This window comes from Gossypium hirsutum, chromosome A05 (assembly GCF_007990345.1).
Source record: "Gossypium hirsutum isolate 1008001.06 chromosome A05, Gossypium_hirsutum_v2.1, whole genome shotgun sequence".
Classification (NCBI taxonomy): Eukaryota; Viridiplantae; Streptophyta; class Magnoliopsida; order Malvales; family Malvaceae; genus Gossypium; species Gossypium hirsutum.
In genome coordinates this window covers 30,949,772-31,021,860 of record NC_053428.1, presented here as the reverse complement: position 1 = coordinate 31,021,860, position 72,089 = coordinate 30,949,772, and the positions used below count along the sequence as shown (strand labels likewise).

The window sequence follows — 72,089 nt, the reverse complement described above, 5'->3', positions numbered from 1 at the left end:
AGATTATATCAGGAGAAGAGCTTCAGTGCAGTGGCAGTAGCGTGCTAGGCCTGTCGAGAGGTTACGGGTTCGGTTCCAGAGGAAGGCGAATTATGTTTTTCTTTTAAACAGGCCAGAACTGAAGCAGGTAAGGTTTATAAATAATTATGAGAAGATTGTAACATGAAAGGAACTTTGGTGCAGTAGCAAGAAGCGTAGGTGTGGGGTTAGAAGGTCGCGAGTTCGAGATGTATAGCAGGCGAAATTTTATTCTCATTTCGCAAGTAACTAAGGCTTCAGCAGGTAAAGGTTAATACTAATTGTGACCCTATGTTAGTAAAGAAAGAAACATGGTGCAGTGGCCAGCAGCTCAGGTGAAGGCGCATGAGCGATGGGCGGATGAGGTCTGGAGTTTGAGCCTCATCTCATGCAGGAAAGGCTGGGTTTTTGCTGCACGCATGGGGAAGGAGTTGGGGTCTGACTAGGACTCTTGGCAGTATGCTGAAGCGGTGTCAGCAGGTGGATAAGGCTGCTGATCGGTTGGGAGTTTGAATGAAATTCAAACTTCAAATTTGGCCAAAAATCAAGTAGCAAATTAGGGAATTGGAATTTAAAAAGAATTACTATGCCGAAATACATTCATTCAGCCATAACTAGTAAGTGCCGTATATCATTGGCCCTTAGGATTCATTTTTCTTTTTAGGTTAGTTGGGGTTTGGCTAATTCTTCTTCCCTTTCAATCGGTTCTTGTTTTGTTAAGTTGCAAATTTATATTTTTCTTTTTTTTTGTTTTTCTTTTCTCCCCTATAGCCGAATCTTTTTACCATTCTACTCATCTCCACTTTCTTATCATTTATTCCTAAGCCTTATACACAAAAGCCGAAATCCCGAAAGACTATATTTCTTCTGTGCCGATTTCTCCTAACCAAAACCCTCTGATTCTCCTCCATCTTTTTGACCAATTCTCTAATCCTCTGAACCCCAAGTTTCTGTCGACAAGACCACAGCAAAACTCCCATATTCCATCTTTCTTTACACAGTTACAAAAAGCCAAAAACACATAGCCATAGGGGCATAGCCGAATTCTTAAGATCACTAAAGGCTCAATTTTTGTTAACATTTGCGAGGTTAGATCTGCATCAGAATCGAGTAGGAATTAACTGGAATCATTAACCGAAGGAACCGGTGGTAAGTTTTTGAACCTATTCTTTATTTCAGGTTTTAGAAAAGCCGAAACCCCTAAAGGTTTAAGGAGGCTATCGATTTGGGCTCCGTGGCTCTAAGGGTTGTGACAACTGTTTTATTGTGATAATAGTGTGATCTAGAGACTGCTGATCAAAGGCTTGGACAAGTGGAACGACTGGATCTAAACCTAGTTGCTAATTTCGGCAAAGGTAGGATTGCTAGTGCCTAAGGTGTTAATGGCCGAATTTTTGGTAAGGGTTTGATGTGTTAAGTTGTTATGGATTCATAGTTTAACGTGTTAGTAACTGATTGTAGGCAACTTGTGTGTGGAACTCGTCAACGTTTCGTCAAAAAATAGGTGTGTAAATGACACCCACTCATAGACTAGATCGGCAAAAGCCGAAAAACCGAAATGCCGGAAAGCCAGCATTTTGTGAACTTGCAAGCGTGCGAGCGCTCGTGAGATGGTTGTTTGTTAGTTTTGGTAATCTAAAGCGGTATGATTGCAGAGTGCGCAATTTCGTGCACTTTGGTATATTTGGGCTTAATAGGCCGAAAACAGGTTAATGGGCCAACGGGCCCAATTTAGTAAAGACGCTCGGTAAGTGTTTCTGTTGATGCGTTAACAGTTGTAGGATGTATGTAAACCCTAAAATAGTGAATTTTACTAAAATACCCCTAAGTATGAAAATTACCATTTTACCCCTAGGTGCAAAATAACTGTTATACCCCTAAGGTTAATTTTGACTGAAATGCATGATATTCTGATTATCTTTGTTATATGCCATGACATGTACATCTGTTGCATGGGATCTGGGTTATGTTATGGAGGAAGAACCCGTTCTGGTGGCTGTGCCACATATTCTAATATAAGCAGCTTTGCTGCGAATTATAGTTAGTGCCGCTACCGGTGCTAACACTGTAAGTGTAGGGATGGCGTGGGTGATTTATTCCCCACAAGAAGTGTAGGGATGGACGGAGGCAAGTGCAGGGTTGGATGGGGTTATCATGCATTAATCACATGAGACTGTATTGAAATGGGTCCAACTGTGTTAATATGGGCAAGGCCCAATATATCTCGACTTGTAATAGGGCTACGGCCCAGATTGATACTGATATGGGCTAGGTCCAATATACTCTGATACTGTAAGGGGCTATGGCCCAGATTAATATTGATATGGGCTAAGGCCCAGTTAACACTGATTTCTGAATAGGGCTTAGGCCCAGTAAAGCTTGAACTGATTTGGGCTCTGGTTGGGATACTTTACACACTGAGTTTTCCAAACTCACCCCCTTTCTCTTCCATCCTTGCAGGTGAGCCCTAGTTGGTAGACTTGGAGCTGGGTGGGATTCAGAGTGGCCACGAAGATTAAGTTTCTGTTTTCTTTAAAATAAGTTTCGCATTTATTATTTTTATTATTTTTATTCTGGTTTAAGTTGTAATAAGGCCGCTCTTTTATTATTTTTAATATTTTGGGTTATTAAATTGGTTAGCTCTAGAGCGCGTTTTATAAAAGTTACTTATTTTCAAAATATCACAATTACCGAGCAAAGCTTCCGCAACGTAAATGTTTTCAAAGGAAATAAATATTTTAAATGGACTTAAACTTAATTTGTTGTTCATGGACAAGTAATACGCTTTAAGTGTGGCAATGGATGTGTGCATGTCTAGGATTGGATCCATGAAGAGCTTGGTACTTAAGCAGTCCAATAGACTCTCCTCCTCTTTTCTGGCTTCCTACCTGGTGCACAGCTTCCATTCACTTTAATTTATAACGAAAATATTCTTTTCAAAGATTTTTAATTAAAACATGAGTTTTACAATAACGCTCCAATGAGTTTTACATCAAGAAGGGTTTTCAATGAAAACATGGTTTTCGAAAAACACTTCAATGTGACACGCCGAATTTGGCAGTAATGTCTGGGCCAGGTTTGGGGTGTTACATTAAAAACAACAAAAATTTGAAAAGTAATTTTTGAAATAAATACAAATAAATTTTTTTTACCCATGTTCACGAGTTCTTTTTTCCAATCTTTATTCTTATAATCTTTGTGGAAGTTTGCAGTGATGTGTCAAATACAATAAACAGACCTCCACGGAACCCCCGATCGTCTTATCGTAGCAAGTAATCCTTTCGATCTATCTAATATAAGGCAAATGTTATCTTATCTGACAACGTGCCTTCACAGATTTCTGAGGAAAAATTCGCAAGACTCGAAGCACTCACGCTTCACGATGGCGAAAGCGATCGGAAGTACATTTTGGTTGCCATCTTGTGCAACAGCAAGTAGGAGTATTTGCGTGTATTTGTCGTACAACCATGTCCCGTCCACCTGCACCATCGGCTTGCAGTGAGGGAAGGCCCTAACACACGGCTCGAACATCCAAAACAATCGGTGAAAAACTCATTTCCTCGATTGAGTCTCCTCATCCGGGCTTTTATACGGCAGTGTTTGCAAATCAGTCAATGTTTCGGGCATATACTCCTGCAGCCCGACTATCCACCTTTGAAGCTCGTTGTATAACGCATCCCAGTCACCATACAACTCTCGCACCGCCATTTACTTTGCCCGCTATGCCTTTCGGTACGTCACTTTATACTTGAATCGAGCTTGCATGTCCGCAATAAGGACCGACACATGAATGGTGGGCAACTCTTTCACCAAAGGGATGATGCAGTTGCATATAGTTTTTGCATCTAACTTTCCATGGTCTTGCGACATACAAGCGGACGTGCATGTGTGTAGACCTTCTAGTTTCCTTATCATCCACATCTATGTCCGTTGCATTAACGCGGCTCGAACATGCCATTTACAACCACTTGACGCTTTCCAACATTCTCCTACGTACAAATACTGCGTCGACTTCGTTACTTTATAATCCACACCTAACTTCAAGCTAGGTTGTTTTATAGCATTTAAATAGTTTTTTTTTGTTATCGAATTGTTGTCTTGCAAACAACTCTTCATCGCCGAATTCATCATCAAGTAAGTGAGCTAGCACAATATTTGTATATTCCAAAAACTCGCGTGCAAGAGTTGCATCAAGATTCACATCGGTCATGAAAGACCCTGGATTATTTCTTATAACTATACTAGGGCCCGTGTTCCTGGCCGAATGGGGGTTTGCATTTTCACCCTCCACCGACCCTTCTTCGTCTATATCTTCAGGGATGTCATCCAAATCGGGGTCACTGAAATCATCGTTGGGATCACAGTGGGACTGATCATCATTATCAAACCCTTCATAACCATCGTCTATGGTGACCAACACCTCTGGATGGATCTCTAGATGAAGACACGAGTTTGGGATGTTATACAAACATCTACCGGTGTTTAGATTTTTGGGAGTTGGCATTGACCGTCCAAAACCCGACTGATCTTCCCAGGAGACGTTAAGATCAAAATCAATTTCAGAGCATTGGCTTGTTGGAATTACAACTTGAATGGGATCCGGTTCAGCTATCTTCACGAACAACTCAACCAGACTGGGATTTTCTGTCTCTGGGGGGCAATAAATTGCTATCATTGTCCCTAGATCATCATCATCTTCAAGCTCCATTTCTGATAACTTTAACGGATCAGTTGAAACAGGAAATTTGTAAAATAATCTCAACATTTGGTTTCCGCAACAAGTTGCTATCTTTGTACTGATTTTTCATTTTAAATCCGCCAGCGAAACATGCTTGTTAAATCTCATTCCTACTTTTTTTCGACTTTGAAATACACAGCCTTATTCAGTTGTATTTATCATTTCTCCATCAAAGTGAAAACAAACAAAAAAAATTTAGAAACTCATCTTAAAAAATTTTTGCTTCCTTCTTGACAAAGAAAAAACTAATTTTTTTAATTTCGCTTTTCAACTAATAAAGCAAAGAAAAAGCAAACAAAAACTCAAATGGAAGATAAAATAACTATATATATCTGATGATAAATTTGGTGCCGGCCATTAGAAGGCCAGAACCCAAAAAAATTTCTTTTTTTACAAGTCTGGTGCCGGCCATCAATGTAGAAAAGTAAAAAAAAAATTGCATTGGGACACAAAAAAAGCCCCTGGTGTCGGCCATTAGAAGGCCAGAACCAAAATTTTTTTTTACTAGTCTGGTGTTGGCCATCAGTGTAGAAAATTAAAATAAAAAATTGCATTGGAACATGATAAAAGTCCTTAGTGCCGGCCATTATAAGGCCAGAACAAAAAAAAATTACTAGTCTGGTGCCGGCCATTAGAGGGCTAGAACCAATTTTTTTAAAATACTGGTATTTTTGTATACCAATATGATACAGTTTAAAAAAAATATCATGGTTCCGGCCATTGAGTTCTCAAAGTCAAAAAAATCAATTTTTTAAAGCCTAACACACTCATCAAGCAATCATGGGGCCAAAACACTAGGTGGTGCCGGCTATTAAGTGTCCAAAACCCTACTCTACTGTTCAATTAAAGTTATTTTGGTGATTGTTTTTGAACTTAGATTATTTTTATAAATATCAAATTTTTTTAGGTCAATTTTTATAAACTACTAATAAAGTTAACGAGGAGGCAGAATTTGATTTTTAAACCCTTCAATTTTCTGACTACGCAACAATCGAATTTTGGATTGTGATGGCGTAATTTACATAATTTCTTGCTAAAGAAGAGTAAGAAAGGCCAAAAATTCTTCCTTCATATGAAAGGCTAAAGATAAAAGGGAAGGAAAGAATGGCAATTTATTTACATTGATTATAAAAGTAAAAAATAAAAACACAATTGCAATTATTTAATTATGAAAAAAATTAGAGTTAAAATTAAATAATTATTATAAATTGGATAATATATGAGATAAACTAAGAAATTATATGATGCAAATATTATTTAATTAAAAGCACGACATAACATTAAAATGATACAAATATATAAATATGTCAAAATTTATATATGATTGGATTATTTACACGTAAAAACTTATAAAATCAATAACAACTTAAATACATGAAAACAAAAACGAAAACATGATATAATATTTAATTTTTTTTCTTCAAATTGACTCACTATTAAAAATTATATAAAATATGAGATAAATTTAGACATAACATAACACGAACATACATATAAATTGAATCGTTTTAATATCCTATACAAAATAAAATATAACACAAAATTAGCAAAAAAAAAATAATGCATCAAAAACCAGATAAAACAGATTATTAAAATGTAAAAATATAATTATAACATTTTGAACCTATGAAAATAACACAAATATAAAACATGGTATGAAAATAACATGAATAGAGTTTTAATTCTGCTTGTATCCAAAATATATATATAATCATACAAAATAACATTTTGTATTATATGGTTTTTATTATATTTAGAGTTGGGCTAAATTATAAAAATAGTCATTTTTATTTGCCTCATATTACATTTTAGTCACTTATGTTTGAAATGTTACGTTTTAGTCGCTTACATTATCGTTTTGTTACGATGTGGTCACTCTACCGTTAAACTCTGTTACCTCTCTAACGACAATCCTATGTGGTATTCTAAATGAGTTTTAAATGCCAACTCGGGTGTCCAATTGCTGGATGAAAATAGGTTTTTAATTAAATAAATTTAATGTAGACGGCTATATAGGACATCTAAGTTGGCATTTAAAACCTATTTGGACTGCCACATAAGATCAGCATTAGGGAGATAACGGAACTTAACGGTAAAGTGACCACTTTATTACAAAACTATAACGTAAATGACTAAAATATAAAATTTTAAATATAAATAACTAAAATATAATCTTTAAAAAAAACTTTTTTTATAGTTCACTCTTCGGAGTTGAGGTTGGTGTCTTTCTAGAAAGGAGGCAAAAGACGGTCCCCTCTTTCGAGGTACAAAGTGGACCTAACGTTCTGTTTTAGCAATTGACAAAAAGTTGGGTTTGGCCCTTTTTAATGACCACAATGTCTTATGAGTCAGATTTGAAATCCAAGATTTAATTTTTTTTGAATTCTAGTTTATTGAAAATCTTGTAAAATTTATAAATATAAAATTTATAAAATTTATAAATAAATTTAAATAAAAATTTTATATTTTTATTGCTAGAATAATTCAAATCAAGTCAGATTTATTCAAACCGAAAATAATACATTATTAAAATCAACCGAAATTTGATTTTTATTATATATCTAAAAGGTCGTTAAGACCTTCCTTTGTTTGACACGTGAGTACACTGGCACTTTTTAATAGTTAAATTTCAATTTTGATCTCTTATTTATGTCTAAATTTAAGATTTAATATTTATACATTTGTTTCTAACATAAATTGGTCCCTATTTTTCTATAATGTTATTAACTAGATCAAATAGTTAATATCATTAAATTTTCTATTAAAATGTTACATGGTTATATATATTTTGTGCTTAGGCTTATCTTACTTTTTTTTATATGGCAAGACAATGGTTAAATTTTCAATTTTGGTCATTATATATCAACATCTTCAATGTTATTTTTATTGTTGCGTGACTACCAAATGAATGGTTTTTTTTTTAATTTCAAGATGAGACATCAATGAATTTAATAGAATAATTTTAACAATGTGTTATACCCCCACTCAAGCAAGATACATGGCACTTCCAGATGACACCAAGTGGATGCTTGAAGACAGTTCTCCACTTCCCATTTTTTGACTCGTCCTCAGTTGCCCAACTTCCTGATTTAGCCACCTATCATGGGACCATACGCTAATAGAGGAAACATTCCCTTTCATTAGGCTACTTGCTACTATGCTTAAGGTATTCGCTTTTTAATGTGAATACTTCTTCAAATGTGAGCAACCCTTTGAAGACTGTTGATACCCACCTGAGCATAATAACCTTGTACTTTCTTAAAAGGAATAATAAAATGAGTTCCACTACGTACATCCTTTACGCACTCTGCAATGATAACCATCTTATCACATCACTGCTATCAAACAAGAGGATCTCCTCTATAAATACCCTCTAGAACAAAGAAAAATGATCTTCATCCCCATTATTAACCTTGAGCTCTTACTCTTAGTATATCGTCTTCCTAGCCTTCTCAGTTGTCTTCCTTCTCCTCTTATTTCTCTCCGGCTTTTCGTCTGTTTAGGTAAATCAACCTTCTTTATACCACCACCTTCTTCTCTCTATATCTTCATTATTAAGACATGTATCGACATGGTGGTAACAATTAGGTGATATCCTAAATAAAAAAATAAAAAAAATCTGAAAATAAAAATAATAACACTAAATTCCAAAAGCAAATTTAACGTTTAAATTATTATTCTATAATTTTTCATAAATAAATAATCAACCCACCTTGAAACATGAATTTAAAACAATATTCTTATAAATAAAAGTAATATTTAAAAGTGGATGCAGAGAAATGGAAAATGGAAAAGATAATCCGATCAAATAGACAATGCTCCACTAGGTAATAGGGACAGAAGTGGAAAGTGTTGGGCATCATGTCAAAGTCAAACAAATGGAGACAAAGACATGCGACCAGATTTGATTTGATTTTGATGCAAACACTTTCAAACGACTCCATCCTTTGTCCTAAAAGTTCATATTTTGGGTTGAAGACATTGTACCCAAATCACCTCCCTTATTAGTGCATGCTTTCACTCCCACTACGCTCTAAATTCTATAATCTTTTCTTATTGAATTACTACACAAATTAATGGGATACTAATTTAATTAATAATATTTTTAAAGGATAAAAAATATTTTATTTTATTATATTTTTATAAAAATATATAAAATATTAATATAATGGAATTTAAACTTATACCACCATAATTTAATAACTTTAATTTTACAATTTCAATCAATTTTTTAAAATTTTTACATATTTTTTTAAAAATATATTTTTACATAATTTTTCACTTCCATACATAAATTAGCAGGTTCAAGTTATAACTTTTGAATTATGAATTCTAAAATACGAAATAGATCAAATTTCCTAAAATACTCATAGTTCTTTTTCAACCGATAAATAGAAAGATAATATGCTTTAGTGCACTCGAACCCATATCCTCCTACATTGGTAATAATATTCATACAAATTAAACTAAGACTCAATCAACAGTTTATACTTATTTTTAACACCGCCTTTATAATTCCCCAAACATTTTTTTTTCAATTAAAAAATATCTAACCAAAGTTGTTTTTTTATTGTTTTCATTATATCATATGAAAAGTATATAATTTTGATTTTTCTAATATTTTAATAAATACATAGAATTTACTATTATAGGAATCAATAATAAATTTTATAATTAAATACTTTTTATGAATAATACAAACATGAATAATATTCCTTTACAAAAAAATATTATAATAAAATAAATACAAATATAATTTATGAATTTTTTAAAATAAAATTTTAATTAGTCACTAATCAATTATTATTTAACAAATAACTAAAATTTTATAATATATTATAATTTAATGTAAAAATATATTTAGTATTATTTATTTTTATTATAAACATAGATATAGTATTTTTAAATTATATTTAATAATTTTAACTATTATTTTCAAAGAATTTAATTATTACTACTATTTTCAATCTCATCACTCTCAATTTGGATTGAGCATTGCTAGGTAGGGATTGGAACAAAATGCACACACCATTAAATTTAATTTAAAATCAAAGGAGGAATTATTAATTGATTGATTAGTTGACGATATGCTATGATTTTCCCTTCTTACTTCCTCCATTTTGTCCACAATAATTGGGAAAAGATTTGAGACCCAAATGCTAATGTGCCAACAATTCAACGGTAATCCATATAGTATTTAAAATTTAATAATGAAAAATGTCCTTTTCTCTTTCTAATTTTAGAAAACCATTATTTTAATATAATTTAATTTAGATTTTTATTTTCTATCGATTCGAAATAAATTTAGCTATTTTCGATTATATATCGTGAGCTAATTATCTGACTTTCAATTCAATAGGCTGGATCAACTAACTGGATCAGTTTTTACAACATTGAAAAACTCGTTCTATGTGGTTATTATTAGGCCCAAATTGATATCATCAGTTGTTGCTATTAAAGTAATGACGTGATTTTTCTTTTAACAGTTTCAAGTAATATTCGATTAATGTGTAAATTCATTATTAGTTAAGCATAGTTGGTTAGATTTTCAAGTTAATTTAACTATGTGTTTGAGTGACAATATAAAAAAATTGACATCATTACTTTGTGTTACTAATATTGTTATCAATTTGGACTCACCAATAATATTATAAAAATAAATAATTAAAATTATTCTAAATTAAAATTAACATGATAAAAAGATTAAAACCATAATCAAATATATATACATCCATACAACAAGCTTCCCTTAAAAAAAATAAAATATCTATACTATTCCAATTAATGTTTTCAATTGAGTTACTGTTACAAATTAATTAAATGTAAATTTAATTAAAAAATTTAAAATAAAATTTAAAGAATAATATTATTGTAATAATAATTTTATCTTTTTCATATTTTTATATAAAAAAATAGATAAACCACTAAAAAAATACTGCTTAAATATATTAAACTTGAAAATGGTGAAAATTTGTGCTTTTTTTTTTAGTAAATATATTTTTATATAAATATTTTACTTTCATAAAATTTAAATTAAATATTAGTAGAAGCTTAAATAATAATTTTCGTGGAGTGCCAATTATGAGACCATTCCATTTTTGTTTGAAAGAAATCGCTTCAATATATTGGTTGGTAAAGAAGGGATTATTATTTATGCTTCAATTTTAAGTTTATAATATACACTTTCTCCTCTTAAAAATATAAAAATTTAATTTAATATTTTAAAAATTATAAATATATAATAATCTATTAAAATTGTGAAATTATATTTTTCTATTATAAAAATTAAAATTTAATTTCAGTCCAAATTTTTTTTTAGTTTCGCCCTTGACAAATTGGGCAATGAGAGTGACAAGTCTTGTTAACATTCATGCACCCTCACTATCTTTCAAATGTTTTTATTTATTTATTTTTCTTACCATGGAGAGCTCAACCACTCAAATATAAAATTTATGTTTAAATTTAAAATTAGTATTTATCGAATATTTTTTGAGCATTAATAATTGTATTTGAATTTATGCATAATAAGAGAAAGACTACAGTAAAAACTAAAATCTTGTAAATCCAATAATGAAAAGATAGGTCTAATTGAACACATTGAAACTTCAATTTATTTGAATTATTTTTATATAGAATATTAGTTTTATATTTTAGCTACTCTATATTTATATTTACTTTTAAAAAAAATATTCTCAAATTGAGATATAATGTATAATTAACCCTAACAATTCTATCTTAACTTTAAATTCTTATTATAATTGTAATTAGTATACCTTGTTAAGGTGATCTTGGCCGGGAAGATGTATGGTACCGAACTTCATTGGATTACCACCTTCGTGATCAAACTTAATTTGCTAGTGTCCTTATTAACTAAGGGAATTGTTCCACTATATTGTCAAAGTGTATGTAAGTTAGCTACCCATGACAACCTAACTACTCCGACAAAATATCTATTACTTATCACACATATATATTACAACTTGATAAAATCACATCATCTTGCCAACCTAACCATGGGCAAACTAGTCAAGACATGTCATTTATACGCCTTCTACTCTTTAGAAGAATATTGATCTATTACTGGCATTGATTCTTTATCCCCTCTCATCCTCGTTTCTAAACCTTCTATCCTTTTTGTTCCTCATTGTTTACTAATCAACTGCAGCTCTATCACCTTAACGCTTTGCTTAGTAGAGTAGAAAAAAAAATTAAAAAGATGAAAAAGTGAAAGGGTAGACAAATAGAAAGATGAATTATGTATGTCTTTTTTCTTTTACAGACGTGCTTGGTGGGAAATGTTAAAAAAATTGAAAGAAAAAAGAAAATTTTATTCATTGCTTGATAGAGTTGAAAAATGAAAGGAAAGAAAATAAAATATTTGAAAATCTATAATTTTAAACTAATATCTACATTAATCCCATTTTTCTTTCATTTTGTCATTCCAAATTGGAAGGATTTGTTTTTATGCATTAGGATAGAAAATGATCATCTCTTCAATTTTCTTTTCTCCTACTTTTCTTTCCTACCAAACACACTTAAAATTTATTTTCTTTCTATTTTTCCATTTCCTCCTTCATTCCCTCTACTTTTCCACTCAACCAAACACAACTTAAGACTTTTGGCCCCTCAACAAACTATCCATAACAATAAAATTAAGACAATGCAAGGGTAGGCATTTTTTCTTTTTTCTTTTTAATTGATGAATTAAAAAAACTCAAACAAATCGTTAAACCATAACATATTAAAAAAATAGTATTATATAAAATTTAATATCCAAATATTTATGTTCATGTATTTAATGTAAATAATTTATTTTTAATAAGGTTTTGACATCGTTGATTAAGTTGGAGGCCTTGGATGCTTGAGCATCCAGATTTGAATATTACTATGTGCAATATTGTAATGTATAGGTATCCAATCCCATCATGTGCGCATCTTGTGTATGGATTTATTTAAATTCTTTTCGATTCTTCATTCGTTTTATTTTGTAACGGTTTAATTCTAACGTTGTAATTGCTCAAACATATATTTATATATATGAATATATTCTATTTGTAATAATAATATGAACTCCCCATTTAATTTTATTTAATATGGGCATAATTATATCTTATCTTATATTATTATATTTAATTTATATTGTGGTGACCAATATCTACATCTATCAATATCTCTCTATAGTATATATAATGTCTAACTTCTTATATTTTTGTCTTTTTATACTTGTTATAAAATATATAAAAATCAATTTAAATTAACATATAAAGCAATTTCAACACAAGTTATCATAATTTTCAAAATTTTCATTTTACCATTTCAACCGAATTCTCATTCATTTTTAATATGGAATGTTCATAAATATATTTATTATATAATTTCACCCCACATTATGAGTATGATATAAATTAATTATTTTAATGAGATATAAATTAATTATTGTTCTTTAAATACTTAACTGAATTAAATATATATTCTTTTAATTGCAAAAAGAAGTTGAACTATAACGCTCAACTGATAACAATAGGTTGGTTACCCAATGTTTATCCCTCAATATTACATCTTGCACCATAAAACACTTTATCGCTTTATTTATAGCATCAACAATCATGTTTACTATTCGTGGTACATATCTAATCTCTACTTACCAATCCCTAGTCATCCATTGTGAACTTCCAATTCTAATATCAGCGAATCCATCACTTTGACTTCAGGTATTAGGTCAACTATTGTTTTACTATCACTCTCAGTTAGTAGCCAACATACCCCATTCTCTCAAACCGTTTTCAGCCCATCAACAATTACTCGAAATTCTACCTCTAAAATCGAGCTAACACCTATATTACGACCATACCTAATAGTTTTAATGACATCTTAAGATTTAAAATATATATTTAATATTATAATATTTTAAAAAAATTTAATCTTACCATTTCAATCAAAATTTTAATAAATATTTGAGCAGTAATCCAATTTTATTAAATTCTCATAAAAAATGGAAATATAAAGGAAGGTCAAAGATACGCATAGGAGGCAAACAAATAAAGAGAACTTCAATAAAATTTATGATTTTAATAAATAAAAAATAAATTACGTCAACTCAATTAAAAAATAGTTAAGTTTTCATTAAAAAATTAGTTCAAAGTTCAAACTCTTCTTTACGTGTATCTGTTTTTCAACCAAAAAATCCCATTCTCCACCCCAAGCTCTCTCAACTCGTATTTCTTACAAATTTTAAACTCAACCACCACCACCGCCGAACTATCCTCCGTCAATTTCTACCGAAACGGTGGTGCAGAAGCTGATAGTGGAGATGGACCAAATACCTCCTCGTGGAGTTCACCACCGACGAGCTCACTCCGACACAACTTTCCGTTTCGATGATCTTCTCCTCTTCGACCCTTCCGACCTCGATCTTTCCTCCCTTGACCTCCCGGCTTCCTCCTCCAATCCCACTCCTCCACCTGTCGTCCCCGTTCCGATCTATTCCTCTGACGATTCTTCCTCCAACGGGCATCATCCTCGCTCCTCCCACAGTAACCCTAGGCAAATCTCTTCCCACCTCCGTAGTCTCTCTGTTGACTCGGATTTTTTCGACGGACTCGGCTTGACTGGACCGGCTATTTCAGGAGGAGCTGGAGATGAGAAATTTGGCGGGAAAGGAGTGGCGGGAGAGAAGAGAGTTCACCACAGGAATAGTAACTCGATGGATGGTACGGCGTCGTTTGAGGTTGAGTCTTTGATGGCCGTTGACGGTGTTAAGAAGGCTATTGCTCCTGATAGACTCGCCGAGCTTGCTCTTATTGATCCCAAGAGAGCTAAAAGGTAGGGTTTTTTTTCCTGATAGTTGATCCTTTTTGCTACTGCTTTTTTTTATCCTTTTTATTTTGAAATCAAATTAATGGAAATTTTTTTACAACTTATTTTTAATTAATTATATTTCCTGAGAGACAAATATTGTTTTTCTTTAGTTTTGATTTGATCTTCCATCGATTCGCAAATTCGACTTGAAAAAATATCTTTGATCTGATGGAGTTTTTATTTTTATTTTTTATTTTTGTATATTTAAAGTATTTTTTAATTAGCGAGCACAAATAATAAATATGAGAATTGAGCTTCTTTTTTCTTACAAATAAACATCTTAATTGAGGCTAAAATGAAATTCAATCGAGTTCAAGCTTGGAATTTCTAGTTTGAGCTCAAGCATGTTTAAGCTCTTTTTGCTTGTATTATAGTAGTAATTACTTTCTTTTATTAATAATTAAAAAATAGGAGGAAAGAATGAAAGATGGTGCCAGTCAATCTGTCATGATGAACACTTTTCTAGTGACTATTCGCTTGATCAAACAGCCTCTCTGCTGGGAAGGCTGTTTGAATTAAGAACTTGTCTGGGAGCCTTGTGCACTAGCTTCAACCTTAATAACAGAAGTAGGGTAACACTCAAATCCTTTGAAGTTCTCCGATATATTAGAAGGGTCTAATAGTGGTACTCTCAGTAAGTGTGTAATACCGATATGTTTGGGACAATAGTCAGAATTGGAGCAGCATAGACGTTGTCTTATGAATGTAAGTTGGTGGAATTAATTTTCATAGCAAATGAAGTTTGTTTGTGTTATTTAGGATTCTGGCTAACAGGCAATCCGCGGCGCGATCGAAGGAGAGGAAGATTCGATACACCAGTGAGCTGGAGAGGAAAGTTCAGACTCTTCAAACAGAAGCTACCAATCTCTCCGCGCAGGTCACAATATTACAGGTAAATATACTTTATCCTTGTGCCTCTCTGATTTAGGTTCAGAGTTCACATCTTGAAAATGTGATCCCTTTTTTTATCCTTTCCAGGTTCATGTATTCAAATGATATTTTTTTTCATTGCTATGATTATAATTGCGAGTGGAATCTCATATGTATGAAACAGATGCCTGCAAGTATATTTATGGGTTGAATCACGTGTTATAATCGGAATAAATGTTAGAGACTTAAAACATTTCATTTGGGACGTTATTTAATTTACTACTTGAATATAAGAGGAAATCTTTTCTGAGAATGCTTTCACCTTTGAAAATACTTCTTTGTTGTATAGATGCATAGAATTCTCTTAGTTGGAAGAAGGGTTTAGACCCGTATTACTATAATTAGGGTTGCCTATTGCTTCAACTCTTTATTTTTCTTATAGTATTTGTGTCTGACACTCATTTTGGATTCATAAGCAAGAAGTTATGACTTTCAAGGATCCTTCAAAATACTTGAAAAAAACTTAGAAAAATCTTACCATATCAATAGAGAACATATGTTGCTAGTATCTTTAGTCACTTTGCACCTTCTTGAGAGAAGTTCCATTACAAATTGTTTTTCCTAGACACTTAACCTTGTAAACTATCATTGGTCAACCGTTGAATAAGAAAACTATATGCAGTTGAAATAGCCTATGTCGCTCAGATTCTTTATTTTAAATGTCTGACATCCCTATCCAACAAGTATAGGGACAAGGGTATAAGATTTAAGTATATGAAAAAACTTTCAAAATTCCAAGCATACTTGTGTTAGGCAAGTACCAGGATCCTACACTCCCCCTTGAGTCTGAGTAGCACTGAAATAACTGTGTACCTTTAACATAGGAAATATCACATAAAAGTTTGCATGATTTATCTGATATGGTTATCATCGGGACTGCTTAGTTATCGTGCACAATATGATATTATTTAGCATTTTATAGAGTCCAATTGACTTATTTCTGCTGAAGATGCAAACCTGGAAAACCTGTTTTGCATCTTTGAGGGCTCTAATACTTGATAACTGTACCCAGAGTGAAGGGAACAGATTCTAATATTTTTCTCCTTCAATGCAGAGAGACACTACTGGGTTGACTACTGAGAATAAGGAACTCAAACTACGGTTACAGGCCATGGAGCAACAAGCGCAGCTTAGAGATGGTAATATGCATACTTTTTCCTTATGCTTGCACTACATACTGCAATTATACCGGTGGTGGCCGGGAGCATTATGAATGAAGTAACTGCATTGTTTTGGTCATTCATCAGCTATGATGCAATTGGTAAAACCATCAATATTCTTCCATTTCATAGTTAAGTGATTTCATCATGTAAAAGAGTAAGGCACAGTTGAATTGTAAATTCATGAGTGCACTTAAAGGGCTTTGTTAATATGACATGGGAAAGGATGTCATATTTTTGCTTCCATAGTCCATACAATTTTGTATTGTCCTACAATATGTCATCAAATGGGTATATATAGCAGTATTGTCAAGGGCACAAGGCGCACTCTAGACATCAAAACGTTTATATTTTTTCTAAGGAAAAGGTGCAAGTAAAAAAAGGCTAGCCTGAATAGAGTAGAGTAAAGTGCATATGTGTATGTGTAAGTTAATAATAATAAACTAGTGTGGTATAGTTTATCTACAAAACATGTAAAATTTTATTACTCAATATTTATGGTTTTCTTATAGGCTATGTCTATTGTAGAATACTCAAATATTGAGAAGTATAGATATTGATACTATCCCTTTGTTACTGGTAGACTTTTATCCAATGAAAAGGCGAAAATTAAAAAAAATTAGAGCGTACTTTAATCAGACTGGCTTTTTCCATGCTGATTGCCTTATAAAAAAGTTGCACTTAGGTGCGTGGTGCGCCATTAAATAGGCCCTGCTCGATAGGGGTATTTAATGCTAAGGCACAGGCACGTCTAGACACAACACTGACATTTAGTTACCAAATTAGGCTTTGAAGATATATTAAAAATTAACATTTATATTTCTATGGGTTGAAGCTTTAAATGAAGCGTTGAGAGAAGAGGTGCAGCGGCTTAAGATACAAGCCGGTCAACTGTCAGCTATGAATGGAAACCATTTCAATGGCGGACTACCTCAGTTTTTCTCCCACCAACCGTCCCCACATCACTTTGGTGGTCAGCAAACCCCGCAACAGCAGCAGCACCAGCAGATGCCCGAGTCATCCACCAATATCGGACATCCGCAACCTCAGTTTATGGATTTTAACCAGGGAGCCTAGTTTTGAGGCTGGAAAAGGATCCTTAGAAAACATAAGAAAATGCATTCAACATAATATCTTGTACATAGTAAATATATGTATACATAAATGTATATGTATTACAGGTTAGGGTTGTGAAAGAGTGTTGGTGGGATCAGAAGTTTCACATATGGCTTTATTATCTCCATAATTAGGCTAAGATGAATGGAAATGTGTTGCTTTGGAGAGATTAGGTCCCAAATTCTATTGGATAATTGAGGGCTAAGATGTTGATTTTCAGTACCAATGTACTATGAAAATTCATATTCAGCAGCCGCATTTATACATTACAACTAGACTATCGATGCTTGTTTAACTCGGATTCTGAAATAGAGAATATCTCCTGTTGTAGTTTCAGTGTACTTCAAGAACTCGACAGTTCATGGGTCGCGTTTCAAAATTCTTTTCTATTTTTTATATCAATATACAAGTATTTTTATAATTATCAATTTTAATGAAACGAGCTTTATTGATCAAACAGTAATTTGGGTCAGAGTAGATCAGTTAGGGCGTTAGGTTTTAATAATAAAAAAGAAGACTACATAAAGTTTCTACATTAAAACATATGGAAGCATTTGCACTGATGACAGTAGCAGCACTGAGTTAGAATGTACCAAATGAGAGTTTAACAAAAAAAAAATGATGTTTGGTTAAGATGGTAGTAGAGGGAACATGCTATGGTTGCTAATTTTGGACCATAACTCATCTTTGTGATCCAAAATCCAAATACCAACTCACATGCAAAGTAACTGGCAATAAGATGCAAGTTCATGAGCTCAAACCCTCCACTTTCTTCCCACCTACCATTTCCTTATGCTCAAAAGGAAATATTTGACTTAAATCAAACTTACGTTGATCCAACCTTTCATTTTCTTGAAGTACTTATGTCTGACACAAATAACAACATAGGTATGGGGGATATCTAAGGACCCTCTAAATATATGAAAAGTTAAAGTAATCGAACATACTCATATTGGGCACGTAGCATCAAATGGGGGGTGTGCTTATATTCATATCATGTGGTAGTACTTCAAAAGGCTCAATCTTCTTATGCATGAAGTTCATGATATGATCAATGCTGATTAAATCATATTCAAGCTCTACCAAGCTATCTGAGATTAGCATCTAAATCTAAGACAACGATGGCTACCTATCAGGCTATCACATATAAACAACATTATCTTGTTTTTCTAGACAACAAATACTCCTAAGAAAATAATCCTCCAGGAGCACTCCTACACGATCATTCACGAATCATGCTCCCCCCGCCCACAAGTGTTTCTAAAGACATTCTGTCACTGCATCTTGAAGCATGGCAATGTATATTCACGAAAGTTAAACAAAAATATGCTTGGTTGAATTGTAGTACCACGAGCAAGCCAAGCACGCTAGAATTTTGGACCATGCCCTAACTTCCTGAGCTAAATACAAGCTCATTTGCAAATAATGAAGTAACTAGCAATAGGGATTTTAGCACATGTGCTTAATCCCGATCCTTTTATGTCTTCATCTCATCTGTTTCCACCTACTATTTCTTATGCTCTGAAGGAAATATTTAAGATCCACAACAAACAAGTGTGCATACTTTCAAATCATTTTGATAATCAGTTAGGTATTACTTTAAAATACCAATAATCTGTGTGTTCTATCCATTCATATTCCTAAAAAAACAAGGGTGAGTCTACTTATGCATGAAGTTCTTGATACCAATGATGATATATTCATGCTCTCCCAAGCTGTCTGTGATTAGCATCTAAATTAGAAGGCAACGATGGCTGCCTATCATATATAAACAATACTTATGATTTACTAGACAACAAATATTCATGAGATAAAGACTCTTGAAGAATTAATGGAACCATTAATACTCCCCCTGCCCACAACAGATGTTTCTAAAGGCAATCTTTAAGTGCATCTTGAAGGACAAAGTCTTAGATAATAGTATTATTTGCTTCGTACTGTTAATGCCAACACCTCTATTCAGCCATGCATTTTGGCTTGAGGATAGGCCTTTTGTTTGCTTTAACTCGTACACTATGAATTCTTTCTAATACAGGAAATGACCAAAACCAAAACAAATGAGATAAAGTACTAGTAACAATAAGGCCAAATCATATGAACAAATATCTTTTTCCTCTTTCTTGCATTTGAATTTGCATGTATGCTTGAATTAGTAGCCAAAAGAGTGATCTTTCCCGTGTTAGGACTAATAAATATATGTTAAGCTCCAATTCATGCTTAAGCATGCCATTTATATTTTGGATTCATTTGAATCTTCACTCTCATATACAATTATGATTTGGGCCAAAATAAATCAACATAAACCCTGGGAAATAGAGAAGGAAAGAAGGAATACAGAAAGAAGAGAGAAAGAGTAGAGACTAGTAAAAAACTCTAAAATATTTCCTTTCAACCACTAGTTTGACTAAGGTCAACTATTTTAATTCTCATTTTCCACAGCCACCCCCTCTCGGATCCTGAAACCAATACAAGAGCAATCTCTCAGCCAAAAAAGAATATATTGAAGCACCATTCCCAAAACCAATTAATTTGGATCTCTACGAACTGGTGCTTCTATTTTATGTCCTTGAAGAAACTACAACATCAATAGGAACTATGACTTCATACTTTTAATTCCGAATTACCATAAATCACAAACCATTCCAATGAATGGGCCATAATGTTATTCTTAGTAACTGCACTAACTAGAGTACAGATTAGCAAATGACAAGAAAATGCGATTAGCATTGACAATGCTTCATATTGTGATCTCCTAACACTAGCTTCTTCCATTAATTTCAGAGAAAAAACACATTGTAGTTGCAAATAAACACAAAAATATCCAATATTTGAACACAATGCCTCAATCAAGCATCAAAAACAGTAATAGAAGAAATGTAACATTCTTGGGTTCTTTTCCATTATAATTAACGAGTTACATTGCCTGAGAACAAATTGAACGCAAATCTCACTTTTTCATTCTTGAGTCCTGAGTGTTGACAAACAGATTATAGTGTTTTTTGCACTACCCTGAATCGTCCATTTCACTAAAAGAACATAAACGAAAAACAAGAATGATTCAAAGTAGTAGACAATGCAAGAACATACTGAGCATTGATTTAAGGAACCGCAAACGTTCCCCAGAAAAGCTTGTCCCCGTTTGCAGGCGCCCCATCAATCCACCGTCATTCAAAGTGATTCAAAGGAAATACAGAAATAATTCAAAGTAGTAAATAATGGAAGGACACACCTAGCGAAGATTTTAAGGAATTGCAGTAAGCCGAGCTTCAAATGTAAATCCCCGGAAAAGCTCGTCTCCATTTCCGGGAACCCCATCAATCCACCGCCATTTGCAGCAATCCCAAAGAGCCAACCTCCCAACTTTCTTCCCAGAAAAGCAAACTCTATTCCCTCCTCCAAAGACCTTAAATTTACTATCCTGAAACCAGCGGTGCAGGGCCTCAGGCATCCTAGTCGCCTCTTCCCACTCCATTGTTTCCAAATCCAATCTCAATATCAAAATCGTCGAACAAGATTGATTAAAGGAATAATTGGATTTTAAGCCTCCAATCATCAAGATCTTGTTCCCATCGCCGGCTATTAAACGCGGTCGTTTCATGATATCGAAAATGTCCCCCCATTCGTGCCTTTCTAAACATTCCCAGTTATTGTTCATGACATTTAAATTTAAGTTTAACAAATTTTTGACAGCGCAAGAGAATAATTTCCACTTACTTCTCCACGGCGATCCGACGTCGCATAGAGCGAAAACGGAGTTGGAAATCACGATGGGACTTCGGGGTTTCGAAGGCAAATTCGAAGAGAATTTGAGCCATTGCTGGGTTTTTTGAGAAAAGGAGAAATAGAGAGCAGCGAGTTCTGTTAAGACCATGACTCGGTTCCTTGAGTCAACTAGCACCGAGCCATGGCGGGACCAGGCCGAGCCAAGTTGAGGGAGGACTCTGTATTGACGAGTCAAGGGGTTACAGACGATGAGTGACTTGTTGGAGTCGGGTGAGTCGGCCCAGAGGTAAACGAGGCCGAGTGAAGAGGCGACAGGGTGAGGAGATCGGAAGGGAAGGAAATCGAGACTGAATCGAAGCCATTGGTTCTGATCGGGATCGTACACGTGGATGCAGGAGTGGAGGGAGGCGTGGCGGCTGTGGTGATGGTGGTGGAGGTGAGGGGGGCGGAGAGCGAGGAGGTGGAGATGGGATCGGGCGGAGATGAGGTGAATGAAAGAGGAAGAGGTCAAGGTTCGGTTAAAGAGCTTGCAAACGGAGCGGCAAATCATGATCTGACGAAGGGAGAGTGAAGAAAAGATCTGATGAAGAGTGTCTTCGGGTAGACGGTTGATCGGCGAATCCTCCATTTTCGTCGATGGAGAATGCAATGCGAAGCAGGGGATGATGATAAATTCACGGGGGTTTTAATTAATTAAATAAACTAAATAAAAGAAATGGAGAATTAGAGGGTTGCGTAAAGATACTGTGTTTTCTTTTCCAAAGGTGGCTAAGGAGTCTACGCTCCGTCGCCCCTACATCCCACCCCCAATTTTACATTTTTCATTATATCTTGTCTAATTCAGGATAAATTATTTTATCTATCTTATCCATTAGATTATTTATAGTCCCCTCCAATTAAAAATAATTTTTTTATTAAATTCATATTATATGTATATTTTTTATAAAATTAATTATTTCCCTTAATCACAGTAGTCTTAAGTAACGTGAAAGATACGTCAGAGTGAAAAATTAACTCCAACTCACCTCGTGAAATAGTGGATTTAACAAAATTTAAGGCTTCTAATTTAGAGAAAATGTGAATTTAGCATGGAATTTTATACTTATTATTGGCAGTACGGGAATTAGGCATGATACCTTCGACGACAATCAAATGAGAGTCAATCAAAGGTGACAGTACGAAAGCTATAGAACGCTCGATATGACCCACTTGAAGGGTCCTAGTGTTGAGAACTTTAAAGGCGTTGCCGTCATAAGGGTTGAGAGGTTCTCGCACAAGTCCCACCATTTCTCGGCCACTGATTTTGCCTCTGTAATAAGGGAGAGGGTTAGCAAAGGGATGGTGAGGGAGAGGGAAAGAATCCAAATAGGAGGAAGGATGGTGGGGAAGAGAGGAAAAGGGAGAGAGAATTAGAGTAAGGGGAGGGATGGCGGGGAGGAGGGAGAGGGATGGGAGAGCAGTGATAAGGGAATGAAAAATGGAAACTCCGTTAAGTATATAACGAAAAACGGTAGCTCCGTTAAGTCTGTGATGAAAAATGATAATTTCGTTACGTCTGTAACGAAAAATTGTTAGTGGTGATTGTTTTGTTATTTTTCAAAAGTTGAGTGACTGAATTAAAACATGAATGACTATTTTGTCAGCTACCCTAAAGTTGAGTGACTCTTGATGTAATTTACCAAAAAAAATCACATTCAACCTAAATATCAATCTTCATCTTTCAAGTAGTCTGTCAAAATCAATGTTTTTAACGAGCGTGAATTTAATGAAAATGTCCATGAAATATCGAATCTAAATTTGCTTACTTTTGAATACAATGGTGATCTTTATGTTGGCTTGCAATTTCTATTGGAAAAGATCGTATTTACAGTAGTCAAAGACTACAACATCAAAAAACATCTAAAAGTTGGTAGATTAGAAAATGATCCCTTTATTTTATTTATTATGTGTTCATTTTTATATTATGTTAGAAAATCTAGTGCCAGAAAGAAAAATCGAAGAAAATAAAAATAGACTAGTCAGGGGCGTAGCTAGGGGGGCTGGCATGGGCCCGGCCCCCCTTAAAATAGAAAATTTCATTTTAGGCCCTTAAATTTTTTTAAAAATTTTAAATTAGTAAAGGTAAAATTGTACTTTGGCCCTCTTAAAATTATAAAAATTTAATTTAATCCTTTACAAATTAAAAAAAATATAAACTATAAAAAATTAAAATTAAAATCCGACCCCCTAAAAAAATTTTCTAGCTTCGCCCCTGAGACTAGTGTGATTCATTGTTCATATGGTCTTTAGTTCTATTTCTAAGATACAATAAGTCTTAAAACCAAATATAAAATAGCGAAAATAGCATTATTGAGTTTTATATAGGCACATTCTGTGTTTCATCAAAAAAATCTGTTACTTTTGTATGCAGCTTGTGATAAAATTTATGTTTTTCTATAACATTATAACTTTCCAAAAAAGCAATGTTTATTCATTACAATTTTTTTTAAATTGTGTTTATTCTAACAAATCTATTTAAAACTTCAAAAATAAAAAACTCTCGGATGAACAACTTTTTTTAATAGTTAATTTGGAATGAGATATGTAGAATGATATAACCATGCTTGCTCAAAAATTACTCTCTTCACCACATGCTCTCAAACCTAATAAGGGGTGCAAAGATATCGGTAGCTTCCATTCTCCTATTTTCACTTTCAACTCCAAAATCTAAAATAAATCTCAAAAAAAAAATTCCACTATGAATCCACAAAAATCAACATTACTGTGAAAAATTTTCAATCGAGTCCATTCATCCTTGAATATTTATGTACTCTTAATTCATTTTCAATTTACTTGTGTAAAATAATTTTTTATGCAACTTTATATTAATTGAAATATGCTACTTGACAAATTTATTCAGATTTGTAACATAGTTATCACTAATTTACATACTAAGAACATGACATAATTACCACTAAGAATACATATTACAATTATATTGATACATTATTAATATTTATCAATTTCCACAAGGTTAATATTTGCAAATAAGGAACTTAATAAATTTGTTTATTTAAAATTTCAAAAATATTCACTAATTAATTTCCATAATGGATGTTTTAATTATTTAGTAATAGTGTTTTATTTCAATAATTTGACCCAATAAAGACTAAAGTATTGTAAACAAATAAATACCTAATAATAAAATGTGTCTGCCCTTATTTGTCATTTTACATGTATCAATTTTTAACTATCAACTAAATTTTATCAAACACTTTTAAATAAACAGTTAATAAAATCAATTAATAGAACCAATTGATCAAACTAGTCACTGCAATCATTAAACAGTTTTCAATCAATTGTCGAAAATGACCATCCACATCTTTTGATTAGGACCTAACTCAGAATATAATACCAAATAAAAATATATTTAGATGTCATTAAAAAAATTGTTAGCTCACTAATAATGTCCATTTCAACTCTTCTCAATCACGTTTTTGCTCCTTTCTCTTTCAAACCCTTCACTCCTACCGGTTCTTTCATCAAATATTTTTTATTCCGTCATTGGATTCTTTTATATTCTTATTGGCTACTGTCATTATTTACTCTAATTAGATGGGAAGCTTGTTTTAACATTTTTAATTGGATTTTCATCATTTTATTGACAAAAGATATTTTCTTTGATTTTTGTCTGGTTTTCAATCTAATTGAACATCCATCCATTTTGTTATTCGATTCTTTCAAGTTTGAAAATATTATCATTCTTCAGATTTTCGGTTCTTTTAGTGCCAACATGCAGGACTGGCTGCTAAGATGGTTGAAATGGGGTTGATTAAAATAGTCATGCATTTGTTGTATAAGCCAGGCTATAGCACCATTAATCTAACATAGTTGATAACGGTATTTCTTCCTTGCTTCAGATTGGAGATGATAAGATGTAAAGACATTATATAGTGAAGCTTGTAAGATAATTCTGTAGATCCAGTGATGACCCTTTTTATCATGTTGGTTCTACACTTGTAAGCAGCTCAGAGGACAGGAGAATGCTATTGGATCCCAAGCGTGGCATGTTAAAGCATATTAGCAGACAGTTTGATTCATCTAGTCTAATGGGGAAAAAGAAAAGGTTTTGTGTTACTATTAACAACTGTTGCTTCGAAGCAGAGAATCAACTACAGATTTTGCTCTTAATATTATCAGCTCTGCTTCTCCCAATTGCTGGAAACAAGATATATAGTGAACAATACACAAAAGAATGCTACTTGCACTCTGCATTGACCGTGAAACTGTTGAGGATCCCAAGATTTGTGTTCAAGCATTGGAGGATTGCTTTGCAGGAAAAGGGTTATGGCCTGTCAATGGACCGAGAATTTTACAAGTAGAATATGAAGATCCAAAAGTACTAGAAGCCAAGGAGCAAATCAATTCCTCGTTTGTTCATGGCAGGGAGACTAAAGAACAATCAACAACTACATCAAAATAGCAAATCACCTGAATGTAAATTGGTTTCTCCATTATCTTTATAAGCTTTGGAAAGAGGTCCCTTGTTTTTAGCTTGAATGATGTCGTATGTCAAGGCTTCAATTTAGGAGTGAGTAGTTTGAAAGAGAAAGGAGCACAAGTAAGATGGAGAAGATTTCAAATTAAAGCTAATAGTGAGTTAGTAAAGTTTTTAATGACATAAATATATCCCTATTTGTCAAATATACTATTGATTGAGGATCATAACTGATATGATAGTAATAACCTACCTAATAATTCTCGACAAAATTGTAAAATATGATTTCAAGTATAGAAGGTTATTTTTCACTTATACAATAACAAATGATAATGGCAAAATCAGCATTAACACTTCAACGAAATCAATGAACGGGTAAACCTAGGATTGTTCGTTAAAGAGCTTTTAGTCAAGGATTGACTTATTTGTTAAATCAGATGGGTCGGGTCCATAACCATTAAAATATACAAAGAAAATAAATGAATGAAAGTGCTTTAAGTATTCTTAGACAAGTATCTAGAATGACAATGCACATAATCAACTCCAAAGAACGACGCAGAAAACAATTATCATTAATAAAATAACACAACGTTATCCATCCAAATCCATTAGCTAACACACAACAGTTTTCGGTGAAAATCCGAGCTTTTAATGGTGGCGGAAACGCTAAATCCTGAATTTAAACACTAAATGCAAATGCTACTATGTTCCATCTCTACAACAAAAAACACCTCCTTTATCTCTTAAGTTATCATACAACATGGATTCCTCAAATATGCAAGCAACTCAAGAATTGCTTGATCCTCACTCAATTTCTATGGCCAATGCTCAGCAGGATTGAGCGATTTAAATTCAAATTTTCAACATACTAATACTATTTAATAAGGCCGGGCAATCCTCACAACCCTTCCATTTATAAAAAGGATAGCCATAAAAATTTGGTTAAAAATGGCTTGCAAACAAGCCTATTTGTCTACAGAAAGTGACATTTACCTCCTTCCACGAGTTCCAGGACCTGACCTTGGGCCAGGGTACCGAGAAAATTGCAGCCTCAAGTAGTTAGAATCTGGGTCATGTTCATCCATTTTATAACCTGCAGAATACAACAATAATCACAAAACTATCAAAAGCACTAACAAATAACAAAGACTAAAATTTGGTCAAATGTAGATACTTAGGGGGAAAAAAAAGTACATGTAGACCTGGTCAAAGGCTAGGTAGGTCGCTAGGCTTGACCAGATTCAAACTGGGTCTTGACTCTTGAACAATCAAACCTTATTACTATCCAAGCCCAAACAAAGTCTGGTTCTTGGATGCCTCTAGTTAGGTGATTAATATATGGAGGTTTTTTTATTGAAACATAGAGAAGTAAAATGACATATATATCTTTAATCATATAGTTATTATTGTTACTTTATTTGATTTTTATGCAAGTCCAATAACTGAGATAGTCTCATTTAACTTGTGATACCAAACTTGGTCAAAAGAATTATATATTCTATAGAATATAGATATGTGCATTGAGTGGATGATGGGCAAACCTATGACATAGAGAAAAATCATAGCATAAAAAGCTATAGATATCCTTTTTTTTTTTTTATAATTTCGAGGAAGGGGAGATTCGGGCGTTACTATTTTAACAGTGGATACAGAAACTTACCACTTAAGTCAAATGCTCAAGTGCACCAATATCGTTCTAGAGTGTTCACTATGGTTTCCTATTATCTTTTCATATCATCATCCAATGATAAGCTACCTTCTATAAATGTCAAAAACAATGGACGAAGAGATCACCTTGCAAGGCACTCATTGCAGTTGCTGCACAGGCAGGACTTGAAAAATCAACAAAACAAAGGAGAATATGATCTCCACCACGCTGCATTACCAATGCACCAGGTTTCAGCATTCAAAGCAGCACGCTCACTCATGACAATTTCATATGTAAAGAAAACAACAAAGGAAATCATGCTAAAGGAGACAAATTAAGTTTTGGCAATGCCTAGTCCACTTACCTGTCGGGGTTCTTTGCTCACTAACCGTACTTCTTTATATCCAACAAAAGGGCGAAAGATATCTATAATCTCAATCAAGGAATGTGAACCAACAGTTGGAAGCAATACACTAAAGTAAAAATACCGTATCATAAAAAGAATATATCAACATATCTTATCAAGCACTAAATTACATAGGATACGAGCTACTTCCCTCCTTGTGCTGTCAGGAGGAAATCCCTCAACATATAGAGTATTGGAAGCATCAGGAGGGAGAGGAACAGTATCTCGCCCTGGCCTTGCAATTGCATCCACTGGATGTTGACCACTATAACCGATATTATGACCATTTGGTGACAGATCTGGAGCAGCAGATCCAAGAAGACCCATCAGGGGAGGATCAGCTATTGGATGAACAGGCATTGCACCACCAACAGCCCTTCCTGACCCACCAAATGCACTAGCTTCTCCAGAAGTAAAAGAAGAAAGTTTCTTCAAAAGCAATTTAATGAATGCTTTAGAAAACAACAATGGAGATGCAAGGTGAAGTATAAATAAGCATGAGTAAAAGTCGAAGAAGGTACTGCACTCTGGAGATAACGATCATATGCTGATCCAATAGAGTTTGTATCCCTCACAGACAGATGTCCACCATGATCATCATCTCTTGCCAAATAACTAGGCATCTCAAGGGCTGAACGTGGTCCAAAGGGCGGAGCATCTGTTAAGTTGAAAATTGAATATTTATATGCAACTCTTTCCTAAAGCAGATAATATCTTTCACAAAACATGCAAAGTGAAACAAGCATTTTCTTAAATTGATTACAAACAAAATGGAATTTCACTTGTGCTTGCACTGCTGGTCTCAGGCTCACTCAAATGAAGGAGGGCTGCAGGGCACCTGTGATAGCCAGCAGGAAATCCCATCACATCTTTTGACATGAACCAAGATAAGAGAATTAACATTGGGGCATTCACTACTAAGCAATGTGCAGCTTCTTTGTGGCCAGGAGCAATGCTAAATGGGCATGGGGTTTTAGGCTGTTGCCCCTAAGCAACGTGCCACATCAACAACTGGATATGGTGTCAATTGAGTAAAAGATCCATTCCCCCCAAGATAAGGGACAGATAGGATTAAAGAAAGGCCAGACTTTAGCATAGGTTTAATATCTTGGAACACAAGGTCTCTTACATGTAATTATGTAGAGCTAGCAGAGGATTACAAGGAATATCCACATTTTTGCCTTCAAGAGACTAAACAGATAGATAAGAAAGTTAAATCTAATGGTGAGTGGGGTCACAAATTATATCATTTGGGTAGATATAGTAACTAGAAGTGGAGTAGGTATAGTTTAAGACCATCAGTTGGTTGTTGAAATTATAAGGACGGACAATGAGACATTTCTCATAAAACTCAAAAGTAAAAGCCAATGCTTTAAACATTACTGATACTTATGCACCACAAACTGACTAGAGAATGCTATTAAGTGGCAATTTTGGGAGGACTTTGATGAAGTGGTGCAAGGCTGATCCGTAGAAGAAAAGATTTTCATTGGAACATCTTCAACGGACATGCATGGGCAAGTCTTAGGGGTTTGAGAGTGTGCATGGCAGGTACAATTTTGGGATAGAAGCAAAGAGGAAGTATCATCCTAGGTTTTTTTAATCTTAAAGACTTGGTTTTAGCAAACACTTTACTCAGGAAAAGAGATTCCCATCTAATCACCTCGGTGGAAAGAATGCTAGTCAAATAGACTTTATTTTTCTTACTGATGTATAGAGTTGTTACATAGACTGTAAGGTGATACTGGAGGAGAGTATAGCTATGCAACATCAACTTCCAGTTTTAAGTTTTATTTTAGAAAGACATATAAGCAATTGAGACGTGTCCTAAACCCAGGATATGGAGGATTTTGGAAGGGAATGCACAATCATCTTTGGTGGCTAGATTAACCAAGGAGGCTAAATGGGAAGATAAAGTCAACCCTATTATGATGTGGAATAAGATGACTGATTGTATCACACTGGTAGCTGGTAGCTAAATAGGAACTTGGTGAATCTATGGGCATGATATCACAACGTAAGAACCATCATGGTGGAGTGCGGAAGTAAAGGTAGTTATTAAGGACAAATGATCTGACTATACAAAGTTAAGAAATTGTAGGGATAAAAAAAACTTTCAGAAATACAAGCTAGAAAAGAAAGGAGATCAAGAAGGCTGTAAAGGATGCTAGAGTGAGAGATATAAAAGTATTTTTTGATAAATTGGACCCATAAGATGGAGGGAACTGTATCTATAGGCTTTCCTCAGATGAGGGAGAAGAAGACTAGATACTTGGGAACCGGTATGTCTATTAAGGATAACAACCATATGGTCTTGGTGGAGGATGATAAGATTATCGAGAGATGGAAATATTTCATAAGCCTTCAATTATATTTACTCTCAAGACGTGGGTTATCAAAATATACCACTAGATGACCTAAAATGTGACTTTAAGGGTAAAATAAGATCTTTGAACCTTGAGATCAGAAACACCTTGCACTGGATGAAGATTGGAATCATGATCAGTCTAAATGCAATTCCTATCAGAGTTTGGAAATGCCTCTATGAGGTTGGGATTGGGTGGTTGAGGAACTTGTTTAACAAGAACTTGCCCCAGACGAAAACTGAAATGGTGATAGGCCAATATCCAATTCCTATCAAAGTTTGAAAACGCCTCAATGAGGTCGTGGTTGACTAACTTGTTTAGCAAGATTTGATAATGTAATAAGATGCCTAATGAGTACAGGAAGAGTATTTTAGGGTTTGATCCCCCAAATATATGGAAAAGCTTAAAAAATAATAATAAGCATACTGATTTTAGATGCATACTAAGAAACACTCAACCCGTGACTCCGAGTAACATGGGCATCCATTTTTCATTGTTAAAAAAATATCAATTTTGATTCGTGCTTAGATATAAATGTATCTAATTCAACAAAAAGAAACCTAACATCGAACTCCAATACTAAGTTCGAACATAATTCAACCAATATAACCGAAAATTTTCCACTTTTTTTTTTCTAAACTAATCTCAAAAGCAGCTAAAGCTAAAACAGAAATAAACAAAATTTTGGAAAACTAAACAAACAAAATGGCAACAGAAAAAGGATTTATAGCGGCAAAAAAAGAAGTTTACCGTAATCAGTACGTGGTCGTTTAAGCATCCCACCAGAAGAGAGCATCGGAGGATTTGGCTGTCGCCGATTCCAGTAACCATCTGCCATTTACTCTTTCTAAATTCCTTTACAAAAAAACAATTAAAATAATTTAATTTTTCTAAATTTCCCTTTACAAAAGGAGGAAAAAAGTGGAAAACCCAGAATCAAGGAAACCCTAACTCTAGCTATAAATATAATCTACTTCTATTCCTTTCATTTTTTTCTTTTTTTGCAAATCGGATTTCCTGCTCAGTTTCTGGTAACCAGTGAAAAGATTTCCTAACTCAGACGACTAGCAAGTCAGTATATACGTTCGGAAGTTTTCGGTGCAGTACCCTTCATAAATCTTTCCGGATGGATCACCACTAGAACGGATCATGGGTCAAGTAGGCTCCTTTTGGTAAAATATGCTCCAAGTCCTTGTTCTTTTCTACCTTTGATGTTTAGTCCCTCGACTTTTATTTCTAAAAATTTAGTCCCTATACTTTTCAGATTTCAAAATTCAAGTCTAATTTTTAACATTGTTAAAATTCTTTTATTAAATTCATTAGCGTGGCATTTAGAAATAAAGAAATACTCATTTAGTAATTATGCAACAACAACAAAAAAAAACTATAATAAACTTGAATTTAACAAAAGAATTTTAATGATGTTAACAATCTGACTTTTATTTTTAAATCTGAAAAGTAGAAAGACCAAATTCCTAAAAAATAAAAATAAAAAGACTAATTTTCAAATATATAAAAAGTACATCAACTTTAAGCACATTTTATTTTTATTTTTTTATAAAGTGGGTCAAGCGGGATTTAAAATGTATTAACTAGTGTTGGCGGATAATATTAAAATATTACTCTTAGATTAGTATTTATATATTTTTATAATTAAATTCAAATTATTATATAAATAGTAAACTTGTTTAATGGTTGGATTATCCATCTAAGCTCAAAGGCTTGCCTAACAAATGAAAAAGTTTGTACAAAAATATGATATCCAAAATTAAATGCGAGATCAATTAAGTTTGATTAGAAACTTTTTTGGATTTTTTAAAACCCTAAGTGATAATTTTGTTTGATTTTTCATACTAATTTAGGGTTTTGGGGTCTTAGACTTATTTTTTATAAGATAGGTTTTGTTGTATGATTTTTTTATATTATTTGGTAAAGTTTCAAATAAATTTTCATAAATATTCTTAAAAATAATTTTTAAATTAAATAAAAAATCAATACCATTAGTGTATTTTTGAAAAAATAAGTTTTTATATAGAATTCTTTATTTTTATTATTTTAAATATAAAAGATTTATTTTTACATCATAAATATTTTAAATTATTTATAAATTAAATAAAAATAAAAATCGGTTTGGATAATCGTAATTTTTAATGTGTATTTCAAAAAATCGTTCAAACACCTCAGTTTAGATCAATTTTTGATTTCTTTTGTTTTTCTTGCTCAATCCTATCGAAAGATAATAAGTTTATAACCATAAAAAAGAATTGAATTCTTTCATCACACAAATCAACCCTATCCAACATTGCTTTGAAATTGTATTTGAACTTTTTATCTTTGAGAGTATAATCATGTGCGACCTCCAAAACTAGTTTTATACCTCTTATCTTATTCCTTTAGATGGTTGGAAGTTCTTTAACTTAGAGCCATTGAGAATGACAGTAGTAGAGTCAAAGAGATACAACGCATGATGAGATCAATCCATTACTTGAGAAAGTTAAAAGTAACTCAAAACTCTCTTAATAAAACTCTATTCCAACTTGTCATAAACATTTTCTAGGTCGAGTTTAAAGTTTGTAGAGCCAATCTTTCCTTTTAAACACTTTAGAGAGTACGTATCTTCTTGGACAATAATGGCATTATCCAAAGTTTGTCCTCCCAATATGAAAGTTGGCCTAGTATGGAAATATGAGTTTTTGAAGAATTGGTCGCATCCTAGCAACTATAACTATAGAGATGATTTTGTAAGTCATATTGCATAAATCGGTTGATTAGAATTTGTTGATAAAGGTTGCATTTTTTGTTTTAGGAATGAGAACAATAATTGTGTCATTGAGTCCTTTAGAGAGTTGGGCACTAGAGAACACCTCTAGTGCCATCTTTATTACTTCATCTTTGTTGTTGGGCCAACACTTCTATAAGAAAGAATAGGTATAAGCCATTTACTCCTAACTCGTTAAACAAGTTGAATACCATAGAACTTTGTCTTTGTATACATCAATTATGGGTGCTTCTAGCCTAGGGCTTGATGACCCAAAGCGTTAAGGGTAGGGTATGTTATAGATGAGGTGGGATATTTAGTAAGTGATGAGATTATGGATATGCAAAATAGGTTCATAAAGTAATTGTGAACAATAGACTCAACCACTATTTTGTTTGGGATCTAATTGCCTTCTCGATCATTGAATCAAATTATTGTATTATGGCTATGCCACACTATAGTCATGAGGTGAAAGAATTTAGTATTGCGTTTGTTTTCACTATCCAGTTGACTCTAAACTTCAGGGCTAGCTTTTTCGTTTGTTTGAGGATGTTTGAGTATTCTACAACTATAAATCTCTAGAGGTCAAGTAGGGAGTCATTGGGGTATTCGACTAGGGCTCTCTTGATGGCCGACAATCTAGCAAGAAGTTGTTTCTTTTCTTAAACTTACCCTCAGTGTATTTTTGTCCCATTCATCTAGGTAAGATATGAATTCTTTGAAAATTTATAGGAGGTTGAAGGTATTTGATCCAAAACTTGTTGATAATGTCTTTGTAGCGATATGAGTTTCGTTAGTATAAAAAAAGTCAATTTTAAGATTGAATTTATTAAATCGGGCCATTTGAAATTTTAATCGATACAATTACAAAACAAGTACGAAACTAAAAAATATGGATATTAGTAATTAAATTATAAAGTAATCAAGGGATTGAATATTACAATAGTACAGGGTCTAGGTTGGAAGCTTATTAATGATGCGGTACAATGACCAAATTGTAATGTGATTAAATAGAGGAAATTAGGTGGGAACTAAATATGTCCCTAAAGAGATGATAAGCCATGGCCTAGGGTGCAATTTGACCATCGATAAAATTTGGATGGCAAATTAACTTGTTATAAATTTTGATTGTAACGCTCTAAAATATTTGTTTTGAACATTATGTTAAATGTCATTAAATTATTATTTAGCTTTGATGTAAAGAGGACACTAAAATTGGATTGCAGAAATTATCAAGTGGTATAGAATTTAATTGAGACGAATAAGGACTATTGAATATTTCTTTGATCAAAGACTTGGTTAGCAATTAACCAAACTATTTAGTGGCTAATTTACACATGAAGTGGTGAATGAGAATGATTTATCATATAAAAATCCTCCCAAATTGGTACCTATAGTTTTTTTTCTCATATTGGTACCTAAACTTTTATTTCTGTCAACTAAATTGATACTTGAGCCTAACGTCGTTAAGTTTAAGACATATGACAAAATAAGATTGTGACACATGGCATAAATGACGTCATGGTAATAATCTAAAAAAAAACTTTTTTCTTGTTTTGACTTTTCCTTCCCCCCCATTTTTTGTTGTTCCTTTTTTTCCCCTTCTTTCTTCTTCCCTCAACCCAAGTTTCTTCTTCTTGTTTGGCAGGTCTTTTTGTTATTAGGATAGGTGCATTTTTCTAGATCCATCCTCCAAAGGAACCAGACATGATAATTTTTCATCATTCGGCTCAAGCAAAAGTCAATCAAATCAAATGGATACAAACGGATACCTATAAAATAAATCTATATTCTATATGTTTAAAATAAATCTATATGTTATCCGCACATATATGAATGGTTCCATGTGCAAGAAAAAAGTTACTCGATTCCATTTTACGGAGTTGCAATTATACATTCCAAGGAATTTCATTTTTACATGAAAATGCTCAATACTCAAGTAGGCGTACAAAGTTGATCGTGATCAAGTGCTTTATGGGTCGTCTTAGGCCTAGCCAACAAATTTTTTTCTTGAGCAAAAAAATATAGCTTTAAGTTATCCTGTAAAACAGACAACATTGTATTTCTAATAAAGACAAAGAATAGGATACGATGTTGTTGCCGGACATTGCTTCAATATTGGAAAACTTAAAGGAACTCAATCGGTTAAGGAAAGAACAAGAAGAGGTGCTTGTCGAAATCAACAACCTTGACAAGAAGCTTCAAACTAGTAAATTTTCTTAACCTTTTTTTTCATTTTAGCTTCAAATTTTATAATGTGGGTTTGTTTTAGATTATTAAAATATGGTGATTTTTTGTGGGAGTCTTTGTTTTATTTTTCTTGTAATTAAGAAAAATTCTTTTTGACCTGGGTTTTATAATAACCTATTTTGAAAATAGTAGTTTTGAGACCACAATTTCAATGTGTGAGTAATATTTACGAGGTCATTAGTATTGTACTAAAATTTGGTTTAGAAATTTTGACGTTTGGATAGTCAATTAAGTAAAAAAGACTAAATTGTAAAAAGTGCAAAATTTTAGTGCCAATTAGGTGATTAAGTAAAATAGAATTGGTTATTATGGAAAATAAGCCATTTCAATAGTTAGTGAACGGTAGTTGATTGGAAATGGATTAAAAATATAAGGAATGACATTTTTGTAATTAAGTTGAAATCAAAACAAAAGGAAATAAAAGAAATTGGTCATCATTTTGGTTATATTTTGGCTGGAGAACAAAATGCCATTGTTGGGAGAAGAAGAAGCTTTGGTTTGCTATATCTCCTTGCATGTAAGTGTGTTTATTATAAGTTTTTCATGGATCGTTGCAACTAGGTCTAGCTAACTCGTACCTCTATTTTTGAAACTGTCAAATGTTTTGGAAGATACTGTTGATGAGTTTAGGGTGTTTTTGAAGTTTAACGGTAGATTTCAATACTTGGGTGTCAGAAATATTTTGTTAAGAGATTTTGTATGATTTTTAAGTTTAGGGATTTAATTGGAAATAAACAAAAATAAGTATGGTTTTATTGTGAAATTTTAGCCCATATGAAATGTTTTGATGTGGTTAAAATTTGGTTCTATGGGTTGAGGATTTAATTGTATAATTAAGTTTGATTTGGTTTTAGGGATTAAATTGAATAAAGTGTAAATGTTTGGGTCAAATGTACAAAGTTGTAAATAAGAAGTTATGTGTATTAAATTGAATAGTATATGAAATTGAAGTTAATAATCAAGTAGAAAACCGAGGAAAAGGAAAAGTTGCTGAATAATCCCTGACTGTTGCAAACTCTTCAGTGTAGCCCTGGTAATTTTGTTCGGTTTAATTTACTATATTTTGAATTGCATATTGAATGAAAAAATTGATTGGAGAATGTTCAATTTAATATATTAGATGCTAAATTAATGAGAATTGAAGTAATGAATCGTTTATAATACAGATTAATGATGATAACTTTTGAGCCGAATGAACATAGAATAGAATACGATTGGCATGCCAATAGGTTATAGTGTGCATGATATGGTGATTGATTTGAGATGAGACGATGATTCCTAACTTGTGATTTTACACTTAATATATCGAAGTCCAACACTTTTTAGGGACTATCACGATATGTTATAGTGATTCTAGCGTGTTATCGAGGGCAGATTAAAGCCTTCGGGCTTGGCATTTAGTGCCCAGGCGTGTTTCGGAGAGATGTTAGCCTACGAGCTAGACACTTGGTGCTAAGGCGTGTTATCAGTTGGATTGGCTCGCTTGAGCATTTGGCGGGGGTTCAAGCTGGTTTTCATGCTCTAGCTTCATGTAAGTTTAATTCTTGCTTTCTCCTTGAAATTTCTATGTTTTTGGAATTTTACAATTTGGTCCAACTTACTATTTCATTAGTTTTTGATTCCATGGCTAATTTTTAAAGTTTTTATGGATGAGTGCTGGAATAATATGATGAATAATCATAGAATTGAAGCTTTACTTTTGGTATATGATGATTTTATCAAGTAAAATTGATGGAAATTCATTTTAGGACCTAATTAAGAAAGAGTTTGGAATTAATGTCTAATGCTAAAGTTCTGATTTTTAGGGGTTATGAAGAAGTTTAAAATGATAGAATAAAGTATTAATTGAGAAAAATTATCTCAATTGAGGGGTTAATTGAGCAAGAACTGAATTGTATAAACTGTGAAATTTGGGGCAAAATGGAAATCAACATTTTTCACTAAAACTGTTTTGGACAGCAGCAGTAGTGTAACTTTGGAAAATCACCAAAAATTTTATAAATCGAATTAGAGGATGAATAAAATATGAAATTAAAGCTTATTGAGTCTAGTTTCTTATAAAAGAAACGATGTAAGCAATGGAATTGTGAATCATGAGATATAATAAATTTTATGAGACAAGGTCAGAATGATTTCGGGTTCCCCTGTTTTGACTTTGAAAAATCATAAAAAATTGGATAAAAATAATTAGGGGCTTAAATTTATATGTTTAGAATCCTTAATTATCCTATTTTCTATAGAAACAAATGACAACATCATTTGAATCTTGTACGAGGATATAATTAATTTTTAGTGAAGAAGAGTCGGAACTGTTAGACAGCAGAACAGGGGTAACTTTCAAGAATAAACTGTACTTATTGGCTAAACCAAAAATTCTGAAAATTTTATGGTAATAATATATATGAGTCTAGTTTCAGGGAAAATTACCGGATCTTAATTTTGAGTTATATAGTTCTAGATATAAATAATTTAGTGACTATGACACAGATGGACAAATTGAATATTCATAAAAGTAAATAATAAAGATTATAGATAATGTTATTTACAAGTGTGTTATATATATTAAGGATGTGGAATGGAGAGGAGGAGGAGGAAAATATATATATGAATATCCAGCTAGCATGGCTAATTTGCATGTTTTAGGCTTAAGGACTGAATTGAATAAAAGTAAAACTTCAGGGGGTAATTTTGTAAAAATGTCAAAAATGACCAAATTGAAGGGAATGAATTTTTTATTATTATCTAAATTAATAAATTGAATGAAAATTTCAATTTAAGATCGGGTGAAAATTGGGAAAATGGTAAATTACCAAAATGCCCCTTAATCTTGATATTTTTGCAATTTCACCAAGTAAGTTCATGTAACTTGAATTATATTCTTAAATGCTTGAAATGCATTTTTTTTATATGAATATGATTTGAATGTTCATTATATGGAAATTTATGAAACATTGATATATTTGAAAAAAAAAAGGAAAAAAAATCCCTGTTGAACGGAAGGAAAATTTGATGGATCTCTGAAAAGGAATTGACGGTAAAAATGATCTAGCCCGGACGGGTGATCCTATCTTGATATAGCCCTCCCGAAGAATATGTGTAAAATGGATTTAGCCTGGACGGGTAATCCGAATTAGGGTCTGAATTTAGCCTGGACTGGTAATCCCACTGTAAGGATGAGGTTCGCGAGAGTGTGCTCTCTGATATGGAATGTGTAAGACCATGGTTGAAAGATACCATGACAACCTGATATGAAATGTGTAAGACTATGGTTGAAAGATACCATGGCAACGTGATATGAAATGTGTAAGACCATGGTTGAAAGATACCATGGCAACGTGATATGAAATGTGTAAGACCATGGTTGAAAGATACCATGGCAACGTGATATGAAATGAATAAGACCATGGTTGAAAGATACCATGGCAACTTGATATGAAATGAGTAAGACCATGGTTGAAAGATATCATGGCAACATGACGGGAAAATGAATAAGACCATGGTTGAAAGATACCATGGCAACGTGATATGAAATGAATAAGACCATGGTTGAAAGATACCATGGCAACCTGACATGAAATGAGTAAGACCATGGTTGAAAGATATCATGGCAACATGACGGGAAAATGAATAAGATCATGGTTGAAAGATACCATGGCAACATGACAGAAAACGAGTAAAACCATAGTTGAAAGATACTATGACATCATGTCGAAGATAAATAAGATCGAGGAAGAGAAACGCCAAGATATCTATTGAACAATCGATATTCAGGTAATATGTATCAGATGGAATGGTTATATGAAATGGTTGTGTGAAATGTTTACAGGAATTGGTCATATGGAAATATATGTACAAAATAGTTGTATGAAATAATTAAGAAGATAGATAAACGAAATAAGTATAGGTACATGGAATTTAATTTATGTTAAGTTTAATACGAACTATTACCGAAATAAATATATACAAGATATAAGGAAATGATGGTGCATGAAATATTGATATAACGAAATGAATGATATATGCTTATGAAGAAACAGTAAGAGAATAATATATTTTGTGACATGTACATATATAATTATCTTTGATATGTTGATACAAGGAAATTATGTAAGTTGAGACTATTATTAAACTCAAGTGTGATATGTTGAGAAAATAGGTATATCAATGTTGGATTTATATGAAATATGTGCAAGTATACTAACAATGTTGTTGTTTGACGCTTAGACAAGTGCCAAGCTATTGATTGAATGGTAACATGTTTAATTATAAGGAGCATTGAAATGGTAAGTACTTAGATGAAAATATAATTTAAGATTTTGCGAAAATTTTTTTATGATCTCGATTTTATTTCAGTTGGTTTCTAATGTATGTTTTGGGCTTCGAGGGCCCAATAGAGAGACGTTATGATTATTTCAAAATATGAATAATAAATGACTCAAAATTATCTGAAAATGTTCAGTAAACTCCGGTAATACCTCGTACCCTATTTCGGCAATGAATACGGGTAGAGGGTGTTACATGCATGCAGCTTGGGACATGGGCTATCACACGGTCGTGTGCCTTATTAATTTTAGGTGCAGGACTTTTCACACAGTCACAGTTACTTACATGATTTGAGCACACGGCTGTGTGGGGTATCACACGGGCATGTAGGGTATCCATACGGGCGTGTGGGGTTGATTTTGATTTGGCTTGGTATCTAAGTATTGGATGAAAGATGTCTTATTTTGGAAGCTTTTTAAGGTGCACGCAGCTTGGGACATGGGCTATCACACAGTCGTGTGCCTTATTAATTTTAAGTGCAGGATTTTTCACACAGTCACAGTTACTTACACGATTTGAGCACACGGCTGTGTGGGGTATCCACACGGGCATGTGGGATATCTATACGAGCGTGTGGGGTAGCCACACGGGCTGGCCTCTTTCACACGGCTTGGCCACACAGCCGTGTGATTCCTGTTTCTAAAATTTTTAAAAATTTTCATGTTTTTCTATTTTGATTCAAATTAGTCCCTGATTATTCCCAAACTATTTTTAGGACCCAGTAAGCTCGTTTTCAAGCCCATAAATGTTATTTTGCTAAGAATGAAATGCATATTCAAATGTTGTTATTAATAAATGAATAGTTTAATGATGTCAATTGTTTTGATATGTGTTGTAATACTCTATAACCCTAATCTAACGACGGAGACGAGTTAGGGATGTTACAAGTTTGATTTGAAAAAGCTCAAGTTTTGTTGATGATGGATTTGTATTTGATAAGAAATTTATATTTTTTTATGCATTATCGGTGATTGTTTTGATTTGTGATTCCTTTAGGAGAAAAGTAAGTTAAAAGAGTAATTTGATAAAATATTTTAAGCCGTTCAACTATTGACTTGCTTTAAAACTTAGCTACATTGTTTCCACAAATAACACTTAGCTACATTTGTTATTGAGAAAGAATTTAAGTTCTGCTAAGTGCATATGATTTGAATTGAGGTTTAGAGCTAAGTGGAGTATCTGTTTCATGTAATTTTTGTGTAAAGGTTTTGCCTTTAGGATACAAAATTATGTTGTTTAGTTAAAATGGTTGCTCATGGCATGTTGACATTTGTTTTCCAAAATGTTTTGATTGAGTAATGTGAATTGGGTTTTTTTTTCTCAAGAAACAAACAGAAAAAAATAAATATGAATTGGGTTCTTTTTAAGCAAACACAAGAGACAATGTGAACTGGGTTTTTTTTCTTGAGAAATAAACAGAAAAAAATAAATGGGAGAGAAGGGTTTTAAGGTTGAAGAAGGAAAATACTAGTGGAAAAAAATTGTTGACTATTATTGCCAAATAAGAAGAAGTTAAGGGAGGAAGAAGAAGAAAAAAAAAGAAAAAAGGAACGACAAAAAAATTGTGAGAGAGGAAGGGAGAAAAGTAAAAAAATAAAAGATTTTTTTAATTTTTTTAGATTATGACATCACCATGATGTCATTTATGTCATGAGTCACAATCTTATTCTGTCACGTGTTCTAAACTTAACGGCGTTAGACTCAGGTACTGTTTTTGTTAACAAAAAAAAGTTTGGGTACCAATTTGGGGAAAAAAAACTATAAGTACCAATTTGGGAGAAGTGGACAAGTTTGGGTAGTAATTTTATATTTAACCCTTATATTAATTAAAGTTATATTATAATTATGTATTATATTAGTGAAAGTGAGAGAGAGAAGAGTCCATTATTTTCTCTTCATCACCGATTCACTCAAGGGAAAAAGAAAGCTTTTTCAAGCACTTATCAAGCTCATATTGTTAGCTACTTCTTTAGGTAAGTGGTTCTTCCATTAAATTTTAATTTAAATTTTGGTTAGAAATTATAGAATTTATGAATCCATTGATGAGTTTGAAGAAAGGATTAAAATTTCTACATAGTTGCATTGTTAATTATTAAATAATTTGAAAAGGAAAAATTTGGTCTTGGATGTTTAAAAGTGATAAATTTAGACTATGGTTCAACAAGTTTGAATTATGCTAGAAATGAGAGGGATTATATTGAATTAGTTACTGAATTAGATTATAAGCTAAGAGATCAATTATGTGTAGAGAGGACCTATGTGAATAAGATGAGAAAATTGAGGTTTGCTAACAAATAATGATAGATTGAAGTCCCAGTAGTATATTTACGAAATCAAATTTAGATTTGATTGGGTAAATGTAACACCCCTAACTCGTATCTGTCGTCGGAATAGGGTTACAAGGCATTACCGGATAACACACTTCATTCACATACATGTATGCAATCATAATCAAACTTCATTCATATCAAACACATTGTCCCATGTAAAGTCTTACAAGGCCTTAAAACATGCTTAGAAGTGGTTCGGGACTAAACCAATAACATATACAAACTTTAAGAAACTTAGAAAATTTCTTTAATTTCAAGGTCACACGCTTGTGTGAACAGGCCGTGTGCCTTACACGGCAACCAGACATGCCCGTGTCATAGGCCGTGTGAAAACAAAGCATACATACTGACTTGTACCACACGGCCGGATACATGCCTGTGTGCCATGGCCATGGGAAAATTAGGGAGGTTACTGACTTAGGTCACACGGCCGACCACACGCCCATGTGCCAGCCTGTGTGCCATACACAGCCAATAGACACGCACGTGTGTCTAGACCTTGTCAAAACTATAGGGTATACTGACTTAATTCGAAAGGGTACCCCAAGGGATACACGGCTGTGTAACATGACCGTCATAGCTGAGACACATGCCCGTGTCTCTGCCCGTGTGGACAAAAATAGGCCATTTGCAAAGCCAATTTGCCACCCTTTTCTCAAACACACCTAGCCATCAAAATGGTATCATTTCAACTCATATATAGGAAACCAAAACATGCCAAATCACTCACATATCAAGCTATTTATCATCAACCAATTCAACTACTAAATTTCATATTCGAAACATACCATATCCATATACCTAAAATCATCACAACTTGCATAAATTTCAAATGCATTAACTTATCATCTTATTATCTATTCCATGTCACAAAACACCATTTAGCTATATCAACGACTAAAGAAAACATATCCAAAACAAGCCAATATCTAAGGCATAATATACGTATCATATATCACTTTTCAAACACATCACTTAGGTCAACTTAAATTACCAAATACATACCAACATTTCAACCAAAAGTAAGCCAATTCTCATGGCTAAAATCATAACTCAAAACATACCAAAATAACACTAGCCTATACATATACCATATATACAAAGCTCCAAAAGTACCAACATATAGTCGATAATGTGATGATGGTTCCCAATAATCCTCGATGTCCGAGCTAGCTTCGAAAATCTATAAAACATAGAAAGAACACATAAAGTAAGCTTTAAAAGCATAGTAAGTCATATACAAATAAAGCTATCATGTGAATTACAACATGTAACGCCCCAAAAATTGGGCCTAGAAAGAATTGGGCCTTGAGTCTGGAATTCAGATAGAAGAAAACCTGAATAATTAAGAAGTTTTAAATATTACCGTTTAAGAAAAAAATTGAATTACTACTAGAAAATTTTTACTATTACGGATATTTTAAATTTTTACGAAATTTTAATTAGTATTATGAGATAAAATTATTATTCTTAGAAAAATATTACTATATGTATGTTTGAAAATTTTTTATGAAAATTATTATTATTTACTGTATTATTGATATTTGAAATTTTTATTATTAGATATATTTATAAAATTATTATTATTATAATAATTATTATTAGATAGGGAAAAATAAAATAAAATATATATTTATAAAAGTATTGTTGTTTTGGTGTTTAAGACTTTAGAAAAATTTTAATTTTATGCTACCTTAGGGAATCTGGGCAGTAGGCCTTAATAAAAATTTGGGCTACATTTTAGCATAAAGGAGCACTTGGCCCAGTGGCTAAGCACGCTAGGAAGGTGTGGGAGGTGCTTGGGTTCGAGGCGTAGCGTGCGCAATTTGGGTTTTTTTTTAATATGTAGATCGCGGCTAGAATAAGGGTTAAGAGGATTTGTGATGTTTTTGTATAATTTAACACAAAGAGCGCTTTGGCGCAGTGGCAGCAGTGTGCTAAGGAGACCCAGTGGCCACGTGTTCGAAGGCAGAGGAAACCAAAACTTGTTTTATTTTTTTAAGAAGCTCGTGACTGAAGCGGATAAGGTTTAAAAGTAAATGCAGTCGAAATATAACAAATGCTAGGGTGTGTCGTAGCGGCAAGCAGGGTGGTTGAGTGTTTTGGAGGTTGAAGGTTTGAGTGGCGTGGAAGGTAGATATCCCCTTTTTATTTTTAAGCGGACTGGAGCTTCAGTAGGTAACCTTTAAGATTAAATGTGACGGTAAATTGTTGAAAGCAAATGCGCGTCCCAGTGGCCAGCAGCATGCTGGGCAACCTGGAGGTCCTAGGTGCGAGCAGCATTGCGCGTAGGAAGGTGCTTCTTTTTGCTGTACGTGCGTGGGAAGGGCCGTACAGAATTGAAATAACAGGAGGAGTCGGTTGAGCGGTGGACTGCTGCTCAGCAGTGGAGAGTTTGAATTAAATTCAAACTTTGAATTTGGCCATAAATTAAGGAGATAAGGAAGGAATTAAAATTGGAAAAGGATTTTATTTTATTCTAATCTTATCTTATTTTGTTTGCTCATATTCTTTTCTATTTTTCCCAAAAGCTGAACAATTCTCTCCTTTTCTATTTTCTTTCCTCGAAGCCAAATTTTTTTTAAAACAACTTTTTCTTCTCAAATAGTGGTTGCCGATTACTCCTTTGGTTGAAACTATATCTCCTTTCCTTTTAATCTTTCAAAAGACCGAACCTCTAATCCTACATCTCTTCCTCTACTGATGGTCTCTTCGATGGTGAACTTATTGTCACCTATTTTTTTCTTTTAGATATCAATAGCCATTTTCTAGGATAGATCCAAAAGCCGAAAATCTTCATATTTTAGTGATTCGGGAATTAATATTTAGATCTATTTTCTACGCACGTTTAAGTTGAATTCACAACGGAACTGGGGTAGAAAGGTATTTGGAATGTTCTTCAACGAGTAGATCTCTTCGTAAGTATTCGAACCTTCTTTCCATTTGTATATTGTGGTTTAATAAAAGCTGAAAACCCCTATATACATAAGGTGGCTGTCGACTAAGACTGAAAGGGTTTTTGGTGTTATTTGGTTTGTTGGTGCTAATGAGGATTAAAGGCTGCCGATCGAGGAGTGTGTGAAAAGGTTGGATCATCGGAGTGACTAAATCTAGATCTAGTCATCAATTTCGGCAAAGGTATGAATTCTAGGGCCATTGTGGATGGTGGCCGAATATGTAAGTAATGATAATAGGTAGTTTTCGATTTGGTTTAACTATTAGCATGATCTAATCTATAAGCGGTTGATTATAGGAGAAATCACGTAGGAGATCTCGTCAAGGAATATCGCAAATCAGGTGTGTAAACGACACCTACTCATAGACTAAATCGGCAAAAGCCGAAAAGCCAAAATGCCGGAAAGCCAGCATTTTGTGAACTTACGAGCGTGCGAGCGCTCGTGAGATGGTTGTTTGTTAGTTTGGTAATCGCAAGAAGTATGCTTGCAGAGTGCGCAATTTCGTGCACTTCGGTATATTTGGGCTTAATAGGCCGAAAATGAGTTAGTGGGCCAACAGGCCCAATTCGGTAAAAACACTCGGTAAGTGCTTCTGTTAATGTGTTAATGGTTAGAATATGTATGTAAACTCTAGAATAGTAAATTTTATTAAACTACCCCTAAGTATGAAAATTACCATTTTACCCCTAGGTGCAAAATGATCGTTATACCCCTAGGGTTAATTTTGACTGAAATGCATGATATTCTGATTCCGTTTGTTGTATGCCATGACATGTATATCTGTTGTATGGGATCTGGGTTATGTTATGGAGGAAGAACCCGTTCTGGTAGTTGTGCCACATATTTTGATATAAGCAGCTTTGCTGCGGATTATAGTTAGTGCCGCAACCGGTGCTAACACTGTAAGTGTAGGGATGACGTGGGTGATTTATTCCCCACAGGAAGTGTAGGGATGGACGGAGGCAAGTGCAGGGTTGGATGGGGTTATCATGCATTAATCATATGAGACTATTTTGTTATGGGCCAACTGTATTGAAGCGGGCCCAACTATGTTAATATGGGCAAGACCCAATATATCTCGACTTGTAATAAGGCTACGGCCCAGATTGATACTGATATGGGCTAGGCCCAATATACTCTGATACTGTAAGGGGCTATGGCCTAGATTAATATTGATATGGGCTAAGGCCCAGTTAACACTGATTTCTGAATAGGGCTTAGGCCCAGTAAAGCTTGAACCGATTTGGGCTCTGGTTGGGATACTTTACACACTGAGTTTTCCAAACTCACCCCCTTTCTCTTCCATCCTTGCAGGTGAGCCCTAGTTGGTGGACTTGGAGATGGGCGAGATTTAGAGTGGCCACGAAGATTAAGTTTCTGTTTTCTTTAAAATAAGTTTCGCATTTATTATTTTGATTATTTTTATTCTGGTTTAAGTTGTAATAAGGTCGCTCTTTTTATTATTTTTAATATTTTGGGTTATTAAATTGGTTAGCCCTAGGGCGTGTTTTATAAAAGTTACTTATTTTCAAAATATCACGATTACCGAGCAAAGCTTCCGTAACGTAAATGTTTTCAAAGGAAATAAATATTTTAAATGGACTTAAAATTAATTTGTTGTTCGTGGACAAGTAATATGCTTTAAGTGTGGCAATGGATGTGTGCATGTCTAGGATTGGATCCATGAAGAGCTTGGTACTTAAGCAGTCCAATAGACTCACCTCCTCTTTTCTGGCTTTCTACCTGGTGCACAGCTTCCATTCTTTTCTGGCTTTCTACCTGGTGCACAGCTTCCATTCACTTTAATCTATAACGAAAATATTCTTTTCAAAGATTTTTAATTAAAACATGAGTTTTACAATAACGCTCCAATGAGTTTTACTTCAAGAAGGGTTTTCAATGAAAACATGGTTTTCGAAAAACACTTCAATGTGACCCGCCGAATTCGGCCGTAACGTCTGGGCCGGGTTTGGGGTGTTACACAACATTTCTATCAATTGGCCAAGTACAAGTAAACACATATAGATACACAAACCTTTCTCAATGAATACATATTCAAATTCACATGTAATTTCATCAACACTTCTCTTTCCAATTATCGTATAAATCTCGTACGTACTTGAGTCGTTAAACTCATTAACACATTCTATCACAACTTGTCTTTTCCCGTTGAACAGTTCAGAATCGTTAAGGATACTCAGAAATCACATAAGCTTGTACAATGCCATATCCCAGATATGGTCTTACATGTTATCACATATCGATGCCACTGTCCTAGGCAGGGTCGTACACGTAATCGATTAACGATATCAATGTCCCAAACATGGTCTTACATGTAATCTCAATACAATTCCAATTTCCCAGACATGGTTTTACATGTAATCTCATCTCGGTAACCTAATGTCATGACATTCATATCCTATACTATTCCTAAAGTTCGTATGGGATTTTTGGATGTCGTAACTCTGTCGATTCTTGCTCGTAATTACTCGTTCAACATTCATAACAATTCAATGGCAAATAAACACATATAATTCAATTTAAAGATATTTATTTGCATATGAACTTACCTCGTAGTCGGAATAGAGGGACCAGATTGACTATTCGATAACTTTCAATTTCCCTCGATCTAAATCCAATTTCTTTCGTTCTTGATCTATATACATTCAAAATTAACTCTTTTATTCCTCAATTCATTCAATTTTATTCCAAAACACACAATTTGGGACATTTTACACATTAACCCTTATAATTTCATATTTTTTCAATTTAGTCCCTATTTCATAAAAACACAATTTACAACAATTTCAACTAAATCCAAGCTAGAAGAATATCTATAGGCTCCATAAAATCCCATATTTATCAATACTTTACACATTTAACCACACATCTTACACTTTTCACTAATTAGTCACTTTTATGCAATTTCACTAAAAATCACTTTACAAAACATGATAATCTATCAACAAATACTCATTTTCCATCATCAAACATTCAAGAACACATGAATTCATCAATAGAAACTTTCAAAATCATCAACACTTTAAAAAATTGAGACATGGGCTAGGTAAAACACAAAGTAATGATCACAAAAATGTAGAAATCATAAAAAATCGAGCTCAAAACATACCTCAATTAAGCCAATTACTTGCCGAACCCTAAAATGAATTTTATGTTTTCTTCTTCCACTATATTCGGCCAAAGATGGATGAAATGAAGCTTAATTTTTAACTTTATTTTATTTAATTTAACTTATTTACAAAATGACATATTTACCCTTAATGAATAAATATTAAAATTCCACTAACTATAGGCATATTTGTCCATACATTATTCAAATGGTTTAATAACATCATAAGGGCTTCAAACTTATTAAACGATAGCACTTTGGCACTTTTAACTTATAGCATGCTACTATTGCATTTTACGCGATTAAGTCATTTTTCTCAAATTGAGCTATTAAACGATAAAATTAGCTCAAGAAATTTTTACACATATATAATCACATTCTGTAAACACCAAAAATAATATTAAAATAATTTTACGACCTCAGATTTATGGTTCCGAAATCATTGTTCTGATTTAGCTAAAACCGGACTGCTACAGTAAATTTTGAGATATGAGCATTTCGAATATTAAGGTTAAAAGGGACCTAAATATAAAAAATATATACAAATATGTCGGTTGTTGGATATGTCTTAATTGAGTGAAGTACTAACTTTATTCCCATAACCAAATCTGTTGTATGTAGCTAATGATAATGTCAGAATGTCAAGGTCAAGGCGAAAATGGGTGACGGATAACGAAATCGATTTGTGCTAGCATAATTTGTCTTTATTGTATAAGATAATTAAATATTTGGCTTGATAATATATTGATGTTAATTTTTGTTTTGATTATGGTTTCTACTTGTTAAGTAAGCTTTTAAATGGTGATTGTTGGATTATATGTTAGATACACGAGTAATCTTTGTTGGTATGAGAACCTAGACTATTAGTTCTTAATTAGACGAGTGAGTTGAGATAAAATAGTATAAATTGAACTAAAAATATATATGATATCTTGAAAGAAAAGATATTGAACGAAATAAAATGAAGGGATATTAATGGTTAATCTCATGAAAGGAAGGTTGAGTTTTAGTAATTGTAATGATTTAGTGTAATAATAGTATAATGAAAAGAATAATTGGTATGATGTTAATGATTTGTTTTATGAGTGGAAAGTTGTAATTGATACCTAATGTTTTGTTGAAATCTTGTATGTATGAATGTGTATTACATGTTTTTGATTTAGTGATAGATCATTAGAGTTATAGAAAAACATGCTTAATATGTAAATGATATGTGAAAGCATGATAACAAAATGAAAGAAATATAAAAATGCTATGTATTTAAATAAAAGATATGAGAATTTGTGGATTTTATAAATATGAATGTCCTATTAAATAGTCTCGAATCGAGTTACGAGTATAGTCAGCATGTCATAGGATTTGTTATACAAAGTTTCTTGGTTTATATCGATGAGCGCTAGGTGCGTATTAATTTGAACGTACGGATGAGTGTTAGGTACGTATTACTTCAATTTATATTGATGAGTGTTAGGTGCATATTATTTCGGACGTACCAATGAGCACTATGGACATTTTATATTGGTGTGTTGGTGATCTGTGTATCCATCTTAAGTTTGTTTCTAGTTCATAGGGGCTAAAACATTACTGCAATATGATTAAAATAAAAAGTAAATTAGAAATGAAATATAAAAATGTCACATGTTTGATTATGAAATTGTTACATATCAATGTTATGAAATGAATTAATATGATTAATACCTGAAAATAAAATGTAAAGCCTTGTAGTGTATCGATATGATTGAAATGGGATTGTGATTTACAAAAGCTAGTGAAAGACCATGTGACTTATGTATTAATAACCTTGGGGGCCGATGATGCTATTCGAACTAGTATGCATGTTCATAGGTATTAAATCACTCAATTAACCAGGTTAAGGTATAATACATTAAATGTTATGTTATGTTATAGAATGTCATAAATATTTTGAATTATTCCCTAACTGAATTGAGATAACCTGAGTTGCTCTGGCAACATAATGTGTTATAACACATTTGGATCCGACGACCAGGTCAAGTGTAAGGTGTCGTAGTCTTGGAACTCAAGGTCATTAAGCCACATTTGTAGGAAGCGGAATGAAATTTTACATATTGGCCATTGCAAATTAGAAAGTGTAAGGAAAATCAAACAATGGTCCAATCTAGTTTTGGTAAGCGGCTCACTTGGGCTTTAGGGTTGGTGGTATTCCATTGAGGAGTAGCGAAAGTATAATTGATCCTTTCTTGAATTAGGTGTTGTTAGTCCTTAAAATTTGTTTAAGTGAAATATAGACTCCTGAAATTAAGATAGAAGAGGTTGCAACAATTTATGCAATTATGAAACTTTCCATTTCAGGACAAGAAAGTTGGAAGGGCCCTTTCTTATTTGATATAGAAACAATTTTATTAAAATTCCCAATAACGAGCTGAGGCATATTGTGTAAATTATCTATAGTCTTTAGATTGTGCCAAACTAGCCTACATTCACATAGTTTAGGACTTGCATGAATAACTTATAAAAGCCATTGAGTATTGGTAGCATGTACCTTAATTGTTGCATGGATCTCTTCTTCTTTGTGGCGAAGATGATTGATAATGACAACAACTAAAAGCCAAAGGAACCAAATGTCCCCTTTCATCTCAATTATATTCATATCACACCGAGCATCAAATGGTAGTTGCTCAACAATAGTCAAGACATCTTTGGCTTTAACTTTGGTATCTTTGATAGCCATAATTTATGGGTTTTGTTGGTGAACAATGTCTTAAATCGTACGAACAAAGTCACAATGTCAAGCTCCTCAACAATTTCAAACTAATATCATCATAGGCTTGATGTAATGTGCTGAGCTTGAGACTCTATCAAACCGGTTTGGATCTTTGTTAAATTCTAGCTCCTCTAAGGGTGTTTGCTCCATCTTAAACATCAAGTCCATTTTCCCTTGAATTATTAGAATGTTAAGGCAAATTTGTAAATTTTTTACTACAAAGCCTACCTCGATCATTTGAGCTAACGACATTATATTCATCTCATGCATCTTTAGCTTGCCTAATCTTATGAAGGTTATGGGTATCCCTTCGTCTAAAGAAGCTTGTCTTCTAGGTTGTGGAAGCTATTGTGTAAAGCTTTTGATCAAAAGAAGTTGAGCCCTTAAAATAACAACAATGAATGTGGAAAAATCAGTGTTGGCTTTGGAAACTACAAGGTTGTTAGGGAATTGGTCACTTTCTTGGAGGTCAAGCTCTTCATTCTTTAGAAGGTATAAGCCGGAACCTATTGAAAGGGTAGAAGGTCTCATTTTGAGGAGGGTGCTACTGAAGTATGCTCAAAGATTAATCATGAGATGATTACAATTACATACGTATTTATCATATTTTTATTAATAAAAGCATTTCCAATGTTATATTCCACCTTGATTTCCATGTTTTAAATAAATTAATTAATAATATAGTCTCTAGAATAATAATATTATCCTTAACTAGTCATTAGTTGAGTATTATTGTGGGAAAAAACTTTTAAAATGTGCCACGAAAAAGTATAGTTTATTAGTGTTTGGCATTGTCATCAAAGTTTGTAGTGAAAAGTTAAAAGGTCCCTTTTAAACATGACGCAGGGAAGTAAAAATATTAGTTAATATAATGTAACATAAAATTTAAATGCCTTTTAAGTAATTAATAAATTTTTTTATAAAATTAATGATATATAAAATATTACAAAAAATTATATATTGTGATAAATTATATTTAAATAATTTAAAATAATAAAACATAAAATATAAACTAATTTAAAACTTAAAATATCTTTTAAATAATTAATATAAATAAAAATATTCCAATAATTAATAAAAATTAAAAAACACATATTGAAAACCAATTAACTATAAAAATAAAATATTGTTGAGTGAATAAGTGCTTTAAACATTTCAAAAGCAATTAAACAAAATTGAGAGACAAATTCCGTCTAACAATAGGGTTGTCAAAGCCTAAAGCTGGATTTGTCATTACTGCATAATTGACTACTTTTTCTATTTATTTTCTACTATTTTGAACTAATTCTTCAACCACCATCCTTATTATTAGTATTCTTCATTGTCTTTAATAGTATAATTCTTATGGACAGATCATATTTAACAAGTAAGATGAAAAGGAACCTACTCTGTATTAATACAAAAATATTTTTGTTGGGTTGTAATTAGGAGTTAATGGAAAATAGAACCACTTTTGATGAATATTTTGCTAAATAATCCCTAAATTTTATAGGGTTTCTAAAATGTGATACTTCAACTTTAAAAATAATATATTTGGAAAAAAGAGAAAAATCATGGAACTAATTAACTTGAAGGGTTTTTTTAAAAAGAAAAATAACTCCATCACCTTGGATTTTTGTTTAGCTTTATTTTTGTGTTAAATAAATTTCTTTAACAATGATAATTTAACATTATTATTAAACCTTGAAAACACAACATCAATACTTAATTAAATAAAATAGAGAAAATAAAAAATAAAAAAATTTATCAATAAATGTATTGAGGATAATTTTTAAAATTATTCCACATAATAATGTTTAGTGTTATTGGAATTAGATCAAATTGGTCAATCAAATCGATTAGATTGAAAATTAATTGATATACTAATTTAGATAAAGAGATTGAACTAATTTCTAATCAACTGTTTAAAATCGGTAAAAAGATTAGATCGTGACAAAAAAACTAGCATTTGAATTTGCTTATAAATGCTATTTTTTATAATTTTATATTTATTTATTGTTGGATCTATGATTGAACAAAAATTTATCTTACTGATTTGACCACTAATTCAATTTTTAGAACATCAGTCATATTTGTACTACTTTTCCTATTCTTTTCATAGGGCACTCAACTTTTTAAAACTAAATCTTTGCTTCGTTGGCGGCGGCGCCAGCCTTTGAGCTGGTTGTAGTTTCATTGACATCTTTTTCGTAGCTTTATTTTGTTTTTAATTTAATCCACAACATCATGATTTTGTTCACAATTTTGTAGTACTTTCGTTGAAAGTAGATGTAGCTTTATTTTTACTTTTATTATTTAATCTTGTTTTGTGGTAAGTTTTTAGGCTTTTGGCAGTTTTTTATTGGTCGATCGATGTTCATCGTCAAGTTGATTTGATGATGGCAATGCTAAGATGCAAATTTTAGAAATTTGATCAAGTTGATGCATCTCTAATTTATTTTCGAATTATTCTAATATTACTGTTACTATAGACATAAAATTTATGCATTAATTTATAGTACTATTATGAATCATGTATATTCTTCATGATTCTATAATAATTTTTTCTTTTTAAATGAAAAAAAACAATATATCTAGTGGTAGTGATATTATTAATCTTCTCAAAATAATTAGAGAAACAACACATATGAGGTAAAGACTTTAGTAGCGTATATCAGGTAAATAAATAGTTAAAAAATGTGGAAAAAAATACCACCAATATATTAAGTATCTTAAAGTCACTTAAGTCACTCATTAATTAAACACGAATATCTATACTTATATAATAAGATTAATTAATCTTAAACATATTTTTAGACACTAAATAATCTTTTTGGCTAAATTTGTCTTAAATTAATCTAGGCAAAAAGCCAAGTATCATTGCCAGATAATAAAATAAAATAAAATAATTATTACAATTTTTTCCTCCTTTTAAGTACTAATAACTGCCGCGCACTCTCTCATTTTCATTTCTCAAAGCGTTGGATCACACAACAGAACCAGCTCTGTCCTTTCTTTTTTATCCCCTAAAATTTTGAAAAAAAAATCAGTTAAGGCTTTAAATATCTCAAAGTATAAACAAATGATTATTAATTTTTGAGTTTCAGGTGATCTGAAAGAAATTATTCTGAAGATGAGAGGCCCCTCTCTGAGTCCCAAAGAGCCCCGCCACCGCGTTGCTGCTTCCGCCGCGTCGGTTCCTCTCTTCTCTCATTTCTTCATCAATTTTTTAAAATTACTGTTGCCGTCTAAAAAACTTGAATTATTTAAGTAAATCTTTGCTTCGATTTGCTTGTTGACCGAGCTTTTTTAGTACTGCTGTTTGTTTGACTAGAAAAAGAAAATGCAGAAAGATCTGTTGAATTTGGCCGCCGTTTGTAGTTATTAATTTTCCTTTGACTTGCATCTTTGCTTTTAATTACTGTTGTCATTTTAAAAACTTGAAATCTTATAGTAAATCATTGCTTTGATTTGCTTGTTTACTGAGCTTTTAAGCACCGCTGTTTGTTTGACCAGAAGAAAAAAAATGCAGTAAGATCTGTTTGAATTTGGCTGTGATTTGTATTCTTTTAGAAATTTTTCTTTAATTTGTAGCAGAAATATTGTAGTTTTTTTTGTTGTTGTTGAGAAAAGCAGAAATATTGTAGTTGTAGATTGTATTAGTTTCCTTTGTATATTAATTATTTGAAGAAGTTTCCTAATACGGTAGGTATTTATGTGCATCATTTTAGCATTTTAGCTGTTGAAAATAAGATCAAATAAGAAGGAGATTGAGCTAGGGTTAGGCAGCACCTCTCTAACTTTAACTACTTAAGCTTTCAACTGTTTACATTAATTCTTTGTTTTCAATCATATTTTTGCTGCCATTGCTGTTGTTTATGTGAATTAGTTATTATTATTATTTTTTGGTACAACAATGATTTCAACCTAGGCTATTCCCATGGAAGGTGAACATCTGGCCACTTAGCCACAACTTGGGGTTCGTTATTATTATTATTATTTTCTGCTACTTGGAATATTTTGTGACATTGTTGAAGCCAGAGACAGCATCATGATAAGTAACTTGTATCATGTAAATACTAGTTTTTCTAAGTTATGAAAACTTTTGGAGTTTGCTCGTTTATCTATATAGTTACTTTGCTTTTGCAAATTGGGTTTTGGATGCTTCCACTTATCTCCATACTGACATTAGATTTGCCTTACATTATTACACATAAGCTATTTTTCTGGACACTGATGAGTGCCAAATGTGGATATGCATTCAATGCGAGCATGTTGAATTTCTTAAAGTTTTCCCCATATATTTAGAGGATCATACCTTATACTCATGTTTGAATGTGTCAGATATAGATGTTAGAAATTAGCACTTTAAAGAATATGAAGAGTTTGAATAACATAGCACACAAGACTTGTGGCTTTTTGGTTTTCTAAAACTTTGTCTCTTTTATATGCTTTATTGGCACGGACTGATGCAATTCATAACTGCTTTCTCACAGTGAAGAAACAAGCAGAAGAGGGTTCCAAAGGAACAAGGTTTTCAGAGATGTTGAGAAGGCTCTCCATGTTCCTATTCGGTACAGGAACTGGAATTGCAAGATTTCTACTTTGAAAGTTCTTCTGGTTATAATTTTGGTGGGATCTCTCATCACTCTCCTTCGCTCTCCTGCAGTTTACATTTCAGATCGTCCATCCAATCTTGTATCTCGGTATATTCTACCTTCAAAGTATCTTTCTGTTAATTGTTATATCTAGTCTATAGTTTGCTCTCCTGGACTTTAATTATTTTCTGCTTGAAAATAAACCATGTGTATGTATATAAGAGCATGCATGTGAGTACATCTGTGTGACTGTAACTAACTAGCTATCCAACTAGCATGGGTAACGACCTCAATATCTCAGTAGCTTTTAAAAGATTCATGACCTTGAATTACTGGTACTGGAAATCTGGGAGCAGCAAGTTTGATAGCATATATGTTCGACATTACTCTCGTTTTTGTTCTATTTTTTCAGTTATATGAAGTAGAATTTGTTACATGCAGCAGGCCTGGTTTTGTAGACAGATGGATAAGAGACAGTGGTGCCGCAGATCCACGTTATTTATCAATGTTGGATGTAAATTGGGATCAAATCTTGAATGTCATTGAGAAACTGACTGACAGGGACGGATATCAGGGAATTGGCTTATTGAACTTCAATAATACTGAAACTAATCAATGGAAGCAGCTGTTACCAGATGCTGAGCATGTTGTTTTGCAATTGGACTATGTGGCAGACAATGTTACTTGGGAATCCCTGTTCCCTGAATGGATTGACGAAGAAGAAGTATTTGAGGTTCCTAATTGTCCTTCACTACCTAGTCTTCAGTTTCCTGGAAAACCACGGATTGATCTTATTGCTGTTAAGCTTCCTTGCAACAAGGCAGGGAAGTGGTCAAGAGATGTCACACGTCTACACTTTCAGCTAGCAGCAGCAAGGCTTGCTGCATCTGCTAAAGGGCTTCACCCAGTGCATGTGCTTTTTGTCACTGACTGCTTCCCGCTTCCAAATCTTTTTGCATGCAAGGACCTTGTTGCACGTGAAGGAAGTGCTTGGCTGTATACACCCAACCTACATAGGTTAAGAGAAAAGATTCGACTGCCAGTCGGTTCATGTGAACTTTCAGTTCCTCTCCAGGCTAAAGGTTAGTTTCAATCTAGTATCTTCAAGATATTTGTTCCTAGAAACTCTTCTACTCATTACAATAATTGAAGCTGACTGGTTGAAATATTTATATGAACCTTTTACGCATTTAGAGTCTTTTTACTAAGATTGCTGTTTTCTTGTTCCTGTTTAATCTTTTCTAATTTTACTCTTTTAAGTTTTTCTTGATAATTTGGAACATTTCCTTATTAATGTTGGGTTGAAGTCCAACCATCTTAATGGGCTACGAGGGCTTAAACTGACTGATTTTTTTACTCCAAAAGGTAAATATAAGTCCAAAAGGTAAATATAAACTAACTAAATAAATTTGAACAGGGTCTTTCTATTCAGAGAGAGCACACCGTGAAGCATATGCAACAATCCTACACTCAGCTCATGTATATGTTTGTGGGGCCATTACTGCTGCTCAAAGTATCCGCATGTCAGGTTCAACCAGGGACCTTGTGATACTTGTTGATGACTCAATCAGTGACTATCATAGAGGTGGCTTGGAAGCTGCTGGGTGGAAAATTTATACAATCCAAAGAATCAGGAATCCAAAAGCTGAACCAGAAGCTTATAACGAATGGAATTACAGCAAGTTCCGTCTTTGGCAGTTGACAGATTATGACAAGATTATTTTCATCGATGCTGACCTTCTTATACTTAGGAATATTGATTTCTTATTCGAGATGCCAGAAATTTCTGCTATAGGAAACAATGCGACGCTATTCAACTCGGGTGTGATGGTTGTTGAGCCATCGAATTGTACATTCCAGCTACTAATGGATCACATCAATGAGATTGAATCATACAATGGTGGTGATCAGGGTTATCTGAACGAAATATTTACTTGGTGGCATCGGATTCCAAAACACATGAACTTCTTGAAGCACTTCTGGGAAGGTGATGAGGTGGAGAAGAAACAGATGAAGACTCGCCTCTTTGGAGCCGATCCACCAATTCTTTATGTCATCCATTATCTGGGAAACAAGCCATGGCTATGCTTCCGGGACTACGATTGCAACTGGAATGTGGACATTTTGCAGGAGTTTGCTAGTGATGTTGCTCACAAAACATGGTGGAAGGTACACGATGCGATGCCAGAAAATTTACAGAAGTACTGTCTACTTAGGTCGAAACAGAAGGCACAGTTAGAGTGGGATCGGAGGCAAGCTGAGAAAGGTAATTACACAGATGGCCATTGGAAAATTAAGATAAAAGACAAGCGTTTAAAGACATGTTTTGAAGAATTCTGCTTCTGGGAAAGTATGCTGTGGCATTGGGGTGAAAAGAATTGGACGGATAATTCAACTGCTAGCCCATCACCACCTGCTATAAAGAAGGTATCTCTCTCTTCATTCTGATTTTATTTTTCCTTTCATTTTCTCCTACATATTTTCTGTGCAGATCTTATAATCAACGGTGTTTTTTAAAGAAAAAATTATAGATTGAGTTCCACCCAATGGTTATCTGGATATATATACACACCTTAGTTTTGAACCTCTTTGAGCATTCGTTATTCAATTTCTTTTGAAAACGTTTAGCTATTTCATTAGTTTTCTATGGAATTTTTGTTGGAGATTTTCTCCATCCTTATTACATTATTGCAAAAGCAATTGATGCCTGCCTTTTTACAATAGTCTTTGATGGCAAAACAACAATTTCTAATTAAAAAATATACAAGGACTAAATTGAAGATATATAGAATATCATGTAGGGTCGAATTTGAATAAAAATTATAAATCAAGGGATTTAAGGTGTAAATAGGTCATTAAGGCTTTATTACACAGCCATTAGAAACTGTGTAGAGACTTTATCCAAAAAAACAGTCAACGGTTTAAATTTGTAGGTGTTTGAAATTGTAAGTTTAAGTACTTTAATCATTGTTACATATAAGTTTTAACCATCGTTACATATTCACACTGTTGAATATGTTAGTGTTTGAAAAAAAATTTAATCATCTTTGTTTATAAGTTTTATCCATCATTATATACACGTAAAGACTATATTAAAAAAAAGATTAAGAATTCATTTAGATACAAATTGAAATTTAAAATTTATATAAATAGGATGAAAATATAAAAGATAATTTAAATAAAATAATAAAATTCAAGAGCCTATTTAATATTTTAATTCATAATAAAAAATGCTGTCAACAACTTTGTTTTTATGCTTAAGCCCACAGAATCGTTAATTTAATATTTTTTCCACTCTTTAAAACAACTGCACCCATTGTTTTCCATTTCAACAGCTTCACTTTTTTACCCTTTATTCACCATTATCAATTTTCTTTGTTCTTTTTATTTTTTAAATTAAGAAAAAGAGATACTTTTTTAAAATTTATTTACTGTTTATCTTTCTCAATACTCATTTAACTAGTTTATTTTATTTTTCACACTAAAGTAATTCAGAAAACATAAAAAGTCATCGTAACTCTTTATTTGAAAATTATAACTTCGATTTTATAAGACTTTAAAAAGAAAATTAATTTCGGGATGAAATAGGTCGGAGTTTAAAAAGGAAAAAAAGAATTATGATTTCAATTCAAGGTCTTAATTTGTCAATGAGACTGTAATTGAAATGAGGTGATTGGACTTTTAAAGATTTAATTTTTTTTATTTACATAAATATAACGTGTGAATTAAATTACATAATATATGTACTCCTTAAAAATGTGTAGAATTAACAGTGCAATCAATTAATGAAAATTAAAATAAAAAATTTGAGAAAATTTGAAATATTTATAAAAGCTCACTCTTCTCTTATATTTCTTAACGGGAAAAAATATTAAAGTTGTCCAATTTTATAAAAAAGTTAATTATTTATTTAATTTTTCATATCCCTTAAATTTATATTATTTGTAAGATCAATTTTTTTTTAATTTTACTTACGAACTATTTACGTGGCAATCTACACATATGTTATATTAGCAATTAATTAATTAAAATTTAAAAATACTAAAAATATATATTTATGATTTTAATAATTTTTAATTTTTAAATCATTCTTTTTTATTTTTTTTAAATTTAAAAATTATTTAATTATTGATGTGACATATATATATTATGTCAGTAAAAAAAATTAAATAAAATTTAAAATATTTATTTTATAAAATTAAAAGTTCAAATAAATCATTATTTAAAAAAACTGATTCACAATTTTTTTTATCAACCAAGTTCGTAAAATAAAATCTTAAATTATTACCCCCAACAAATAAAATCGTAAATGGCAACATTGTAATTACAGTAAACAGCTGGGTCGAATAGTCACTCTTTGCATATATAATTTACAGCATTGCTTTTGAAACTTCATCGGGAAATCCCTGAAACGCTAAACGCTATTGTCACCATGCAACTCACTTACTGCCTTCCTACCAAAAACCTCTCATGGACGCCACGTGTCCACCACCGTCGCCATTCTCCACCAACCTCCGCCGTCAGGTTCGCCCCGATATCAGCCGCCGTTACGGTATCTCCTCCGAAACATCAAAAGACTCACTCAATGCCACCCGAAAAGCAAGAAGTGTTCAAATCAATGGAAAACTGGGCCACCGAAAATGTATTACCTCTGCTCAAACCAGTCAAAGATTGCTGGCAACCGCAGACCTTTTTGCCGGATCCGGCATTACCATTGGAAGAGTTCAACGACCAAGTGAAGGAGCTGAGAGAACGCATGGCAGAGCTGCCGGATGATTATTTCGTGGTGTTGGTCGGAGATATGATAACGGAGGAGGCATTACCGACGTATCAGACGATGATCAATACGTTGGATGGGGTGAAGGATGAGACAGGGGCTAGCTCTAGTCCGTGGGCTGTTTGGACACGGGCTTGGACGGCGGAGGAGAACCGGCACGGCGATTTGTTGAGGAATTATCTGTATTTGTCAGGGAGAGTTAATATGTTCATGATTGAGCGGACTCTGCAATATCTGATCGGCGCTGGAATGGTAACATTTTCATCACTGTTTCATTAATTTACAATTTTTTTTGTTTATTTTAAATTTTAATCCTCAATTTAATGATAAGTAACCGATGGAGCTGGAATGGTAAGGGTTCTTTTTACCGCCTTTATTATTTCTATAAATTACTTGTTAGAATTTTATAATTTTTATGTTTATGAATTAAAATTAATTCAAAAAATATTTTAAAATATCTTATGAATCTATCTATCTAGTATATTAATATAATTATTTTATTGAATTGGGGTTGAAAATTTCTTTTTAAAGAGTAGCAAGTACTATTATAGAGGTGTTTTTGTTTTTAATTTTTTTAATTTTAATGAATAAATAATTACTTTTACATTTTTAAATTGAAGATTTAAAAAAAATAAAAATAACTACTTAATTTTTTCATGTATTTATTTTATTTTATTTTATTTTAAGCACCTATTAGTATATATACTTGATATACTCCAAAAATGGAGTGTGTTTGACAGGACCCTGGAACCGAAAACAACCCATACTTGGGCTTCGTCTACACCTCATTCCAAGAGCGAGCTACCTTTGTATCCCACGGCAACACCGCTCGTTTAGCCAAGGAAGGTGGCGACCCAGTCTTGGCACGCATATGCGGCACCATTGCGGCGGACGAGAAACGCCACGAAATGGCCTACTCAAAGATAGTCGGCAAACTACTCGAAATCGACCCAACTGGAGCAATGCTAGCAATCGGCGATATGATGAAGAAAAAGATAACAATGCCAGCTCACTTGATGTTCGATGGCGAAGATCCACGGTTGTTTGAGCACTTCGCTGCCGTGGCACAGCGGATAGGAGTGTATACATCGGATGATTACGCTGATATAGTGGAGGCATTGAATGAAAGGTGGGGATTGGAGAAGTTGGAAGGGTTGAGGGATGAAGGAAGGCGAGCGCAGGAATTTGTGTGTAACTTAGCGCCTAGGATTAGGAAATTACAAGAACGAGCAGAGGAGAGGGCTAAGAAAATGGGGCCTCAAGCAGTGAAGTTTAGCTGGATTTTCAGTAGGGAGATTAAATTGTAAAATGAACCAAGCACTCAATTTCACTCTTTTTCTTTCTTTATTTCCTTTCTTTCTTGTCTGTTTAGAGTGCAATTAATAGGTAAAAATGTAGAGTATGCTTTTTTTGGCTTATATCTCACAAATGAATAATATATGAAATTTTAAAAAATATATATTCTTACACATAATATCTAAAAAACAATAAAACTCACCAAATAAAAAAAATTCAATGTAAAAAAAATCTAAAAGATTGAAACATTAAAAAGAAAAAAAGAAGAAGAGAAAGATTGAAACTTATGAATCAATAGAAATTTATTCAGGTATTGAAATCAACATCCCGCACGATGTTAAGGGTTAAATTCAGAAAAAAGAAAAAAATGAGAAATAAGCAGAGATTAGTAGAGAAAAGAAGGAGAAGAAGAAGCTAAGAATTCAGGAGTATACAAGGTAACTCAATAACGGATTCTTCTAACAGCAGCAGTAGAATTTAAGCAGTGTTCCAGCCAAAACTTCTAACAGCAGCAGTAGAATTTAAGCAGTGTTCCAGCCAAAACGACTCGTTTAACTAATGCTAAACGCAACGGATAACAACAATAAAAGAAGTAACATAATTAACCAAAATATGAAAAGAATAATAGGCGTTGAACCCTTCCATAACAAATACCCCGACCGAAAAAGGATCCTTGTCCTCAAGGATCAAACACAGGAAAACGGCGTTGAAGAACTTGCCAATTCTCCCAAGTAGAATCCTCAAGAAAAGTGTTTGCCCATTCGACCAGAACCTCCACTGCAGCATGGTTGCCTTGTTTGACGAGGTGTCTATCCAAAATTCGAACCGGTGTCTTGAGAAGAGCTCCATCAGACCCGACTGGTGGCAAGGTAGGAACACTCACTGCCGATGCAATATGTTTCTTCAATTGGGAAACATGAAAAGTAGGATGGATCCGAGCAGCAGGTGGTAATGCTAATTTGTAAGCGACCTGTCCAACCCGAGCTTCAACAGGAAACGGACCAAAATACTGAGGTGACAACTTCTGATTCTTGAATTTGCGGAGAGAATGTTGGCAATAAGGCTGGAGCTTCAAGTACACTAAGTCTCCCCTTGAAATTCACGTTTCGACCGATGTTTGTCCGCCATTTGCTTCATTCGATCTTGAGCATGAGAAAGATGAAACTTCAAGACCTTGCGCATAAATTCTCGATGTTGTAGAGTGCGATTAACAGTGGCAATTGAAGAAGCACCAGCTAAATAGGATGACGCAGTCGTTGAGAGCACCAAAAATACCCTATTCCCTGTAAAATAATAAAAATAACAGTAAAGGGAAAATAGGGTCGAATCCTCAGGGACCGGATTGTACGAATGCTCGTTTCTTGAAATCTTGGACAATTTCTTGGTCAAAAAACTTGCGTTCCTGAAAAAATAAAAAATAAAAAATAAAATTAAGAATCTGGGAAAATAAAAACAGAATTTAAAGTGAATGGGATTTGAGAAAATAAATTGCAGAAATTGAAATGAGGAAAAATAAATAGAGTTGGGAAAAGAGAAAGTTTCTTATGTGGTGAGATTCCGGCCTTCGGTTGTCTCGTTCCGCCTTGGGTTCAATCCTTGGCTTTTAAGTAACCCATCTCAACTCAAGTAAGCCAGTTATAGTGGAAGAGGACGCCTACGACCACCAGCTCCAAAGATTAGACTTACGATTTTTAGGGAACCTGACTCTAGCTAGTAATCTATGCTAGATCAACGCTTCTCAATGGTGTGGGATGGTGAATCCCACGCCATTTTGTCTCTTTGGTTCGCTAACCTCTGACGTAGTAAGTTAATGAACCGACTGTGTAATCCTTCCAAAACATACAAAGCGGCCGCCTTTGCATATGCTGAAAAGCTTACTTCTTAAGGGCCATAGACGGAAGCGTCAGCCGGTAGTGTGGAGAAACGATGAATACTTAGCGAGGAGGTTAAGTACGGATTCTAGGCCTCAAGAACCCAGAATATTGACAACTTTCGACTAGATAGGTTTTAGTGGCTCATGATAATGGTGGAAAAAGAAATAAATATAAAAAGGGAAAAGGGAATTTTATTGAAATAAAATATGAAGAAACAAAAGCCTAGACTTTCAGGGGGAGAGTGTTTACAGAAAAAGATGAACACCCCAAATAGAGTCACTTCACCCCCTATTTATAGTGCTAGGGAGATAGTCTAATTGAACTTAAATTCTAAAAAGATAAATACATTTAATTAAAGATAATTAAAGATAATTAAAATAAAATCCTAAATTTGAATAATCCTAATAATTATCTTAATATTAATTATCCTAATATAAATAAAATAGAGTCTTATAGAATAAAATCTCTTCTTTTTGCGTTTTTAGTCCTTGTGTCTTCCACGCTCGCACTTTTGGCACAATCTTTTTCCTGTGTCGCATATCAGCCCAATGTGTCTCCAAATTCGCACTTTTGTCCCTTAATTTTGCTTTTGCCTCCAAATCAGTCCCTAAAAGATAAAAAGACATAAATAACTCAAATTAGTAGGATCAAGCTCAGAATAAACACATGATTAATACATAAAAATACGTTATTCTAGAGCATTATCAAATTCCCCCTACTTAGTCAATGCTTGCCCTCAAGTATGGTTCTTATCCACTGTGAAAGTTAGATTCTGCCATAAAAGAAATATCACTCCAAAGTTTTATAAGAATTAGTTAAAAATGCATATGAAAAATAAAGAGAACTCTAAGCTTGCTTTAGGTAAAATAGAAAAAATTTTCCAATTAATACACACTGAAATTAAAATCGATTTGAATTATTTCATGGAAATTAGGTGAATTACTAAACCTACCAAGACACCCTCTTTGTTTCTTCCTTAGTCCCAAACTTTATTTATTTACATATATTTTCTCTTTTTTTTCTTTTTTCTTTTTTTTTTTTACTTTTTATTTTATTTTATTTATGTATGTGTGTATGTATGTTGAACCTTTTGACGCGAAGAGTGATGACAGCTAAGCACCAAACCCCGGTTACTCAGCCCAACATACTTTTTATTTTTATTTTTCCTAAGAACATGTCAAACCTTTTGACGCGAAGAGTGATGACAACCTAAGCACCAAACCCCGGTTACTCAGCCCAACGCATTCTTAAGAATTAATTTCGGTTAGTGGAGCTTTAACTACCACGTCACACAACCTTTTGACGCGAAGTAGAATAACAACCTAAGCACCCTACCCCGGTTACTCAGTCAGTCACGTTCTAAGCTGTACTCATAACCACAGAAAAATTTATTAACAATGAAATTAAAATTTTGAGAACTTCGGGAAAAACAATTTAAGTGTCAAGAACAAGTTTCAATAATCACCTAATAGCCATGAACATTAATTAAGCATGCAATCATTTTAAGTGTTCACTTTAGATTAAACTTGATCAATTTTACAACAAGCAAGATAGAGTTAACTCCATTAATCACAATTGTTTTTAGCCTAATAAAAATAAAACAGTGGAGATAGCATCAATTATAGGAAAAATCATAACTTTCCTAGAAGGCAAGAATCATGCATGAAAGTCAAACAGGGGCAAAGTCATGGTTAAATTCTTGGGCATGAAAAGAGGCAAAATATGCTTAAAAAAATATAGGCAGCAACAACCAAATCAGTAGCAACAACAAAAATTCAGCATCTAAAATGATAGCAATAATGAGGAATGCCTCCCCCTACTTAAAACACATAGTCCTCGATGTGGAATAAATAAATAAATAGGTAGAAGAAAAGTTTATAAGAACTCCCCGTGTAGTTACTGTCGTTCGCGCATTATGGTAATGAGTTCTCCCTATTGTTGTTTCGGTTTACCTAGACAAAAGAAGAGAATTTTATTAATATCTGAAAATAATAAATAATAAAATAATAAGAAAAAATAAATAAAAATAAAAAATAAGAATAATAAAAAAAATAAAAATTGGGTTGCCTCCCAATAAGCGCTTGTTTAACGTCGCTAACTTGACGCCTCAACTAGTATTGGGGCTGTTCCAGCTGAATTCTTTCGTTCGTATGGTTTTGGAAATTCTCCTTTTTTATCACATCCACCATATTTGGGTTTAATCGTCCTTGCGCCTCTTTCATTGGTTTCATATTTTCCTCCAAGGGGTTGATCCCTTTTAAGTCGGCAATGGTCTCATCATTCTTTAAAAATGTGTATTTGAGATGCTCGGGAAGTGGTTTTAATTTCAGATCTGGTACCTGCACAACAGAAGGTAGAAGTTTAGTATTCATAGGAGCCAATAATTTATTAACAGATTCAAAATCATCAAAAATCATTTTAAATTTATCTCCATAAGATGACTCAAAAGTTTTCTCTACTGATGAGTCAATTATGTCGAAACGGTTTACGTTCAAGACTTCACTTGGGTGACTAATAGTGCCATAAACGTTAAACTTCACGATCTCCCCGTCAAACTCCATCGTGAAGGTTCCTCTTCGTACATCAATCTTAGTATTTGCAGTACTAAGGAAAGGTCGCCCCAACAAGATGTCTGAAGACACAGGAGCGTTATCCTCATCCATTTTTATCACATAAAAATCTGCAAGGAAGATAAGCCCATTGACTTTCACTAATACGTCCTCGAGGATTCCTTCGGGATGTACAATAGACCTGTCTGCCAACTGAATGGTAACACCTGTCTTTGTCAAAAAACTCGCGTTAAGTGATTCATAAATAGAAAAAGGCATGACATTTATGGAGGCCCCTAAATCACACATAGCCTTTTTAATTCCTAAATGGCCAATTTTGCATGGAATAGCAAACATACCCCTATCTTTGCATTTAACCGGCATTTTCCACTGTAGCACTGCGGAAACATTCTCACCAACACTTACCTTTTCATTACCTGTTAGTTTTCGTTTGTTGGTGCAAAGCTCTTTGAGGAACTTGGCATATCGCGGAATCTGTCTGATTGCATCTAACAGTGGTAAATTGATCTCGACATTTCTGAATGTTTTGAGGATCTCCTTGTCTTCCTTACTTTTTCGACACTGATTTAATCGTCCTGGGAATGGAGGTTGGATTTTCGGCAGTGAGGGTTTCCCTGGGACCTGTTCATCGTTTTCGGGTTTTTCCTGGGCACTTTCTTGGCCAAGATTTCTGCCAGGAATTGGTTCCAGCACCTTTCCACTTCTCAGCGTTACTGCATTTGCATTTTGTCTCAGGTTTGGTTCTATTTGCGATGGCAGCTTTCCTTGAGAGTTCATCTTCTCAATTGATGTGGTCAATTCTCTTATAGATGCTTCGGTTTTCTGTTGAAAATCAAGCATGTTAGCTGCTAATTTATTGACCAAATTTTCTAGAGAATTACCTTAATCTCTTGGCTGTTGTGGAACTCGGTTCTGGTATGGTTGGTTATATCGTGGGTTGGCCCCATAACTTAAGTTAGGGTGATCCCTCTATCCTGGGTTGTAGGTATTTGCGTAAGGGTCGTATCGCCTTTGTGGTGGCCCAGGAAAATTTCCCACAGCATCTAAATGAGCCATAGTATCATCATTCAAACTGGGACATGCATTAGTTGTATGTTCAGGGGTAGCACATATTCCGCATAACCGGGCTGTCTGTTTTTTCTGCAATAAGAGAATTCAAAATATTAGCAATTCTATCAACTTTATCTTCTAAGGTTGAATTACTTAGCTGATGAACCCTTCTAGGGGGTTCAGGATTAGCTTGGAATTGCTGAAAATTTGTAGCCATCGTAGAGATCAAGTCTCTTGCTTGTTGTGGAGTCATATTGACCAACGCTCCTCCACTCGCGGCGTCTACCATATTCATTTCCATGGGTTTTAGGCCTTCATAAAAGTACTGAAGCAAAGACTATTCCGTATGCCGGGTTATGGGCAACTTGCACACAACTTCTTAAATCGCTCCCAGTAGTCGTACAGAGACTCTGCGTCTTTTTGCCTTATTCTCACGATTTCTCTTCTTAACTCGATTGCACGCGACGTTGGGAAAAACCTGTTAAGAAATAAGCGAGATAGATCAGCCCAAGTTGTAATGGATCCATGGGGTAAATAAAATAACCATTCCTTAGCTGAATCTATTAGGAAAAAGGGAAAGCGCGCAATTTAATTTGATCTTCAGTTACCCCCTGAGGTTTCATACTAAGGCAAACCATATGGAATTCTTTCAAATGCTTGTGGGGATTTTCATTCTGTAACCCCCGAAAAGTTGGCAGTAGCTGGATCAAGCCTGATTTTAATTCAAAATCAGTATCCATAGTAGGATACGCGATGCATAGTGGTGGTTGTTCTGTCGGCACTTCGTCCAGTTACCGAATTGTTTGAGCCATAGGTTGAGGTGCTAAATTAGGGTTTTCGTCAACCCTAGTGTTAAACACTTCTTCAGGGGAATCGACTTCGACTTTTTTGCTTTCAAAAGTTTGAGTAGGGTTTTCGTTAACCCTAGACTCTGCTTCGTCGTCGATTCTGATTTCTGGCGGTGGATTGCTTTGCGTTCTAACCACCGTTGACTACTTTTTTCTTAGCTTTGTTTCCTTGCAATTAGCTCTCGCAGTATTTTCAATCTCCGAATCAAACGCAAGAGTTCCTAGAATAGATCTGGTCATAAGAAACAAAAAACAAGATTAGTATGTTACCGATCCCCGGCAACGGCGCCAAAATTTGATGCGGTCGTTGAGAGCACCAAAAATATCCTATTCCCTGTAAAATAATAAAAATAACAGTAAAGGGGAAGTAGGGTCAAATCCTTAGAGACCGGATTGTACGAATGCTCGTTTCTTGAAATCTTGGACAATTTCTTGGCCAAGAAACTTGCGTTCCTGAAAAAATAAAAAATAAAATTAAGAATCTGGGAAAATAAAAATAGAATTTAAAGTGAATTAGATTTGAGAAAATAAATTGCAGAAATTAAAATGAGGAAAAATAAATAGAGTTGGAAAAAGAGAAAGTTTCTTATGTGGTGAGATTCCGGCCTCCGGTTGTCTCGTTCCGCCTTGGGTTCAATCCCTGGCTTTTAAGTAACCCTTCTCAACTCAAGTAAGCCAGTTATAGTGGAAGAGGACGCCTACGACCACCAGCTCCAAAGATTATACTTACGATTTTTAGGGAACCTGACTCTAGCTAGTAATCTATGCTAGATCAACGCTTTTCAATGGTGTGGGATGGTGAATCCCACGCCATTTTGTCTCTTTGGCTCGCCAACCTCTGACGCAGTAAGTTAACGAACCGACTGTGCAATCCATCCAAAACATACAAAGCGGCCGCCTTTGCATATACTGAAAAGCTTGCTTCTTAAGGGCCATGGACGAAAGCGTCAGCTCGTAGTGCGGAGAAACGATGAATACTTAGCGAGGAGGCTAAGTACGGATTCTAGGACTCAAGAACCTTTTTGGGGAATATTGACAACTTTCGGCTAGATAGGTTTTAATGGCTCATGATAATGGTGGAAAAAGAAATAAATATAAAAAGGGAAAAGGGAATTTTATTGAAATAAAATATGAAGAAACAAAAGCCTAAACTTTCAGGGGGAGAGTGTTTACAGAAAAAGATGAACACCCCAAATAGAGTCACTTCACCCCCTATTTATAGTGCTAGGGAGATAGTCTAATTGAACTTAAATTCTAAAAAGATAAATACATTTAATTAAAGATAAATAAAGATAATTAAAATAAAATCCTAAATTTGAATAATCCTAATAATTATCTTAATATTAATTATCCTAATATAAATAAAATAGAGTCTTATAGAATAAAATCTCTTCTTTTTGCGTTTTTAGTCCTTGTGTCTTCCACGCTCGCACTTTTGGCACAATCTTTTTCCTGTGTCGCATATCAGCCCAATGTGTCTCCAAATTCGCACTTTTGTCCCTTAATTTTGCTTTTGCCTCCAAATCAGTCCCTAAAAGATAAAAAAACATAAAAAGCTCAAATTAGTAGGATCAAGCTCAGAATAAACACATGATTAATATATAAAAATACGTTATTCTAGAGCATTAACATAGGGTAAGTGCAATGGTGGTTCTTGCCCATAAAGATCTGCATAAGGCGTGGTCTGAATAGCAGAATAGTAGGTGGTATTATACCACCACTCTGCCAAGGGAAGCTAAGAAACCCAAGCAGAGGGTTTTTTGCTAGTCATGTAACGCAAATAGCTCTCCAAACACTTGTTAAGGATTTCGGTCTAGCCATCCATTTGGGGGTGGTAGGCCGTAGACATCTTCATTTTGGTCCCCAAATGGCGAAACAGCTCCTGCCAAAAATGACTCAAGAAAAGATGATCTTGATTAGAAACGATAGAATCTGGTAGTCCATGTAACTTGTAGATATGCTGAAGATACTTTGAAGCAACAGTCAAAGCTGTAAAGGGGTGAGCCAAAGCTAGGAAGTGACCGTACTTAGTCAAGCGATCAAATACAACAAGAATGGTGGATTTACCCTGGGACGGAGGAAGACCTTCAGTAAAATCCATGCTAATGATAGCCCAGGCACGATCAGGTATGGGTAAGGGTTGCAAAAGTCCAGGAGAAGCAGAAGTGTCAGTTTTGCAACGCTGGCAAACATTACATTCCTGAACCCACCGTTTTACATCTTTCGAAAGGCCCTTCCAGTACAGCAAAGCAGAAATATATTGTCGAGTCGCATGGATGCCAGAATGACCCCCTAAGGCACTGTCATGAAAGAGACCGAAAATGTGCTTTCGAAGTGGTATATCCTTCCCCACCACAACTTGGCACAACTGAGAAAGTTTTTGATCAGTAGCATATGAAGATACAATGCGGTCCCAAACTTCCGACCAAGGAGAATGCGCATTACCTTCATATTGGAGTAATTGAGAAGTGTGAACAAAAGGTTTTTTGGACAATGCGGCGGCCACAGTATTCTGAACCCCCTGGCAATAAGAAATGGATAAATCATAACCCAACATCTTTGCGACCCACCTCTATTGATAAGGCGTGATTGCTTGCTGTTCAGAAAGAAATTTTAAGCTCTGGTGATCCGTTTTGATGAAAAAGTGTTGCCTAACCAAATAAGAATGCCATTTCTTCACTGCAAGCAAGACCGCAAGCATTTCCTTGTCATAGACAAACAAGGCTTGATACTTAACACCCAATGCCTTACTGAAGTATGCCACTAGTCTACCATTTTGTTGTAAAACAGCCCCGACCCCTTGACCACTAGTGTCGGTTTCTATACAAAAAGGTTCTTAAAAATTGAGTAACATAAGAACCGAGGCCTGGCAATTGGCCACCTTGAGTTGATTGAAAGTAGTTTGCTCAACCACTGTCCATTGCCATGGTTCGTGTTTTTTTAACAAAACAGTAAGAGGCTTAGCCAACAGACCATAACTTTGAATAAAGCGTCTGTAATGTCCTAAAAACCTCATAACTCTTTGACAGATGTTGGGGAAGACCAATCCATCACACTCTCCACTTTGGTACGATCCATGCTAACCACTCCTTGAGAAATCACATGACCAAGGTACTCAACCTGTGTAGCTCCAAAAATACACTTAGACTTCTTAGCATAAAGCTAGTTAGACCGCAACACTTGAAGCACTTATCGCATGTGGAGCAAATAATCAGTCGATGTCTATGAATACACGAGTATGTCATCAAAGAAAACCAAAATGGACTTCCTCAAAAGGACCGAAAGATAGAATTCATCAAAGATTGAAAACTCGAGGGAGCGTTGGTCAGGCCAAATGGCATGATTAAGAATTCATAATGACCAGCATGTGTTTTAAAAGCTGTTTTATACACATCTTGGTCATACTATCATTGTTCTTTTTGACCATCACCACAGGAAATGCGAATGGACTATTGCTATCTCGAATTATGCTCGCATGCAACATTTCTTGTATCAACTTTTTTCTATTTCTGTTTTCTAAACTGCTGGATATCGAAAGGGTCTCACCTTGACAACCTTGGACTCATCCATCAGAGAAATTTGATGATAATACAATCGGTGTGGTGGCAAACCCATAGGAATCTGGAAGATGTCCTTAAAGTCAGCAAGAAGACCTTGCAAATCGAGTGGTAACGAGCTGGTTGCTTTGTGAGAGTAGTCTGATCACAAGAAGTTAGTAACATCGGATATGGCCCATTATCAACCAATCTTAAACACTTAGCCAGTTGGCTACTGGGCACAATCTGGAGTGAGCCTGGTACAATACCTTACAGCATGCAGTCCTGTTCTATATGTTTAAATTGCATGGTCAAGTTCGAGAAATTTCATACAATTGGACCAAGGGATAACATCCACTGAATACTAGGCACCAAATCAAACCCTTTTACTGACAAACGAGAAAGTTAGTAGTGAAATGATAACCCTGCGTCTCCCATGAAACTGCTCGACACAATCCTCGAGTGGACAGTTGAACCCCATTCGCTACCATAACTCGCAAGGTATTACTCAACTCCATTGTTAAATTTATCCTTTTAGCCACCTTGAGGTCAAAAAAATTGTGTGTACTCCTAGAGTCCACCAATACACCTATTTCAGTGTGGTCAATAACGGCTGAGAATCGCATGGTA

At 33.7% G+C, this 72,089-nt stretch overlaps 5 protein-coding genes and 1 pseudogene across 15 annotated transcripts; 4 read left to right on the top strand and 2 right to left on the bottom strand.

The window, feature by feature from the left end:
• The first annotated feature begins 13,788 nt into the window (after window positions 1-13,788).
• LOC107905236 (transcription factor VIP1) lies at window positions 13,789-18,156 on the top strand. Its single transcript, XM_016831840.2, has 4 exons — window positions 13,789-14,578; window positions 15,374-15,506; window positions 16,599-16,683; window positions 17,540-18,156. Exons 1-4 carry the CDS (start codon window positions 14,067-14,069, stop codon window positions 17,779-17,781), a joined length of 972 nt encoding a protein of 323 aa, XP_016687329.2. The 5' UTR covers window positions 13,789-14,066; the 3' UTR covers window positions 17,782-18,156.
• Window positions 18,157-20,688: 2,532 nt separating this feature from the next.
• On the bottom strand, window positions 20,689-22,374 carry LOC121229054 (SKP1-interacting partner 15). Its single transcript, XM_041112199.1, has one exon. The coding sequence runs from the start codon at window positions 22,169-22,171 to the stop codon at window positions 21,062-21,064; it is 1,110 nt and encodes a 369-aa protein (XP_040968133.1). The 5' UTR covers window positions 22,172-22,374; the 3' UTR covers window positions 20,689-21,061.
• Window positions 22,375-22,743: 369 nt separating this feature from the next.
• Window positions 22,744-26,005, top strand: LOC121228907 (uncharacterized; annotated as a pseudogene).
• Window positions 25,638-31,568, bottom strand: LOC107905234 (RNA-binding protein 2). 9 transcript variants are annotated; one of them, XR_001686481.2, is made up of 9 exons: window positions 31,191-31,322; window positions 28,838-28,912; window positions 28,596-28,732; window positions 28,215-28,503; window positions 28,033-28,094; window positions 27,815-27,896; window positions 27,014-27,113; window positions 26,014-26,100; window positions 25,638-25,874 (listed from the first exon to the last, which is right to left on the bottom strand). XR_001686481.2 is itself a non-coding variant. In XM_016831835.2 (7 exons), the coding sequence occupies exons 1-7, from the start codon at window positions 31,276-31,278 to the stop codon at window positions 26,073-26,075; spliced, it is 786 nt and encodes a 261-aa protein (XP_016687324.2). In that variant the 5' UTR covers window positions 31,279-31,536; the 3' UTR covers window positions 25,638-26,072. The 9 variants fall into 9 exon arrangements, 3 of the variants coding, with proteins under 3 accessions (XP_016687324.2, XP_016687327.2, XP_040968132.1); XR_005926488.1 differs by having other exon boundaries at window positions 28,842-28,912; XR_005926489.1 differs by having other exon boundaries at window positions 28,857-28,912.
• A 22,307-nt stretch (window positions 31,569-53,875) lies between these two features.
• Window positions 53,876-60,040, top strand: LOC107957523 (putative UDP-glucuronate:xylan alpha-glucuronosyltransferase 3). Of its 3 annotated transcripts, XM_041112197.1 has the most exons (5): window positions 53,876-54,102; window positions 55,407-55,616; window positions 55,950-56,590; window positions 56,926-57,935; window positions 59,885-60,040. In XM_041112197.1, exons 1-5 carry the CDS (start codon window positions 54,044-54,046, stop codon window positions 59,894-59,896), a joined length of 1,932 nt encoding a protein of 643 aa, XP_040968131.1. In that variant the 5' UTR covers window positions 53,876-54,043; the 3' UTR covers window positions 59,897-60,040. The 3 variants fall into 3 exon arrangements, with proteins under 3 accessions (XP_040968131.1, XP_016748546.1, XP_016748545.1); XM_016893057.2 differs by lacking the exon at window positions 59,885-60,040 and having other exon boundaries at window positions 55,953-56,590; window positions 56,926-58,139; XM_016893056.2 differs by lacking the exon at window positions 59,885-60,040 and having other exon boundaries at window positions 56,926-58,139.
• LOC107960621 (stearoyl-[acyl-carrier-protein] 9-desaturase 6, chloroplastic) lies at window positions 59,941-61,632 on the top strand. Its single transcript, XM_016896937.2, has 2 exons — window positions 59,941-60,537; window positions 61,026-61,632. Exons 1-2 carry the CDS (start codon window positions 59,941-59,943, stop codon window positions 61,590-61,592), a joined length of 1,164 nt encoding a protein of 387 aa, XP_016752426.2. The 3' UTR covers window positions 61,593-61,632.
• The last annotated feature ends 10,457 nt before the right edge of the window (window positions 61,633-72,089 follow it).

Bases quoted from the DNA above. Each gene is read 5' to 3' on its own strand.
- LOC107905236 (XM_016831840.2), top strand. From the start codon at position 14,067: ATGGACCAAATACCTCCTCGTGGAGTTCACCACCGACGAGCTCACTCC. The intron at 14,579-15,373 runs GTAGGGTTTTTT...TGTGTTATTTAG, and splicing joins GATCCCAAGAGAGCTAAAAG to GATTCTGGCTAACAGGCAAT. The intron at 15,507-16,598 runs GTAAATATACTT...CCTTCAATGCAG, and splicing joins CGCAGGTCACAATATTACAG to AGAGACACTACTGGGTTGAC.
- LOC121229054 (XM_041112199.1), bottom strand. From the start codon at position 22,171: ATGGAGGATTCGCCGATCAACCGTCTACCCGAAGACACTCTTCATCAG.
- LOC107905234 (XM_016831835.2), bottom strand. From the start codon at position 31,278: ATGGCAGATGGTTACTGGAATCGGCGACAGCCAAATCCTCCGATGCTC. The intron at 28,733-31,190 runs GTAAACTTCTTT...TCAACTTAACAG, and splicing joins ACGACCACGTACTGATTACG to ATGCTCCGCCCTTTGGACCA. The intron at 27,114-27,814 runs GTGATCTCTTCG...TGTATTCTGCAG, and splicing joins TGCAATGAGTGCCTTGCAAG to GTTATAAAATGGATGAACAT.
- LOC107957523 (XM_016893056.2), top strand. From the start codon at position 54,044: ATGAGAGGCCCCTCTCTGAGTCCCAAAGAGCCCCGCCACCGCGTTGCT. The intron at 54,103-55,406 runs GTCGGTTCCTCT...GCTTTCTCACAG, and splicing joins CGCGTTGCTGCTTCCGCCGC to TGAAGAAACAAGCAGAAGAG. The intron at 55,617-55,949 runs GTATATTCTACC...TGTTACATGCAG, and splicing joins CCATCCAATCTTGTATCTCG to CAGGCCTGGTTTTGTAGACA.
- LOC107960621 (XM_016896937.2), top strand. From the start codon at position 59,941: ATGCAACTCACTTACTGCCTTCCTACCAAAAACCTCTCATGGACGCCA. The intron at 60,538-61,025 runs GTAACATTTTCA...TGTGTTTGACAG, and splicing joins ATCTGATCGGCGCTGGAATG to GACCCTGGAACCGAAAACAA.